Here is a 72,089-nt window from a genome sequence, read left to right as displayed (position 1 = left end):
GGAGAGCTTGGAGGTCTCCAGAGGCCTATTCCCATTTTCATAGTGGCCACCAACTCCAAAATTCTCTCCACCTGGTCTCCCTTTTCTTGTCCCAGTTGTAGGGATCATGCTTCCTCTATAATGTTCATTTCCCACAGCTGGAAACATCCTGTCTCAGCACCACGGATCCATTTTGCCCTGTGTACATTTCTCATCTGGCCGGAAAACATTCAGAGCTCTTTCTCCTTGGCCTAGGGAATCCTATTCCTCTCCTTTATATGACATTGAGTAACGTGTGTGACAATGCCACTGACTTCTAACACATAAGGCCAAAGCATTACCCATGATGCATGCTTAACTGGTTGTATGTTAAGCACGAGAAGGACAATGTAGAACAGCAAGTTCTTATCCAGATTCAGTTCATCAGATTAACCCCAAAGTACCTATTTTGGCTTACATGTCTCACTGATTCAAATAAACACAACTGGACTGATAAATGCAGTTGATTGAAAGGCATTTTTGTCAGGTACTGAAACAAGATGTGACACAGATTCTCTATTAGCCTTATAGATGTACCTGACATTGTTACCCACATTTAGGTAAGGAAATTGAGATTCAAAGGCTCAGCAAACTTCCCAGTATCAAAGAACTAGTCAATAGTCGAGTTGGGATTTTAAGGCAGGTTCATTCTGCTTCCACAGCCTCGGTTCTTTCTGCAGCTGCTTCCCTGTAGGTGCTCTGCTGCTCTTTATGTCTCCTGCTTAGCAGTTGCTAATCCCTCACAGACAGCCAACAGATTTTTCTGTAGTTCAGCCAGACTGATAGCTAGATCTGGGACAATGATTAGATTTCTCAGGGTACAATCCAGCATTTTAAAAAAATCAAGAGAATACTCCACCATTTTCAGAGGTCAATATTCTGGTTTGGCAACAGCTCAAAGATCCTCCCTCAGCTGAAGAGAATGCTTCCTGCGACATCTACCAGCGTGGTACTTACCCCTACCCAAGGCTATGACCACCGTGGCTGTTAGTCGCTTAGCAGGTGCACCAAGCCACTCCCAAAGGCTTGCACATGATTCTGAGCCTCTGTGAAGAAGTCACTGCATCTTTGCATTTGCTGAGATCCATGTGATGTGGTTGCTATCTTGTGTGTGTGTTGTCAACAGAAACCACCTAGGCAAGAGAGCCTGTTCACTCACTCTCACGGAAATGACCCTTTGGTAGGTTGGGTGGGCATCAGAGCTGCAGCTGCTGTTACAGACTCTGGTGTTTAGTGTGTGGCTGCTCATTTGTCCCTTTTACTCTCAAGACTCTTGGGGAGATTGCTTTGATGGTCGTCACACTGAGCCAGTTCAATGAGGGTTACTAAGTCCCCAAGAACACTTCATGCAAGATGATGTCACCACTGCTATTTAATATTTATCAAGGGCACCCAGAGCCCTTGGCACCACTCAGACAAGCAATGGCTCTAGTTCCCACAATGCTCCCCCCCTCACCTCCCACCCCTACTGCCAACCTGCTTCCTTCATTGCCACAAAGAATGTGACCCCATGGGACTGGACTTGCTAAGATTCTGTCATCACTGACTTTGCTAACCTTGGAGTTCAGTGCCCTGCAGGTATCCAGGGACTGTCTGCATGGTGTCGGGCTTCTGAAGCTAACTATCACAATTATGGATGTGACCTCAAAGCACAAAGCTCCCGCCACCTTAAATTAGTTCAAACAGGCCCCCACCAGCCAGCCCTTTGGGAATGTCACAGACCCTGGATTTCTTTGCCTGCTTCTGCCCTTGGCATTTGCAGTCTGAGTGCTCAGGTACACAGCTGTCTTCTGTTTGGGAAGAGTTGCACATCCAGAGCTAGCCTCTGTACCTACTCGTCTCCTTGCTCCCAGGTCGCCGCAAGCATTGTGTCCTTCAAGTTTGGGTGAAGTGTCATTGGGGCACTCCTTTTAAAGTTTGTTGGCCGACTTCCTTGATGCTCCCCACAAGCCGCCTTTCTGCCTCTGACACCTAAGGTGAACCCTGCTCTAATCACCTTCTCGGCTGCTCAGCTTCCTCCTGCTTTCAGCAGTTTCTTGCTTTTTAACAGCTTGTTTAAGGCCCCTCAAACAAGCTGTCGGCCTCCAAAGGAAGGATGGTGCTAGCAACAGTGTGCGGAGCTAAAAATAAACACCTTCTGCAGATAGGGACAGACACGCTGTACACACAGATTACCTGGCTACCCTCCAGACCTGATTGCATCGGAGGGCTAGTTGTTTCCTATTAGGGGATGGTGAAGTGTTTGCATAGGCAGCTCTGCAATGCACAGGTGCTGGAAGCCATTTTTAAACTGCCCATCAGTGGGGGCAGTGACAAGTAAACTCTATCGCTGGTGGAATGGGGAAGGGTGTCCAAACAGGCTCTTTTTGTCAACCGTCACAGCCAAGATATCCTATTCTTAAAATAACCACTAGAATGTGATTGATCTTAGGGGTTTTCTGATTTTCATAGTTAATGTCATTAGCTAACCTTTGCTAAGAAGCTTTAAAATCAGCAAATGCATTTTCTAAGCGTATCAATGGAGGTGAGTAAATAGATGTTACAATGTTTTCCATCAGGCACCTCTGAGTGATCCCTGCTCCCCCTGACTTCAGGGACTGGAATCCAACCAGAAAGCCACTGTAGATCAGATTTCAGTTCCTTTGGAATACAGCCATCTCCTATCTCCTCCGGGCGGTCCAGTTAGATGGTGACCAGGTGAAAAGGGACAAGTGATCCTCATTGTCCTTGCAGAGAGGGTCAGAGGGCCTGAGACATGGTTAGAACTGGTTCAAATCCAGCCCTTTCCACACTGATCTAGCCACATGCTGTACTATTCTGTAAATAGATCAGAGCTTATAGACTTCCAACGGGGGAGAGACCTGGACCTCATAAAGGGCTGATAAACAGACTGATACTGTACTTCCAAAACGTTACATAGCAGCAGAGGAAGTTCTGGGTGATGAAACTCCAACAAGTGGAAAGAAAGACAGTACCTGGCATCCAAGCTCCTAGGAAAATGGGCTGGCTTTCCTGCCTTTGCCTGATTTCATGCCTTCACTGAAATCTGCACCATGAAAATAGATTCATTCGGAAAATGGATTCATCGGTACTTTGGATTCTGATTCAACATTTCCTTGCTGTGGCCGTGTCACGATTGTGAAACAGCTAATACGGCAGTTAATTATAACACCGTGAGCTGCTCTAACCTTTCCAATGGTCTGTGTTTTCAGAGGCTGACTGCCCCTGCCCCCTTCTTCTTGCTTATGGGTTAGCACACCTCAGAACATGGCCAGCAAATGAAACCAGCCAAAATGGCAGGGGTGAGAGACCAAAGCTATCCCAGGAGCACAGCAAAGCATAACCACCTTGAACTCTTCTTGCTTTGCTGATCAGCTTGGTTTTCCTGGTGTCACCTCATGCCTGAAAAGAGCAGAATTTCCCTGGAATCTTAAAGAGAGCCAGAGCAGACATCTCATTAGTACTAAAAAAAGAATAGCAAAATGTCTCCTTTCATGTCATTGCATTTAGCACTTTGTCTATGGGGGATGAGGGTAGCAATAGCAACCAGCAGGCACCATCACAGGATTTACTACAGGCTCTCTTTATTGGTGTTCACAACAAGTCTATGACAACTTTGAAACTGGTACCACCCATTTTTCAAAAGAAGAAATGAGACTCAAAAAAGTTAAGTAGCATCTGTCCACCATCACATAGCTACTAGTTGAGATGCTTAAATGTAGGCTGTTTAATCCTCTCACCAAGCTGTGTAGAGTGGTGTGGACTTGTTTCCTCATTCCCCAAAGGTACAAGTGTCTTTTAAATAAGCCCTTGTATCAGATCATTTTCTTCAACTGGGCCCTGGGAGGATCCTTGCCTGAGATAATGCTCTCTGATAAGCTCTCCTATTCTAACTCCCTGCCTTTCAAGGAAGGACTGCAAGAACAAAGCTTTCAGTGACTACAAAACCTCCGTGACAGTTATCAGCAACCAAGCATTGCTTTCCCTAAAGTGGTAGGTTAGCCCACTGGGTTGACTCTCAGATCCAGTGCTTCACCTGCTCTAGTCAGGACATTGATTCCATGCTGAGAGACTCTGGACAGGGGAAAGGAGTAGATAGGGTGGGAAGCAATGGGTAGAGTCTACGTTACAAAGATCACATCCAGCCTTTTGAATGCCTGACAGTGAGGATGGCAGTGACTAGAGCTGCCTCAAACGAGGCAATAATACTACTGTTACCACGTTACAGACAAAGAAAACTAAATACTAGGTAGGAAACTCATTGGTATATGTTGTACCATGAGTTGGGGGAAGGAGGAGGTGGGGAAAAGTAGCAATCATGGTTTGCACAGTTTACGAATTACCCAAGTCCAACTATTCCTGCCAGGGCCTGTTTCAAACTCTAGCCCAAAACTGTCAGGAAAAACCATCCCGAAGATAGTGGGTATGGAGAGCATATGCAGACAGATCAATTCCCTTTATTCAACTGTTTTTCACTAAGGATTCAGCACTCAGGAGGTACTAAAAGGAATCTCACTGGCTCAGATACCATCCCTTCAAGCAAAGGCTTTGAATCTGGTCTATTACCAATGGGTTGTTTGAAAACCCTTAGCTCCCACAAACAGCCCCTGTATATTCTATCAATGTTCCTTGCTTTAAGAATTCTGCGAATCAGAAATCTAAAGTGCTTTCTTCTGTTCTGTCTCTGAAATAACTGCCTAGCCAACTCTTCCTATTTCATGCTTGGATAAAAGTATCACTAAGTAATGTAACTGGACGCTGCTTCATGATGCTAACCTATCCTGGACAGCAAAACACAGACGAGTTTTCCTAATAATTTTGGAGGGAAAATACTCTTCTGACTAACTGCATTTTATTAGCTTGAATTTTACTTCCTTTTCTTTTCATCTTTTGGGTCATCTTGCCCTGACTATTCAATCTGTAAAGATAAGGACAGAAGCTTATTAGTGTGACTCTTTTGTTCATCCTTCTTATGGTCCTCTTTGAACCTGTCCTGGACCTTGTGCTGTTCCTGGCGTGGCAGGTGAAGGAGCTAATGAATGGACTGCACATTCTGATTTGTTCCCTGCCCACCTTCTCTTGAAAGTCTCCAATTGACAGCAACCAACTTGATTAACTGTAGGACCTGATTCAATTAGAGCAGGGCCTCTCAGCTTTCTCTGGCTTGAGGATTGCATTTGCTTAGCATTGATTTTGAAAAACAATTCATCAGAAGAGCTTTAAATAAAATTTAATCCAGGAAGGCGACGGGATCTGAAGGTAAGTTCACAGTCTTTCAAGTCAGCCACTCTGGGCTGGAGTCAGATTCCTCTTCTTAACATCTATGAGACCTTAGATTATTCCTTAAGCTCTTGTTGTCTCACTTCTATTTATTCACAGAAAGGGAATATAAGGAATGCCACATCTCTTCTGCTATGTAATATTAATAATCGCCATTAAAATAAAGATTAAAAATATTTGCTTTTAGACTACTAAGATATGCTTGCTGGATTCAGAAGTCTGTAAAACTGCTCATTCCAAGATTCCTAGTAGTGCCTGACTTGGGGGGATCCTGCAAGAGAGTGGATATTCTCCACCATCCCAATCTCTCCACCACACACACACACACACATCCTTTTAGACATATCCCTTCCTTGTCCAATCAGCCAATCAACAAGACTTTATGTTTCAGTAGCAAGTAATGCTTGGTTGGATAGTTTTGAGAGTGCATTTCAAAAAAAGGTAAACGGAACCTACTCTTCCTTTCCTTGCGACAAGAAAACATTTTAAAGACCTTGTCTGAAATAATAAATCAGAAGATCAAACTTGCTTCTGATTAAATGCAAGCATCTCCAGGTAGGGGTTGGAATGAAGCATTTGCATTTAAATGGAAAGATTAATGACTAACACACAAAGCCAATACTTAATCACCATTCTTTAATACATATAATTTATATTTTTATACAGATCATCCACCTTAACTCAGCCATTGAAAATGATAGTAGTATTTTATAAAATAATTTTGGTGCCACCAGTCATGTGCTTCAGTTATAAATACTCCTGAGGCTGCAGGTCTCACACTGTGTCTTGGGAAAGAGCTAAATGTTGGTACAGTAATCTGGGTGTGAATATATATGAGAAGGTGTGAGTCTCACCTCACTATCTCAAGCTGAAAAGGAAGATTTCTTTAGAAATGGCTTTGTGAACAGGAATCATTTGCTTTCCTTCCTCTCAAACCTGGGGTAAGCTTGCTCCTCTGACTTCAATTTTAAAGTGGCAATAAACAAATAAATCTGACCCTTTTCCTGTAAATTCAGCGTTGAAAACACAAATAGATTTGACTCCAAATTGAAGTGAGAAGGAATGTCCTGAAAATTTCAATATCGCCCTGCCCCAACCCCAGTGATCCCTTCACTGATATATTCAAATCAATGGTGACATTGCATATAGCTCTAACTAGGAGTTCACACAATTTATCTTGTTTACTCCATATTGTTCTTTAAGATCACTGCCTCTCCCCTCAACATTTATTCCATAGCCAGGGAATACCACAGGGACACAGAGCATGCTCAGAAGATCTGGGATACCTTTCCCAAGGTGTGAATGGCAGAACCACCATGGGAGACAACTTGGTTCTGGGGAAGAGGCCCTGGATGAGAAGAAATTACCCCAGGCCCAGAACCCAATCTGCTCTCTTTCCTGTGGCTTTGGGCTCAGTGTTGAGCAAACATTGAAATTTGATTTACATTAACTGGAGAATTGTAATGAAATGACAAATTTGCATTGCATAACCTTTCTCAGGGGGACCAGCCAGTACCGACTCTGCAGTACAGACACTGCCAGATAATTCTGAGCCACCAGTCGGTTTTATGTCATCTCACATCTCTGATCATTTCCTCATTTCTGAAGGGCCTCATTCTCCTTCATTTCCCCCTACCACTCCAAACCCTGCATCTTTCCTTTTGCTCTCTCCCGACCCTTCTCCCAAGCACCCTTTGGCCAAAGCAGGAGGAAATTACATTGAATAAATAAGACAATGATAAAATACAGAAACCTGGAAAGAATGAAGAGTTACTAGATCTGGTTGGACCATTCTTTGCCCTTGAAGGCTCAAATTAATTCTGGAATTTGGCTTGCTGCTTAAAAATGACACCAACCCTCCAGATTGGCACCTCTGCTCTCCATGGATCACTTCTGATTACTGGCCTGTGGAATTTGTGCCATACCCTTTGCCATGAAGAGGACGCAGTAAAATACAGGGCAAATCCAAGTTTATTCAGAAAGGCATTCCAGCTGCCAATTCCCTGGGTTTGGAGTTTTGTTTTTTTTTTAGTTCCCACAATCCTTGACTGTATGGGACACAATTTTCTGGAAGGGTGATGGGGCTGAGTGGAGGTGGTGGTAGTGGTTAGGAAGCGAGAGGAATTCCTGCTGAGGAACTCTGAACTGGATCCCTGGAGGCAGACTGTGCTGGTAAGGAGAGGCGGGGAGGGAGTCTAGTTCAAAGGACACTGCAAAACTGCCACAGGATGCCAAGGCATCCTGAAGGGGAATTCTAACCATATTACACAACCTGTGTTGGAACAGACCTATTCAAAAGAAGCCGGCCTTCAATTAAGTAAATTAAAAATATACCCATTGATATTTATTTCCATTAATTCAATCTTTTTTGTTATTATTTTCTATGATACAGTTTTGTAGTTGTAGGGATTCCCACTTCCACTTCCCCTCCTCCTCCCCTATCCTTTCCTCCCACCATTTGCTCCCATATTATTACAATAGTATAGTATTTCAGTATATCCAAATCCAACATTCTGCTATTTCAGTGCATCAGGGCACTGTATGTACAAGACAAGGGTAGAAAGTCTAGTATCCTACTGTCAAGGCATATTTAACAGTTTCATTGGCAGTCCTCCTTTTATTTGGAGCAGAGCTGCATACTGCAACATATCTTTACTTGCCAGTCTAGTCTCCACTATACAGCTCATCTATGAGAATACACACACAGATATGTATATATACTTATCTACATATCTTTTGAGCTTGTATTTTGCATGAAGGCTGACTTACATCAGAAAACACATGACCTAATAACTCTTGCTTCTCAAAGATATGATTTTTTTTTTTTAACCTGGCTGGGAAGAAAAAAAAAAAAAGCAGCAGATACTAATGGGCACTCTGGTCTCAGCCGGTGGCAGCCTTCACTGTTGGCGTACGTAATGATCCCTGATGCATAATAGAAAGAGATGTGGCCCAGTGGCTAATGAAACCAGAGCACAGGAAGGAACACATAGATTTTAATTTATTGTCCCTCTGTTGCATTCAGATTCTTACCCAAAGACCTCTTAATTAGAGCCCCCTCAGGTGGGAATTACTCTGCCTTTTCAATAACAGGCGGATAATAGGAAAAAGGAAAACAATCTCTCTGTTTCTCACCAGCATTCCAATCACTAATCACCTTCCCCAAATTCAGCTCATGCTTCTGCCCGAGTTCATTTCATCTTCATCAGCATTGCCATTTCCTAGCTCATATTTCAAGGAGCAATTGGAAAGCAGATATTTAATCAGAAAAGTTTGGGATTCTTTTTTTTTTTTTTTTTCGGACATCCAATCCGTCTTTGGAGGTTGAGAGACAGACGAAATTGCTGTTGACGACAAAAACAGCTGAAGCTTGGTGTCCTTGAGAAAGGCTTCGGTGTGATGGCAAGTGCACCGGATTTTATAAGTGGCCACATTTGGTTCAAATCCTAACATCACTGCTTTCAGTGTCTGACCTTGGACGACTCACTTAATTCCCCAGGGCCTTAGTTTTCACATCTGCAAAACGGAGGTACTCTATTGTCTATTGTTAAGTTTGCTGCACATTAGTAAAATAATCCAAGTAGGTCTAAGAGATCTCTCTTGTGTGAATAAAATGACCATCCCATAAGAAAATGATGTGCACAAGCTTTCATCATCTAAAACTAATGCAAGTGGGCATAAACATAACTACACTGGATGAAACAGGTAACAACTCCACCCATGGCAACCACGATCAGGAATATAGTCAGACTCCAGGCAAGTTTCCAGCAATTCAAATAAGGCTCTCTCCCTACTTCATGTCTGTTTCTCCATAAATCCACATCACTTCTCCATCTTCATGTAGGCTCTACTTTCTAGCTCCAGGGTTCATGGTAAAACAAAATAAAACAAAAACAGATTCACCAAAGTCCTTATTCTCACTGTCACATGTTCAGTTACATGAAGTTGGGCTTCCTGATGATTTTATCTCAATTCCAAATTTAGAAGAAAGAGATTCTTCTGACTTGGTCAGCTTAGGTAGGCTGAAACATAAGCCCAGTCTAATTTGAAAGGGATTTGAAAGGGATTTGAAAGGGATGACAGGATGACTGGACAACTGGACGACTATGACAGACGATGGACAGACAGATAGACGAAGACGGACGAAGACGAGAAAGACTGGGGGGCACGAAGAAGGTGGAAAGGAGACGGGGAAAGCATGGAAAGAAGAATGGGAGGTAGGGTGGCAGAAATAGGGCTGGAGAAGCAGCAGAGGAAAGCTTAGACCAATGGGGACAGGAGCAGTGGAGATAAGGACTTAAACGCAACCGCCTTTGGCAGTGAGGGGTCTGGTTCCAACCTTCCCCGGACCCTCAAGAGCGTGCCTCATCGTTTTCAGTGTCGCCGCTGCTGGGCGGTGGTAGCAAGAGACAGACAGAAAGAATGTTCTGTCCACTGATTCACTCCCTCTGTAGTTACAAAGGCCAGAGCTATGCTGGTCCAAAGCCAGGAGCTTCTTTCCGATTTCCCACACATGGGTGCAGGGGGTCCAAGCACTTGGACTATCCTCTGCTGCTTTGCCAGGCACATTATCAGAGAGCAGGATCGTAAGTAGAGCTGCTGGGACCGGAACAGGCAACCATTTTGGATGCTGATGCTACAGATACAGGCTTAACCCACTACACTACAGTGCTGGCCCTCTCTCTTTAAGGGTGGTAACTTTAAGTTGCACTGCTGTAACTTAAAGCTTCTCAGTGGTCACTTACGTGGTAGGCATTTGAGAGTTATTGATTAACTGACTGATTGAATAGAGAACTGGTAAAACAACATTCTTTTCCTTCGATTATTTTTTTTTTCCTTCAGAGTCACAAAATGACTGCCAATGCTGCTGATTTCCTTAAAAAATGACACTAGACTACCAGGAAAGTAGTTGCCCCAAAACTCTCACTTGCATGTTAGCTAGGTCAATCCTGTCAGGCACAGAAGTCTCAGCTTTGCCACTACTTCCCAAGACAGCAATTTCCTGGGAACATGAGCTCAGGCAGAACACCTCTGTTTCCTTGTGATTTAGGATTTGTAAACTCTAGGCTGCTTTCATATAATTCCCAGCTTGAAGGTACTCCACTGCCCTTTCTTTTTTCATTGCCAATCTCCATGACAGGAGCAATCCGGTCTTCATGTTGAAGGTCACTTGCATCAACCCCTGTCTGTTTCCACTGACCTGTGAGTTCATGCTTCCTGCCTGAAGGCTGACCTAGAATCCTAATGAGTTGAATTCAGGCTGGACTTGTTTCTCTGGTAGATGCTTTGGCCATCTGCTGACCCTCCGCAGCTCAGATAAGAGTTTGCAACCCTGACAGTTTCAATAAGAGACATGGCTGTATCTGCCAACCTTACTATATTTCTCACATTCCCTTTCTTAAGTTTTATTTTTTTTTTTAACTGGAAACTCAGATATACAGCAAGGAAGAGAAACAGAGGAAGATCTTCTGTCCGATGATTCACTCCCCAAGTGGATGCGATGGCCAAGAGATGAGCCAATCAGAAGCCAGAAGCTTCTTCCCATGTGGGTGCAGGACCCCAACGTTTTGGGCCATCCTAGACTGCTTTCCCAGGCCATAAGCAGAGAGCTGAATGGGAGGCAGGCCTGCTGAGATTAGAACCAGCTCCCATATGGAATCATGGCCCATGCAAAGTGAAGATTTTTAGCCACTAGACTACCGCTCCGGGGCCCCACACTGGTTTTGTTTGGTTGTTTGGTTTTTGTTTTTGTTTTGCTTTGTTTTGTACTGTTTTACTTCCAAAACCAACAAGTAGCTACTTTTCCTTCCACATGACTAGAGCTTGCTGAACAATGTTTGTGGATTAAATGAGGTAATAAATGGATGAACAAGTGATTTTCAGAGGATTTAGAGATGGCTGAGCTCACAGTTAATGAAGAAATCGTAAGCATTTTGCCCAAAACTGATATGAGGGTCTTATTTGAGTTAGCTGCTGAGACAACAATTTTGAGTTCCTACAATTGGCAGTGACATAATCAATCATCACACAACCAACATTATGGTAATTAAAATATAATTATTGCAATAACTTATCACTGTTTGGAACAGTACCATATTTGCATAATGGCCTCTGCCTCAACATGGTGCCTTTAACTCGAGCTCCCTGCCCTACAAATCCCCAATTCTTATCTTACTCCTGCCTCTGGAACATACATGCCACGCCTATTAATACAGAGAGGGAGGAGAGAGCAGGAGATTGACAAGAGAGAAGCAAAGCTATCTTTTTCGACTAAGCCCTCGTCCTGTCTGTCTTCTTTCACACCTGCTCCTATGCCCACAAGGTGCTCTGATTCTCTACCTTGACAATGTGCAAGGGCTCTTCGTAACAGACCCTCATCTTTTCAGCCCTTTCAGTTAGAGTGGGAAAGCAATCACTTCTCCATTCCCTCAGTTCAGTTACCCACAGGTGAGTCTGTCTCTTAAAGATGTGACAGCTTTGGGGTATGGGAATGTGGTGAGGATGGGGGTAGGGGCAGGAATGTCAGCCTATGACCTGAAAGTATCAATTACAGGGAACTGTCAGGAAAACAGCACCAAATGGCTTGAATCATACCATTCCTGAGCTTCATGGTTAAGAAAAAAACTGTGGGCCTGACATCATGGCCTAAGGCTAAATCTTTGCTTTGCATATGTCAGGATCCCATATGGGTACTGGTTCATGTCCTGGCTGCTCCACTTCCCATTCAGCTCCATGTTTATGGCCTGGGAAAGCAGTGCAGGGTGGCCAAAAGCCTAGGGACCCTGCACCCATGTGGGAGACCCAGAAGCTCCTGGCTTAGGATTGGCTCAGCTCTAGCTGTTACAGCCACCTAGGGAGTGAACCAGAAGATGGAAGATCTTTCTTTCTGTGTCTCCTTCTCTCTGTAAACCTGCCTTTCCAAGAAAAATACACAAATCTTTTTAAAAATTCAAAGAAACTATTCTCTAACACACTAGGAAGTTTTGTAGAATGACAAGTATTAACAGCTAACATACTGAGCTCTTGTGTACCCTAAGTTTCAGTCATCATCCAAATGTGGTAAAATACATTCAAGAGATGGAAAAGTAAATGTTACAGGATTATGTCATTTGACCAAGATCACAGAGCAGGTGCATAAACGAACCAAGGGTCCTTAACCACTGTCGTCACACTGCCCCACAGATGGCTGATTCTCTGTGGATAATCATATCTTCCTTTTTAACAAAACAGGGAAGTAACACTGCAGGGTCTCAAGAAGGCTGCAAATATCAGGAAATGCAATTGTCGTCAAGAACTTCACATATAGGAAATGCTAAATCAACCCAGATTAAATTCAACACAGTTCTAGACAGTTAACAAGCCTTTATTAACCCCCTGCTGTGGCGGGTACCCAGCCGTGACTTGGGTTGAGAATAATGCTACTTAATTTATGAAAATGCTATTGTAATTATTCTGTTTCTTAAATTTAGTTGCCCTCCAGAATAAACTATAATTTATAATTAAATATAAATTATGTATCCCAGGTTGCTGCATTCTTTGAACACACCATGATGAGATGCTTAGTTGTAGCAGACATGACGCACAGAATCCACCCAGGTCATTCCTATCATCCTTCCGCTACAGTCGCTTCCTGCGCCACCAGCAGGTGCAGGTGACCTGCAGGCAGGATTAACTCTCTGCTCCATGGAGGACCAAACAAATTTGTCTTTTGTGAATTTGGAAATGAAAATCAGATTCTAGTCATCAGCTTTTGCATGTGACTGGCACGTGCGACATGAAACTGGCCCGAGTGAGGCGCCCTCATGCTGCTTGGGCAGAGGCTGAGGAGGTGGGGGCCTGGGCGGCCGACAGGGAGAAGAGCAACAGATCTGCAGAAGCAAAGGTGAGAAAGCAAGAAGCAACACAGAGCAGCAAGCTCGCTCTGATTCATCAGAGAGCTCGGAGGCACGGTGAGAAGTGTGGATGTGAAAGCAGAACTTCCAAGGGACCGACACAATGACTCCACTGGCTAATCATTTGCCTGCAAGCGCCAGCATCCCACGAGTGTCAGCTCCGGTCTCAGCTGCTCCTCTTTAGATAACAGTTCCCTGCTTATGACCTGGGAAAGCAGAGGAGGATGGCCCAAGTCCACGGGACCCTGCACTATCTCTCCCTCCCTCTGTAAATCTCTTTCCAATAAGTTTTTTTTTTAAAGCAAGCAGGAATTTTCAGGTGAACTTTACCAAGTAGTGCAGCTGATCCCTCTGAATAACACCTTATGCAGCAAATTTTGTTGAAAGAGGAAGAAAAAAAAGATTTTTCTTAATGAATTGTAAAAAAAGATACTGTGAGGGATGAAGGGAAGCCTTAGTTAACTATCTTTGCTACTCGGAGAGCAAGCCTTGATAGCTTTATCCCATGCTATTTAAAAGAATGCCCCAATACTGTTTCATTTCTCATGTGGCATCATTGTCAGGAACATGCTAGGTGTTGTTAACCACCACCATGACACATGGAAGCTTTTAGATTTGCCTCTTGATGCACTACACATAGGATCCAACGTATCAAAATGGTGTTCAGCCGACCACAACTGCCCAACCATGAGACCACTAACAAATTTCCTCACTGCTCTGTGCCCTTAGGAAAGATTAAAGGGTTCACATTGGTGTATCTTTTCAAATGGTGAGAGGATACGTCATTCTTTTAAATTTAATTAATTATGGACCATTTGAAAGACTGTCAATAAAACAAAGCAGTATATACTGGTAGGAAAAGAAATGAGATGAAAAAATATGCCTGTCCCATTATTCATTTGTATTGATCTAGATGTACAACCCTATGAATCACAATTTGACAAAAGGTTAAATATTAACAGAAGAGTCATTAATCTCACAAAAACAAATTAGCACAACAACGGTTCTCCTGGTTATCTGCTATATTGTAGGACCTGGAATCCACTGGGGAACCCTTCAGACTGGTGTTCTAGAACCTCTTTTTACAGATCCCAAAGAACTGGATTGGATTCTAAGATAACCTGCAAGAAGTTGTTTCTGTGGATTGCAAAGGTCTCATGATAAAGGAGAAAAAACCGCTCATGAAGCACCCACTGATCAAAACGCACAGGACTGTTAGGAAGGAATGCAAGCAACACGTGTATCGCATGGGGCTTGGCATAAATAAAACTTTTCAAATCACTTAAAAAGTATTTTAGACCCTACAATTTCTTTGGAGGATGGGGGAAAGTTTCTTGACCTTTTGTTGATTCCTCCAGTTTTTTATTTCCCTGTATGTTTCTTATGTTACCTTAATTTCACATTTTCTTTAGAAACTTTTATTTGTGTTTTGTTTTTTAAAGATTCATTTTCTTATAGGAAAGTCAGATTTACAGAAAGAAGATACAGAGAGAAAGATCTTCTGACCACTTGGCACACTCCCCAAGTGGCCGCAATGGCTGGAGCTGAGCTGATCAAAACCAGGAGACAGAAGCCTCTTCCAGGTATCCAATATGGGTGCAGGTTCCCAAGGCTTTGGGCCGTCCTCGACTGCTTTCCCAGGCCACAAGCAGAGAGCTGGATGGGAAGTGGGGTAGCCAGGACATGAACCGGCACCCATATGGGATCCTGGCCTATGCAAGGTGAGGACTTAGCCACTAGGTTATCGTGCCAGCCCACCTTCCTTCTTAATACTTTAAGACACAGTTCCATAGGCTCTTTATAAATATATCTTATCTGTGCTTCCTTACATTCCTCCTTCCAGTATCTTGTAAGCTATATATCAATTCACATGGTCCATGCAGCATCAATCCCTGCAACCACCAATGAACTATCCATCTGAAATTTGGAGAAACATGATTTAGGAGGAAGATGTGTTGGTCCTTAGAGAGCAAGGTTGAAGCCTAGAGCTGTTAACTCACTTACCAAAGTCCCTTAACCAATGTTCCTTTATAACTGGCAGCTCTAATGCTACCTTTTCAGGCTTCCCATCCTTTTACTACAGTTGGTTTACAAGTAAGGTGAACGTCAAGACTATGAATTTTTATAACAGCATCACAGTTTTGACAATCCTAAAGTATATTCAGTTCCCTCTAAGAATTAAATAAGAAGCAAAAAGTTAGAATTCAAATAAAACAGAATAAGGGTACTATACAAACTCGAGTGTCCAAGTTTATACTGAAGAGAGATATGAACATTTCTCATAAAACTTTTTTTACTGAGATCGCCAAACCCATTTGTCTGAAGAGGAGAGAGATAGCACTTGACCTTACCAACTCATGCAAAGCAGCCCTAATCAATCCGGAAAACACTTCCCAGTACAAATCTACCACATGTGTCAAAGATCCCTTGGAACGTATCTCACACCTTCCACAACAGCGTTGCCTATACCGACCACAGTCAGATACTCCAGTGGTAAGCGAACAAACAAGCCCAGCTCGACATTCAAAAGCTGTTAAGATCATCTCAAGAACTGCCGGGTGGTCTGAGTTACGGAACCACTTGTAGCAATGATCTGACTGTGTATTTTCATAGTACCTCTTGTAGCAATACCTGAGTGATTTGAAAACATTTTATTCAGCAACACAGAATCCTTGTGAAGTTAGTGTTGCCTCATCCATCATTTAAACAGCTCTTAAAAATCCCCTTTTTCCACAAAGTCTTCACAATGTAAGAGAATACAGTTTTCTTGGTTCTTGTTCTTCCTGGATGTGAAATGCACTTGTGGCTAATTGTTGTTGTTTTTTTTTTTCTTTTTCTCTTAAAAAAAAATACTTACAATGCAAAACATTTCCTGGTTGTTCTTCATATTCTGCAGCAGGTGTCCAAGTTTATTTTTATTACATCAAATCTGTAGCATCCTGAGGTCCCCAGAACAGGGAGCAAGTCAATAAGCAGCAAGTGATGGGGAAACATGGAACTCGGGTCAATTTGCAATGCAGCAGTCACCAGCTTTATTTATAAATCAAAACCAAAGAAGCTAAGGTAGCTTGAGCAGTAGTTAAACAGGATTCAAACCACTACAAAGGAAATTTTTAAAAAATTCTTTGAGGCCTTTCAGAGGAGTAAACCTATGCCATTTTCAAGTCCTATATTGGAGGAAAAAAAGATCCCCCTGCACAATCAGGGAGTTGTAATAGGTACATCCCAATCTCTAATTTATAGAGGCCCATTTCTGCTTGCTTCTTTTGCTTTCAGTAGCCCTGGCCAACTTCAAAGATTGATGAAATCTGAGAGTGGTATTAAATTTAACACCATTTCAAGATGCGCTTTAAGCTGAGTGTGGATGAGTTAGACAGGAAATGAAATAGAATGGAAGAGAAAGCTTCTACACAGGCAAATCTTGACCTCACCACAAATTGAAGTATCATTATTGCAATCCTCCCTAGAGATCTCGGGGGAGGTCTGTGCCACCCTAAGATCATGTCACCTTCCAAGTCTGCACGTGAACAAAGATCTTAGGGAGCAGGATGGATTATACATTTATGGAACATCCCATTAGAAGGAGAAAAACCTCCAAATCAGGGCATTTTTGAGAGATGGTTCCCTGTGTATCATGTATGGTATGTCTAGGCTATGCTAAACTCAGCACCAGTGGATCAGCATCTCAAAAGCTATTTTCCTCTGGGAGCCAGACCCATAGTAGTAGAAGGGACCACTTATGGAATTGGGGTAATGGTTTAATGATTCTTCACTCCACCTTTAGGCAAGTTACCAGAAATCTTACTGTACTGATTCCACCAGGAACCAAGATTTTAAGTTAGCAGCTAAACAAATCTCCATAAAATGAGAGGCTCAAAACAAGATTGAAAGAGATAAAATGTTTAGAAGCAGGGGATGATAATTCTCAATGCACAGAAATAAAAGTTCAAAAAGATGGTTGCTTTAATGGGCCAAAAATTAATGTCCAATATAAATTCATTTCTGTAAGCTTTTATATCTAGACACTGAATAAGGACATTAACACAAATAACCTTTTAGATTCCAAAATAATAGCACTATGATGGCAACAGAGGCTTCCTGAAGGGCATGCTAAAATTAATTTTTTTATGGAATGTAGTTGAAAATAAAGAGCTATGAACTCCTTAGGCCTGAGCTGGGACATTCAGCAGCACATGGGTTCAGTGGTTTGTATAACCTATTTAACTTGTGTTTTTATTTCTTCAACTGTGAAATGGGATTGTTGTACTTTATTTCCCATCGTTGTGAGGATTATGGATAATACAGGTAAAGCTTTCATTATGATACTGGACCCATGGCAACCTTTCCATAGCAGTGATGTTAATCACCGTCAGACCTTGAATCCCCAAATTATTCTTTCTTATTTCACAATGTATGAAACCAAATTTTTGGAAATAATCACAGACACAGGAAAGAATTCTCCAGATCAATGTGTTCTGCATCCCATGGACTCATTGTCAAACCCAGGCTTGATACTTTATCTTTTGAAAATGGGGAAAGAAGAGCATATTGTCATTTACATGGTGTGATTCAGTGAGTAATATTTGCAGCTAAATGCCAATGACATGACATCTGCACAATTTTTAGATTCTCTATATTGATTTCCCTTTAGCAAAACTAATAGTGAAAATTTGTAATGTTGGTTTTGTTCTTTTTTGAAATAGGCATTAATAGGCATTATTGCTCAATGTCTAAATGTTTCACAGATAGATTAGGATATTTTAAAGTCAAATTTGAGATTATGAATTTTTCCTTAATTTTCCTTGGTTTCATGTATATACATCTTTTACTGAGTCTTAGTGTAACAATACTGGTATCTTCAGTATTCTTCATAAAAACAGTTACACAAAGTTTTACACTGTAAAGAGTACATGGCTGTACTCTGTGTGCAAGGTCAGATCATGAAGATAATATTTATCATAATCATTCCTATTTTTCATCACAAAAGTGCAAGGTACATAATTCAATACCTATTTTCAGTTCTTGTGTTGATATCTCCAGTTATTTTGGTGACTGGGAGTGTCCCTGCCACTGATGTGGGAGAGCCAGATGATGCTCCTGGCTCCTGGCTGGCTATTGCAGCCATCTGGAGAGCAAACCAGTGAATGCAAGATTTTCTCTCCTTCCATAACTCTGCCTTTGACACAGACAAATCTTTAAAGAAACATCATGGAAAAGATGGTCTGAGTTTATATGTTTGGTAATTATGTATTCTCTTTTTCTACATTTTAATGTTAATTCTGTTTTTAATAGTCATAGTTCTTTTTTTTTTTCCACTATAAAGTTTCATAGGCACAAGGATTCCTTCCTCCACTTTCTAACACCTTCGCTCAGAGTCCCCCCACCCCAATACTATTGCAGTGGTATAGTTCTTCAGCAACAGTCACAAGTCCAACAATCAGCTATTTCAGTTCATCATGGCACTGTATTATTACAATAGCAAACACATGAAAACAACCCAGGTGCCCATCCAAAGAGGAGCGGTAAAGAAACTGTGGTACATCTACTCCACGGAATACTACTCAGCCATTTATTCTTTTTAAAACATCTCTCTATGGATTTTTACGTATGAATAATCTATGAATTATTTTATGGAAAATTTTCCTTTGCTCTAAACTTCTCAAGGCTACCTCAATTCAGGAAATTTTAACAAAAGTATTTTTTTTAAATTTCATAGAGCTCTGCTTTTCAGTTGCTTCAATGTAGTACTAAAAGTACAACAGCCAGAGTCAACACATGTTCCGCCCATTCAGATGCTACCTAAGGCACACACATCTCATATTTCAGTATCCAATCTGAAGTTTTAGTTCCACTCTCAACTCTAGATGGATACCAACGTGTACCCTAGAAAACAAGTAATGGTTAAATACTTGAGTGCTGATCATCCCCATGAGAGACCAGGATTGGGTTCTTGGCTCCTAGCTCCTGGTTTTGTCTTGCTTGCTATTGTAGGCATTTGAAGAGTTGACTGAAGATAGCACTTACTTGCTCACTCTCTGTCTCTCTCCCAATGTCTGGCAGCCTGCTTTTTATGATCACCTATCTCCATTCCCCTCTTCCTCTTCGCTCTAGACCTGCTTCTGCTGCATCTATCGTCCTTACCTTGGTCAACTTGAATCCTCCTCCCAGCACTACAATCGCCTCTCCTGAAAGGATGCTGCGGGTCAGTTTCAAGAGATCAGACAGATAAGAATGCTCTACATCCTTGTTATGAAATGTAGAGCCAGTACCCGACTCAGCTGCCACTGAACACAGGTCTGCTATGCATTTCAGTTGATTTCTTAGGCTCTTTTTGTTCCCCCGATTTCTGGGATGTCTACTGCTTTCTTCTGTTTGCTCTTATACAAGCTGAGCCTTGCTTATATTTGAACTTTAATGTATAGCTGATCGTCTTGTTTTATTCCACAATCATGCATGGTTTTGCTCAGTAATCTCACGGTATATGAACATTTAGGATGAGCCAAACATTTGGCTACCACCTATCTTGACTCAATAGTTTTAACAAACAGAGGTAGTGATTTGCTTTAATTTATCATAAAGTAGGGTTTCTGAGAAGAATGAATACAAATCAGGAAAAGTGAATATGGATTTGCTTGCAGGGTTAAGTCCATTTTTCAGAAATATAGAGGCAGTCCTTGAGTTTTAATGTTATTAAAACTATTTCGGAAGGCCACAGGTGTGAAATCCATAAAAAAATTAAGGACATATTTTTCATTATGCAGTGATATTTGCAATTGATCCCTGAGGCTTCCTTGTTGTCTCAACTCTATTTTCCACCTTAAAGCCCAGTGGAAGAAATCCTGTAAAGCACTTAGAGGCTGAGTCCAGCCCTGACGATCTGATTCGAAAAGGACCACAGCCAGGGCGCACCCTTTAGGCAGCGTTTGTGTTCCGGATGCTCTGCTCTTACTTGCAATGAGGGCAGACAGTTTCCTGCATTGGATTCTTTCTGTAATTCTTCACTGACTTGCAAAGAGAATGAATTACTTTATTAGAATTTAAAAAAAAAAATAGTTAACTTGGGGGAACGCAGATGTTTCTGTCCAGTCCACCATCACACAAAATCAGGAGACAACACAGACAGAAGTACATCGATAAAAGCACCTGATTAATTCCAAAGGTATAATTTTAAAACTTCTAATATGTTAGTGTGATGTCTTCCAAATTCAATTATTTACACGATGTAGAGGAACTAACTCTGAGAAATTAAGTGAATGCCACTAAGTTTCAATTCCCTGTGTGTCTAAGTTACAAGATGAACCTGCAGCAGGTGAAGCTGGTAGACGGCAGCTTCTGGAATTCAACTGTTGCTGTGTTTGTCCCAGGGATTTCTGAGCCTGTCCACGTTTGGGCTGACAGCACATGCTACAGCTTTTCTTGAACTCTACCAGCCTTGTTCGTCATCCTTCCAGAAGAACTGAAACCTACTTATTAAGAGATGAGGGCAAACAGAGGTAAACTAGAAACCTTTTCTATTTCTTTCTTTCCCCTAAGATGTACTTATTTGGAACATAGAGTAAAAAGACAAAGAGGGAGTAATGCCTCCCTCCTGTCCACAACAGCCAAAGTTGAGCCAGGAACTCCAGGTCTCCCATGGGAACAGCAGGAATACAAGCACCGGAGCCGTCATCTGATGCTTTCCCAGGTACATTCGAAGGAATTGGATCAGAAGCACGAGAGCTGGGACTTGCACCAGGCACTCTGATACAGCATGCCCAGATCCCAAGTGGTGACCCAATACACTCTGCCACAATGCCTGCTCCTGCTTATTTCTTTAAAAAGTACATTGCATTGTAATAACTGGATCTTGATAGGAATGATAATAATTTCCATTCTTATGATCAAGTGTTTATTAATTCTCATTTGGAAGCATAATTTATACATCCTCAAAGTCTTCAAAAAGCTCATTTAGAAAAAAAATTAAAAGAAATTAATTTTGGTGCACAGATTTTATAACCCATAGTTTTTAGGTAATATGCATTTTCAGTGACCTTTGATAAAGACCTTGAAAACATGGCTTTTAAATTGTTTTTGCAACAAAATAAACAAAAGCTTTCGATTGCATCTTTCATGAACTTTTTTGAGCCCTTGAGGGAGGGAAGGAGCAAGGGAGAAGGAGAATGAGAGGAAGAGGAGGTGCCCATGTGCGAGAGAGAGAGAGAAGGAAGAAGAGCAAGAGGGCCAGAACGCGCGAATGCTGTGTGTACTGTGTGTGTGTCTACAGAGACATACTGAACCAGAAATAACCATGCAGATACAGACATCCAGGGCTAGACTGCAACAAATAACAAACATGTTTTCATGGTTGACAACAAGAAGACAATCAGATCAGTCTGGGATAGCAGTGGCCGAAGTTTCAAAAGGGGGAATATCATTTACACATCCCCATGCCCTGAGAGACCTTCCTTCAACAGAAAGGGCCTTTAGGGAGAAGTCCTGTCACAGCACTGTGCTGTGCTGGGAACTCCCAGCTAGGACTCAAATAGAATTAAAGTGACCGGACAGGTCCAAACCGAGATGAGAAAAGCCAGTTAGGGACATCTCGGTGCTGTACGTGTAACTCTAGCTGACACGGCGCTGTGGCTGTTATCCCTCTTAGCCGACCCCTCTGTACTGTCCCACGGCTCCCCTTCATAGTTGCCACAAACCTGCCCCCATCTCCTGACACTTGCTTCGCTGCTTTCTCTGCTCGTCCCTGATGAGTGAGTGTGGCCATGCCAAGGCACCATGAGGGAGAGGTCACTTAATTTTTGTCTGTAAAGCCACATCTCCTGTGCTCCCCATAATTACCAATCAATTTTACATAAATAGCAAAATTAAGTCCCATTATTCTCATTTACCACAAAATTACTGGAATTAATTAAACATGGAAAAAGTGCCTCTGCCTGCCAAATCACTCCTGGTAATAGAAACATTCTGGAATTGCACGCAGCGAAGCTGCAAACTGAAGCCAGTGTCCAGGAAACCCCACGGAGGAGGGCAGCCTGGCCTTCCACTCCAGCGTTCTCTCCAGAGGTACGATTGGTGTCTGTTCTGAGTTGGGACAAACTCGGATCCCAGAAGAAAAGGCGAATTTTAAGATGCGCTATTCATCCTAAATCCATCACAGGAATCTCCTATTCACTAAGGAGCCCATGGGCTCTGCAGAAGTCACACCACAGAAGCACTCAAACGCAGGAAAGGCCACACGTTCAGCGAGGGACGCTGACGAAGCAGGGCGTGTTTGAACTTCACCATTTTTGGTGTTGGCTCAACTAAGAGAGTGTGGAACCTGTAAGTCTGAGGATGGTAAAATGATTTCATAAACTGCAGAAGATTCAAAACTAAGATCCAAATGTTCTTCAAGGATCATCTAGATTCTCTGGCATTGATTTACATCACACACACAAAAAATAGATACTATTCCTTAAACAAACCCCTCCCCAAGAGGATATGCCTTTTACTAATGATGCCTTTATACTAATAAGATCTTCATATCTTCCTTAATGAGGCTATTATTGCTCCTGAAAATTTATCTTGTGCTGAATTTTTGTCTTGGGATCCCTGAATTATGTTACCTCGTGTTGTTCCTGGGAAGCATGCAAGCATCCACCCAATTTTTTTGCTGTGAAAATGGCTCCTTCTGGCAAAGTGAAAGCAATTGGAACTCGCTTTAATTAGCTGCCTTCTGTAAATATGCCATTATTCTTCCAGCTCCATGCTGGCATTATATTTACAAAGGGAAAGATAGCAATAATTATTTTGGGTTGCAGTTAGTCAGTATTAGTTAATGTCTGCACGTAATTGAGAGGGAATTAAGGCAAGTGTAGATTAAGGATGAAGAGCAGAGGAGAAACGAGCCTCTGTGGGAACATAAACTTGACCTGTATCATTGGTATGGATTAGAAACTCGAGGTAGGGAAGCAACAAGTTCGCCACCTGCAACCCATTGGGCAAGCAGCACATGCATTCTGCCTGCCCATGTGGGAACTTTCCACATGCAGTTTTCCATTAAACAGGTTCATTTCTGGGCCACCTTCTCTCTGTGATTCAATATGCATTGGAGTTGTGTTAAGTCCCGTTGATCAGTGCAACCCAGAGCAGGGTGGTCCCCGGGTCTTGCTTGGCTGGGGAAATTGCCTTCCTTCCCAGTGTGGGAGTCTGAGAGAAGTGCGTATCTTTCCCCGACGGCACTCTAGGGCGATGCTCTTTTGGTTACAATGACTGTGTAGGGAGCAAGTCTCCTGCTTTTCTGGCCTCAGACACTTCCGTAGCTGTAAGTCACACCTACAGCCATCCTCCTGCCACAGGGAGGGCAGCTCTGCCCTTGGACCACCAGCCCCAGGGAAGTGAATGCGCAGCCACAGGCAAAGACTGAGGCAGGGGGACAAGAGCAGCAGTCGCGGTCAGGATGCCCAGCCAGGCCTCTGGCTCTGGACTCTGGGTCTTTCACAGACTGCCTTCATCAGACAGAAATTCTCACTAGGATAAAAAGCCAGCTTGGTGGACCAGAATCCACCATCTATATCCAAGGGTAGGGATCTTCTCTCTGCCAAGGGCCTTTGGGATAACGTCATTCACAGGCCACACAAAAGAATCAGCTTAACATGTTCCTGCTGTAGATGCACTGAATCTCAAGTCCTGCTTGCAGTTGCCATGGCAGAATCAGACCAAATGATCCGGGGTGATGTACGGGGGCGGGGTGTCTTATACAACCCCACACTCTCCACCCCCAGCAACGAGGTGCTTTTCAAATCCTGATGTTAAAGAGAAAGGCTGATGGATGAACTATAGGGAACTGGAACATACACCTAACTAGGATCTTTATCTCCAAAGGGGCAGGGGAAAAAGGAGCAGTGCAGAGTGATGCGGGGGTCGGGGTGTGTGGGGATGCAGGGGAGAGCATCAAGGGAAGGCTGGAGAGATCGACCCAGGGGCAGGCCTGCACTGACGTTGAGCCCCCTCCCTGCTGAGGCAGCAGGCGACTTTTGCTTCTGAGTGGAGAGAGAGAAAAGGATCCACAAAAACAAATTAAAAAAAAAAAATAGAGTAACTCTGGCAAGAGGAACATCTGCAAGCCCGCTGTCCCACCAAGATGGAAAAGCCCCGAGATGTTTTGCGAGTATGAGCTCCTCCTGGCAGTACGGAACATGTCCTTACCACCAAGCTAGACAGCACTGAGTTTGGTGGCTGCCCAGAGAGACGCTCCCAGGTGAAAATCCCACCTTAGAACTGCTCAGGGCAGAGAAGGGACCACTGAGAAGATGCTCTTGGAAGCAAGATGGCCAATGAATGAAGAGGCTGCCATGAAACCGACAAAGCTACCCCAGCACACGGAACATGAGGGCCACTGGGCTCCGTGAGGGTGCACGCCTGCCTGCCTGCTCCGGAGTTCACCACTTCCTGGCTCACACTCTGTGTGCCCGTAGAGAAACACAATTAAACCTCCCCGAGCTCCACTCCTTCTTCCATCCATAAAGCGGTGATGAAGAAAAATTCCTACCTAGGGATGTGGCAATGTTGTACAGGTTTGCTTACATCAGTCTGACACTGATGAGGGCGGAGTCAATGGCAGGTTCTACTGCTGTTCCTCGTCCCTGCCCTGTTCAGTCCGAGCTAACCAACCAGCACACGGAGAAAGAGCAGCAGTAAGACCATCTAGGTCATGGGGACCAGCTGGAACAGTGAATTTGTTGCTGTTTTAACTCTCTCGTTAGCTCTTATCTGCTCATGCTCTTCCTTCTACAAAGCCCCAGGTTATGGATTCATCCCCCAGATTTTTAAGGACAATCAATACACATTCCTGCATTCTGTTGTGACCCTGCAGATGAAACACGCTGACAGACTGAGCACGCTAAGTTTACGGCAACATTTCATAAGGAGTCGCTGGCGGTTTTGTCACTCTGTCATTAGTAGCCTTACAGCAGCAACAATACTGTCCCGCTCTTGAAGTGGAACAATCCAAAACAAAATCTAATCATCAAATGCAAATGGAAGAAGGAACTTCAATTTACCTCTTTCCCCCCAAAAAAGCTAAACTCCATTTTAGACAAAGTAAAAACGGATCTCCCTTTTTAATGTATGTAAATGCCACGAACATCTAAATGCAAATTTCATTTGTGTGTCTACAATACAGGTAGGGGGGAGGAGGAAAGGAAAGAATAAGAGAGGAAGAAAGGAGGGAAGGGAGGAAAAATTGATTTCTCCCATATTATGATCTCCAAGATATCATGCCTACTGTAATGTATATTCAAAACCTTACAGGTGCTCTGCCTCGGCTCCAGTTGATAACTCTGGAACAGGAGAAATTCCGCCATCTGCTGGCCACTCTCTAGAACTGCTCCGGAGTTGTGCAGTGAAGCAGCCCACACAACCCTTGGGGAAGATGCCTGCACAGTGGCTTGCGATCCACAGGGCACAAATGGCTTGTCCATGTTCGGGTTCTCTTGAAAGGCACAGCAAGAATTTCACTACCATGCTGTCGTGTGTGTGGTCTCTGTCCCTGGCCTCTCAGGACAGCAGCTGCCTTAGCCTTTGCCACTCTAGAAATCAGTGATAATTCTGCAAAGTGAGAAGGCATCACTGACTCTGCCCCATCTCTGGTCTCTGCTAGGGGCTCTGGCCACTGCAGGCTCCAGGTACTGTCTGCTGCTTTCCTTTTCCTTGAGACTTCAGCTCCATGGGAAAACAATGAGGCTTGCCAGGAAGAGGCAAGTTAAGTGCTGGGTCAAGCTGGGGGGGCGGGGGCTTGCAAAAGGCTCCACCTCTTCCCTCCAGGGCCCAGCTCAGACCACGCCCTCAACGGGGACCAATATCCATTTACACAGGAAGAAAGTGTCGAACACAGCATAGAAGGCCCTCAGCTCCCAGCAAGGGGGAGACACGAACAAACGCATGAGCCAAGTAGAAGCTGGCTCCTACTGAGCACACACTGCTCGCCGTGGTTCAGCACACACGCTTTCATGTATCAGTGTATTTAACTCTCAACAGTTCACTGAGGAAGATGCTGTTTTCCTTATTTTACAGGCAAGAAAATGAAGCTTAAGCAGCTTACACAGATTCGCATCCAGTTCACAGTGGACCAGGTGTTGAACCCAGGCTGCCGGGCTCCAGACACATCCTTTGACCTTTAGGTTCCATTTTAATAGTCACCATTGGTAGGCCACAGGATAGGAAGGTTGAAGTGATGAAGTCTTAGGACCACTGATACAGTAGTCCCCTTGTAATCACAGCAGCGGCCCCAGCTTGAAAGATAAAGGATGAGTCAACAGAAAGAACAGGAGAGCATGAATGAGAAGAACAAAAGGAGAAAAGGACAAAAGATTGACAGAGCTTGCCTCCCAACTGAACACTAGATAAGCCTAGCCCGACCATAGGTCCGCAGAGCCCCATGGGAAATGCCTTACAGGCTCAACTGCCAGGTCACGTGGCTATCTCTCAGGTTGAACCACTGCACAAAATATAGTGCTGAAAGACTAGCACCCTGCTCCTGGTGTGTGGCCACCTCCAGGCCCTGTGTTACAACAGGTAAACTCTTGACAATGATGCAGACCATGACCCTGCCTCACCCCGCGGTCACCGCACTCACCAGTAGCTGAACATGTCTCACTCCCCACCCTCATGGGGCTCACGCTCCTGCAGTGAGTTAGGGGAGGCAGCAGGCAAGCAGGTAGATTAAGGGTAACTGCTACATATTCTTGTGGAAATAAAGGAGATGCCCTGCTGGAAAACAGTGGGGGAAGGCTTAGCTTAGCTGGCTACAGCAAAGACACAACAGGAGGTGTTGGCCTGCCCCTCATTTCAAAGGATCTCAGATCTCCAGTGCTGTGGAGCCACCTGGGTGGGCACCCTGTGACTGACAGCCTCAGAGGGGGCCACAGATCATCAGCCAGTGTTTGTGCATTTCCACACCAGCCACCCACAAGACTCATGTTCTATGCTGCATGTCCAACTGGGGAAACATCATCATGGAAATCACTCGATTTAAGCTTCACTACATTCTGCATTGTTCTACACACATACTACCATTTTTTTTTTTTTTGCATTTTAACTTATTTTCATTTTATTTTAAGTCAGAAACAGCAATCTTTTATCAGCCTACTCTACTCACTCCCCACATGCCTACCACAAGCAGGTCTGGACCATGCTGAAGGCAGGGACTCGGTCTGCAGCGCCGGCTGCCTCCCGGAGTCTGTATCCGCAGGAAGTTAGCCTGGAAGCTGAGCAGGACATGAGGAGAGCAGCGAAGCCCTGCCTGCTGCGCCATAAAGATACTTAGAGGACAAACATCCGCTCTAAGGACTATGTGGAAAGGAAAAAGAGAGTTAGGAAGCAAGAGACCAGTTATATCCTAGTAGGAAGACAAGGTCACGGGCATTTCTGCAGGAGAAGGGGAAGTGAAGACATACAGAGCTGAAAAATACCAAGAAGTCTGATTTCTTGAGATACATCTGACAACAATGAATCTCTGAAAATACACGAAGCAAGCTCAACTTGCAGAGCACGCATCTTGGATGTATTCTGCTTTGGTGCTAGGCATTAAAACTGCACCCGCTTGCAGAACACACAAGTTCAGCTGGAATCCCCAACAACAGCCTTCATGACCTACCTGGCTGTGACAGGGGGGCACAGTTGGCCCAGGGATGGTCCCTTCTGACCACTTCAGCCACAGTGGAGCATGCCTCATCTTTTGTCTAGACTTCTAGAGCAACAAACCCAGTCTGATTCAAGAGTGACAGTCTGGATGGGGCCAGAGGCAAAGCAAGAGCCGGGTCATTTGGAGAGACCCTGTCTGTGTTGATAATATGAAATCACCTCTTCACCATCACGGAGGAGGAGTCGGAACTTCAGCAATGGTGGCTCAAATTTCTCACCACTTTTAGTTAACTCTAGTTGAAAACTGGAGCATACGCTGTTTTTTTTCACTTCCATGAACTTCCTAAAGGGAGAACTCAATTAATCTCTTTCCCCAGGTGCCAGAAACATCTAAAAACATTTCTGGTCCTCTCTAAGTGTGTGAGAAATGACTGGGTTGCCTAATTCCTACAGTTTGAATTACCTCTGGAAGTGATGCTGACTACCTCAAAGGTCACTGAGAACCCACCAGATTGAACACTTCACTCATCTCACCACCACATATCTACGGGGGGACCTACTAGGTGCTTGGCAGCCTAGAAGGTTCTCCAAGGACAGTCATGAATCACACAAACAGCCTGGCTCCTAAGGACTTTTCCAAGTGTTAGATCAAGGGTCAGCAAGATTTCTGCAAAGAGGGGTGGGGGGAGCTGCAGGACACAAGCAGTCTCTGAAGCATAAGAGTGTGTGTGTGTGTGTGTGTGTGTGAGAGAGAGAGAGAGAGAGAGAGAGAGAGAGAGAAAGAGCGAGCGTGCGCGTGCTTTGGGGTAGCAGGAGTTGTACATTTCCTTTTTATGCTTGCTTTTGTTTTTGCTCATTTTCACAGTATTGAAGGCTATATAACTGGTTATTGGGCCTCCTGGGGCCAGTGTTTTGATACAGTGGGTTAAGCTGCTACCTGCAATACTGGTATTCTTTATGAGTGCAGGTTCAAGTCCCAACTGCTGTTCTTCTGTTCCATATCAGTGCTCATTTTCTTGGAAAAGCAGCTGAGGATAATACGATACTTTGGCTGCTGCCACCCATAGGGAGACTGGATGGAGTTGCAGCCTGTTGGCTCTGGCTTAGCCCAGCCTGGGACCACTGCAGCCATCTGAGGAAGGAATCAACAGATGGCAGATCTTGCTCTCTCTCTCTTTCATTAAGTAAAATAAATCCTTAAAACCAAAAGAAGATACCCATGTCTCATATCAAAACCCATAGGTTCTATTCCCAGTTCTAACCTTTCACTAAATTTTCTTCCAACCCTACAGCCCTTGAGAAGTACTGACGATGGCTCCAGGGATGGGTCCCTGTCATCCACGTGGGAGATCCAGATTGAATTCCTTAGTGCTGGGGCTTTTGCCCTGCCGAGCCCTAGACATCACACTCATTTGAGAAGTGAAGCTATGGATGACAGTTCTCTTTATCTTTCTTTTTTCTTCAACAGACTAACAATAATAAATAAACAAAAAACTTACAAAAGGTTGTTTCTTCTCAAAACTTGGCCGCAGGTCAAATATGGTCCTTTGGCTATATTCTGCTAACCTCTGTGTAAGATTTAAGTAAACACCCCAACTTCTACACAAGTACATGTATGACATGCACGTTTAAGAGTGGGCTGCACCAGGGCCTAGTTTGGGAGGAGTCCAGGAAGACTTCCCGCAGGGGTGAATACCCAAGGTATGATGTGATGAAAGGCCAACGGGGCATCCTTAGTGGAACATGGGAGTGATGGGGAGAGTCTGCAAGGGGAGGGGCCGTAGGCAGAGGTTTGAGCAGCAGGGATGAGTGGGATCCCCTGTCACTCACAGCACGGATATAGGTGTTATTTTAAGGACCACAGAAGATTTTAAGAAGAGGAATGCCTGTATCTGATTGAAACAGAAAGAACTCTTTCAGCTGCTATGCAAGTCCTGCCTTGGGCAAGTAAGATATACAAAGGAGGAAGCCAGTTCATTATGGCCTCATGCTGTGCAGCTTAGTACTCCTACCCTGAAACACACTGAAGGATTAATCCCTAGTAAACTCAGAAAGCGGTCTTACTTGCCAACAGAGTTGTTGCATATGTAATTAGCTGCATACATAATGAGGCCACAAGTGAGTTTGGTGGATCTCTAATCCAACAAGACCTAGATCCTTGTAAGAGGACTACCCTGGGAAGGCAGAGGTACAAGAAAAGCCCCATGAGACAATGGAGTGAGTGGGAGGGGTTGGGTGAGTGCAAGCCAAAGGACACCAAAGATTGCTAGCAAAGTATCAGGAGTTAGGAAGAAGGAAGGAAAGATTTTCCTTTATGATGAAGTAGCAAGCCCTGTCTTTGAACTCGCAGTGTAAGCCACTATCTTCCTTGGAACGTCATCACAGTAGCCTAAGGAACAGGCCTCATAAAAGGTGCTAATGGTGGGGAGATGTGTACTAGAGAAGGAAAGGAATTCACTGATTTGGAAAACACATTTTAGGTACAATCAAAAGGACACTGTAATAGGTCAGACACCAGAAACAGAGAAGAAAATCGTCGGCGTTGATGCTGCACACTCAAGCACCAACCAGCACTGGCATCCTTTGGGAGGAGGACCTACTTAGAAGGAATGGAAGGGAAAGAATGAAAGAATAGAGCGGAGGAAAGTCAGTGAGAAAATGCAAGGAAGAAAAAGCAGGACTACCGTGTCTGGCTGAACTCTCCCCGGCATAGAGGTAGCCTGAAGGTGATGGACAGAAGGGACACAATGGTGGGGCTGGAAGATTGCAGACACAGCAAGGCTGCTATTCAGGGCATGAGGCTTAGATGTGGGGAGAGTAGGGGATGATGGAAACTTTCCCTCATTTAGAGCAGTTTCCACGGGTTTAAACAAGAGCAAGGCAGAAATGAAACTGACACACAGAGGTGGCAATACTTTGTGTGGGCAGAAACAGGTGACCACCAACATGCCCCCTCCAACAGTCCCTTGAGGGCACAGCTCTGCCCAGGTGTGTCCAGTGCAGGAGGGACAGCCCTCTTTCAGAGGGACCACACCATGGAAAGTATTAAAAAAATGGGTGAATGTTATTTTAACTGAATTTGTTTTCAATTTATACTCAGCTGTCTAGGGAAAAACCTTTTACGCTCACATCATTTGATTCCTTTTTTACTTCATGTCCATTATCCTCATAATGAGCTTTTAACGCATTAACGCAGCAGCCCTGTTTGCCAAAGAGTGATTCACGTTGGTCAAATCAATAAATAGCAAAAGCATAAAAATACGCCACACTGAGACACTGAACCAGAGCATAAATGGAAACCCTGAGCTCCTGATTCCATGAAAAACAGAGACTGCATTCTGTGATCTTCCAAAGCTGCAGTATCGGGGAGGGGGTGCATAGAAATTCCACCACATCCTACATTCTCTATCTTCAAGTGTCCACTGAAGCATTGCAAGTGAATCTGGGAGCCTACAGGAAGCCCCTCTATCTGCCAATGGCATCTTTTGGTGCATTCTTGGGCTCATGGAAAATATGCATTGGCATTTAAGCTCAGGAGTTAGAACAATGGATTATAGGTATTCCACACCAGTGTACCTGGGCTTGGTGCCAGCCTCTGGCTCTTAATTCAAGCTTCCTGTTAGTGTAAACCTTTCAAAGCAGCAGTGATGATGCAAATAATTGGGTCCTTTGGGTCAACCCTATGGGGTAACAAATTAAACCACTGCCCACAATGCCTGCATTCCTAAGAGTACTTCTTAGAGCCCTAGCTGCCCCACTGGAGATCCAGCTCCTTGCTAATGGGAAGGTGCCTGGGAAGGTGGTAGCAGAAGGCTCAAGTACATGAGTCCCTGTCACCCATATGGGAGATCTGGACTGAATTCCAGACTCCTGACTTTGGCCTGGCCTAACCCTGGTTGTTGTGGCTATTTCACAACTGAACCAGCAAATGAAAGATTTGTCTGTCTGTCTGTCTCTCTCTCTCTCTGCCTCTCAGATAAACAACCAAATCTTAAAAACAATTCATTCAGTTTGTGCCACCCACATAGGAGATCTGGATTTAGTTCCTGGCTTCTGGTCTCACCCTACTGAGCACCGGCTATTGCAGGAGTATATCAACAAATGGGAACTTGCTCCCTCTTTTTCTCTGCCTCACAATTTTTCTTTATTTGAAAAGAGGAAATTACGACCTTTTATATTGTTGCACTGGACCACCTTTTCCAAGCACAGGAACACACTTCTGACACACATTGGGTACAGGGTGAACCTACTAGGGGATTTGGTTGACCCAGAGACACTCTCACATCCAGCTTTGCCAGGAGCTTAGCCTAAATCAACCAAGATGTTCAACGTGATATGTGTGGGAAGGTCCCAAACCACAGTCCAAGGAACACTGCTTTTCTGAAGTTTAATCAGACATTACCAATGAATTCTTTGCTTCAGAAATTTCAGGCATTTCTACCTACTCATTATCTCGCCATTACTGCAAATACAGAGCATTCTAGTCTCTGCATTCTATATCTAGGAACTTATTTTTATTTAACTTGGTGTTCTTAAACTTTAAGAAAATAAATTTAGAAATTCAAAGTATTTTAGTTAAAATTCCACTTTGCACAGCCCAGCGCAGCAGCCTAGCAGCTAATGTCCTCACCTTGAACATGCCAGGATCCCACATGACTGCTGGTTCTAATCTTGGGAGCTCCACTTCCCATCCAGCTCCCTGCTTGTAGCCTGGGAAAGCAGTGGAGGATGGCCCAAAACCTTGGGACCCTGCACCCACGTGGGAGACCCGGAAGAGTTCCTTGCTCCTAGCTTCAGATCGGCTCAGCTCCAGCCATTGTGGCTGCTTGGGGAGTGAATCATCAAATGGCAGATCTTCCTCTCTGTCTCTCCTCCTCTCTGTATATCTGCCTTTCCAATAAAGATATATCTTGAAAATAAATTCTACTTTGCATTTTGCTGCATGCATGTGTGCATGCACAGACACACACACAGAGCCATCAGGTTATCATTCCAGGAAGACTCATCCTATTACAGTCTGAAATCAATTTTCAAATTCCTGCACCCTCCTAGATGCACTGTGCCATTAGTGGGCTTTTCTATTCCCCCCTTCACATGAGGACTTTCAGGATATATATTGGACCTCATGTGACATAGGACCTATGTTACTGCAAAAGACAAAAATCCACATCAAACTGGTCAACTGCATATTTACTGAAAGGAGTGAGTGAGTTTGGGGGAAACCCACAGCTCTGGGCATGCCAAAAAGCTATGTCTGAGATAGGACAGTAACAGGGCTTTAGGGACCCAAATTATCATATGAACCCCAGCCTCTCATCTTTTAGATACTTCTTCTGTTCATTTCTACCTGTTGTTTCTGTTCTATCAAATTACCAGTGTCCATAATTTGACATCGAGGGAATAGAAGTGATCATCCCCTTAAAAAAATCCAGGAAGAATTTCAGTTGGCTGAAATCATGATCCATACCTACCATGATGGGCCCAACAGACTCCTGCACCCATCCCTGGACTGTGATCGGCAGTCCCTACCTATTCAAACCACATAGTTGCAAGTTGGGGAGAAAGCCTGGGAAAGCCAGTAGAGAAGCAGCTATGTTTTGAGAAAGGGGTGTGTGTGTGTGTGTGGAATCTGTACCCCATGCACATCTGCAGGTGGAAAGGAGAGACTGCTGGTCCTGGGGCAGGAATCATGACCGTTTGCCCTCTTCCTTCTTCTTTTCCTTTGAAATCCGCCAAGGCACAGATACACCGTGCTGAACAGAGCATCTTGCAAGCGGAAGTGCTGCTCTGGAATTCTGTGTGTAACCTGTGTCCGTCTCTCCTGGGAGCAAGGCACATAGGACTAATGGCTTTAGTGAGTCCTGTCCCTTATCAGCGATTCTGCCCCTGTTCTGCTCGTTGTGCTGCTTATGTCTTTTATAAGCAGAGAGAAATTGTGTTATTCCAGGAGAAGTAAGATCTCTCGCTTCCTAAGAAATTTGCTTCTGTCCAGACAAAAGGGTTTTAAGTTTGCCAACCTCCCCTTTGTGGTCCTTCATTCAACGATGTAGTAATCAAGTGCTGATTATACAAATCAGTTAAAGATGTCTCACTCGTTAGGATCACATAACTAAATCTTTGGTGGGATCTCCATATGTATTTGCCTTTTCTGGTTAAGAATTTGGAATACAACCTGCCTAAAATGTTGACTTCCAACAAATCACAAACAACTCTCACAAAAACACACATCCTTCACTGTGTGATAAAACTTTGTTTTATAAAAGAGGGAAATGTTCCTCCTTCGATGTGGGAACTAAAATTAAAAGTTTGTGCAGATCCCCCTGCATACTTATATACATTCATCTAGCCAGCTATCAGTCAGCCAGTCTCTTGACATAGCTACCTACCTACCAATGAACTTGTGTTAGTCGGCCAGGCTTCCTTTGGCAGATTCCTATAATCAATGACACCCAAGGCTTGTGATCATTCAGCTGGAGACAGCAACTCCATGCCACGGAGCTTCCACTTGAGGAATCTGGAGGAATCCAGGCTCAGAGTTCCAAAGCTGCTGTGTCATCTTTTGGACTGAGCAAGAGTGGGGACACTCCAGAGCCAGAAACAGACTCATGACTCCAATGCTTATCAACATGCACTAGAAATCATTGCCTGAACGTTGCTGGAATGAAGATCATTTCCCAAGCCATCTTCTCTGCCCAGCCAATAAACCCCAACCACTTGAGCTGACCTCTGCTCACTGACTATAGGATGCTTCACTGCTCCCCACCCTCCTCATCAACCTGGCTGATTCCTACTGCTCGTAACATTTCATCAACTCTATCACTAGAAGCCGCTCATATTTGTGGCACAGAGTGTAAGGAACACTGGGCTCCTGTATGAAACACAACTCGTATGCATACCATGGCTCCTCCGAGCCCTCCTGCAGGCATGGTCAATTTTGTTTATTTTCAAATATTTATCTCTGGGAAGCAAGATTTTGGCACACCATATTCAACACCAATGAGATGTGTTCCATATCAAAGTGCCCAGGTTCATGTCTTGGCTCCACTCTCCACTTCAGCTTCCTGCTAATGCATACTGTGGGAGGTGGGGGGGGGGAGAGTGACAGCCCGTGTACTTGGGTCCCAGCCTCATGTGGGAAACTTGGACTGAGCCTCAGGTTCCTGTCTTTGGTTTGACCAACTCCAGCTGCTGTAGCTGTTTGGAGGAAATAACCAGCAGATGGTAGATCTGCTTCTGTCTGTCTCCATTTCTGTGCCTATGCTTTTTAAATGAATAATTTTTTAAGAGTTGTTTACTTTTATTTGGAGGGCAGAAGTTTACAGAGAAAAGGAGAGGCAGACCAAGATCTTCCATCTGCTGCTTCACTCCCCAAATGTTCATGGCAGCCAGAGAAGAACTGATCTAAAGCCAGGAGCTTCTTCTGGGTCTCTTATATGGGTGCAGGGGCCCAAGGAATCAGACTATCTTCTGCTGCTTTCCCAGGTCATAAAGCAACTGGAGTTGGTCAACTGGATCAGGAAACCAGGATATGAACCCATACGGCATGTCAGTGCTTCAAGGCAGAAGATAAACCAGTTGAACCATTGTGCTGGCCTATAAATAAAACTTTAAAACATGTAATTCCTGGATAATAAATATGACTCATTGTGTATACTCAGTCAGAACTCATGACTTATGTTTTACAAAATCTGTAGTTCTTTTCATATATTTGGAGGGTTGCCTTTTTGTTTTTAAGATTTATTTATTTGTATTTGAAACATTCACAGGTAGGAAAAACACACACTTATACACACAGAAAAGAGAGAAAGAGAGAAAGAGAGAGAGAGAGAAAGAGAGAGAGAGAATGAGAATCTTCACCCATTGGATCATCCCCCAAATTGCCACAATGGTTGGAGATGGGCCAGTCTGAAGTCAGGAGCTTCTTCTGGGTTTCCCACGTACTTGGATCATCCTCTGCTCCTTTCCCAGTCCATAAGCAGAGAGCTGAAGCAGCGGGGACACAAATTGGTGTCCATATGGGATGTCAGAGCTTCAGGTAGAGGACTAGCTTGCTGTGCCACTGTGCTTGCCCTAAGGGTTGTCATTTCTAAGATTAGCTCTATTTCTCCCCCCCCCATCCCAACAAGAACATCCCCAAAAGACAAATTCCAGTTCCCCAGGAGTCCATTTCTTATGTCTTGCGGATGAAAAACTAATACTCCACAACAAATGCTGAAGTGACTAACAAGCATGAAGGACTTGGAGGAGAGTACAGCCCTCCGCTGGGTAGCAGGCACCTGTCACAGGGAACACTGTGCCATGTAGAGAGGTGATGAGACATGACACTGCTCTGCAACAGAGCATCCTCACCAACTTGTACTCAAGTACTCAGGGAAGGTTTCTTAGAGGAGTCTCAATAGGAACGCTCCAAGAATGAGTTTGTGTCAATCAAATCAAGGGGGTGTAGACTAGAAGGAGAGGACAGTGGCTGAGTGATGAAGATGGGAGATAAGTTTCTAAGTAGAAAAACAATCTGCTAGAGCAAAACAGAGGGAACAAATGACTCAAAGACTGTGAGAAGAAAGATAAGCAGGTCTTGCTGGAAGCCCTCTGCAGATTATTTTATGGCTGAACTTGCAGCCATCCTCTAAAACATCTTCACGTGGGTTTTGCTCCCTCTCACTCACTGCCTGTGTTGGATGGACTGCCAGGGGAAGTACACGCTGGAAGTAAAGCAGGAGAGCTGCGGGGGGAGGGACAGAAATAAGGAATGAGAGGAGAGGAGGGGAGGGACAACACTGGGCTCCTTGAGCCATTCGCAGAACTGGTAACCCAGGAAAAGGAGGCGACCTGGAGGAAGAGGATGTACCCGGGAAAGCTGAGTTCATGAACTTGAAGGAACGTGTGTTGTCTACCTACCACACTGAGTCATTTGGTATGAAGACGTGACAACCTGAATGACCCTAGTAACAAGGGGTTGTCACTCAGGTCCATCCCCAGCCAGCTGTGGTTCTGCCCGTGTCTTCCCTGCTTAGGGTTCCAGCCTCTGTCCGGAATACTGTGTCACAGCAGAGGAAGACCTCTAACTGACATGCTTCTCCTTGACTCGCATTGCATTGATCAAGCAGGTTGCCTGCCTAATGTGAGTTAATGGGGCAGAGATGCATTAATCTGTTGGTGGCAGGGTCACTAGAACACAAAATAAGTATCAGAATGTGGGAGTCTTTGGAGAGGTGGCTAGAGCTCCATTGCCATCACTGACGCAGAACACTAGGTTCGCTCATTCCAGCTCGTGAAGCTGCACAAGAGGCAGGAGTTTGAGACGCTGCCTGGGAAGAGGCATACACATCTGGGTACAAGTCCCTTTCCTGGATTTAAGATCATTTGTCCGCCTAATGAGGAGTCAGACACAGAAACCTTTAAGAGCTTCCTGCAGCTTTAAGAGTCAGGAGCTCTGACCTTGATCCCATGGCCTGAATATCTGATGCTTCAACAGCAAGGATCTCTCCAGCTGCCACCTGTTTACATGGCAGGAGGGTTCCTGGGGCATGTGTGTTCTGCCAGTTCCTAATTCATCAGTGCTCTGCGACGGTCTCCTTGCTTACCTGTTCCTGCCTGCTATATCACATTAGGAATGAGTACCTTATGCTTGGCCCACTTTTTACCACAGCCCTGTGGGAAGGACTCCAGTAGCACTAGCTATGCCTTGTCAGTGCAGGTGACAGAAAGGAGGCCAGGAGCCATGCACTTGGACCCTCACCCTCCAGTCCCAACTTGTTCTGCTTCACTGCATCCACCTGCACCTTGACTGATTTAAGGACCATGGCTGCCATTGTCCTGTGCTTCTGACCCCTGATGTTCATCTGGTGAACAACGACGCATGAACGTTTCCAGGTGCCCAGGGCTGCACATCCTTTTCAAGATAGAATCAGCTGAAAATAAGGATTTCTTGCACCTGAAGCTAATGCCAACATGCCTACCTAATAAGAAGCCTATGTAATTAAAAACAAACATTTTGTACACATGCTCAAACTGTCATCTTAATACAGAAAACTTGTCACTTGAGAAGTCAAAGATGTACTAAACAGAAAAATAAATAAAATGCAGAGAAACAGACCTACAGAGAGGAGATAGTGCGAGGGCATCTTCTAAAAACTGCCCTGGCTCCGTCATCCTTGTTACTTAAAAATCTACCCTGTGGAATACAACTCGGTTTACCAGGTAAATTGTTTCATTAAGGAAATGGCATTGTGTTGAGTCCCCTGGGCCTGAGTAGATGTAAATGCGGAAGTACTTCCAACAGCAGCCACTTGTAACATCTATTCTACAGTTCCTCTCCAAAGAACGTGACTGTGCAACGCTCTACTTCCAAACACTGGGATGTGTCCGCAGGACTCAGCCATAGGCCTTTGTGATGGTGTTCCACGACCTCTGACTGCTAGGATTCTGGCAGAATCCAACACTCCCATGGAGTTTTGAGAAGGACTTGCTTCTAATCGACAGACTATGGCCTGTCTGTAGATGCTTTGCTTCCATCCTTACATCATACCTGTCTCTAACGCACATCATTCTGGCAGACCACCTACCTTGCTCACTTTGTGAGCTACCTGTACAAGAGGGCCATAGGTCAAGGGACAGAGAGTAGCCTCTCACCACCAGTAAGGAAAGTCAATCAGAGACATTAATGTCTACAAGGAAACTTAGTGGTTTTAAAGGGAATCTTTTCCCCAGGGGAGGTTTCTGATAAGAACTTAATCACAGCCCTTGTGAGTCCTAGAAAAGCCAAATGTCCAAATTCCTGAGTAATATAAACTATAGAATAATTTTTTAAAATCTCTTTGTTTTAAGTCACTAACATTGTGGTAATTTTTTCCATGAAAACAGAAAACTAATACAGATCCCAGAGTTGGCTGTTGACAAGACTTTTCATATAATTCACACTCATGAGGGCTGCGTGGGAGAAAACTGCCCTGCATCTTTCTAGCTCCTGACTACCATTTCATTCAAATGGCTGTACATTTGCCAGACCATGGGACGTTCATCACTGCAGCCTTGCCTGCTAAAACACTGATGCTGCTGTCATAATCTTGGTTCCTTTTATGAAGCATTCCAGTTGCTGTGAGTCTCTACAGTTCTTTGGTGCTTCAAGTTCTAAAACATAACCTCTAAATTTCATCGTGCACTTTGACGGCTTCGATGCAGAAAGTATCTGGAAAAGAATATTTTTTTTTCTCCCCTTCCCCTCTACCACATACTGTTGACCAGGATGGCTTTTAAATTCTATTGAGAGAAAAGCTGTTCCAATGTCCAAAAATAACAGGTCTAAAAGATATTAGTACAGAGTTCTTAGTGTTTCCTATGAAAAACAATGAAGGTTGAATCCATGTATATGACACATGGAAGTCAAAATAGTCCAGTGTCACCACAGACAGGGTTACTGGCAATGTAGTGGGGGCGGGGGGGTGGTTAACTCCCACACGGGAATATCATGGCTAATGACACCGACCTGGATGAACACTCTGCCGAGGATATAATCTGTGAGGTCCCCAAGGGATCAAAAAGCAAAGAGTGGGAGGTAGGAGGAGAGAGACAGAAGCATGATGGGCTGGTTGCAGAACTATGAAAGTTGAAAAAGTGCTTTGCAAACCCATCTGTACCCATATGTTCATATTATAACAAATATGGCCTTTTGCCTAATGCAAAACTTTAATCAAACAAAAATATCCATTTCCCTAAGTGTAATGTGAAGGAAAGTAACTTGTATAAAGTAGTGTTTTTTTTTTATTATTTAGTTATTTTTATTGGAAAGGCGGATGTAAAGAGAGAAGGAGATACGGACGGATATTCCATCCCTGGTTCACTCCCCAAGCAACCGTAACACCAGAGCTGATTTCATCCCAAGCCAGGAGCCAGGAGCTTCTTCCAAGTCTCCCAGGCGGATACAGGGTCCCAAGGCTTTGGGCCGCCCTCGACTGCTTTCTCAGGTCACAAGCAGGGAGCTGGATGGGAAGTGGGGCTGCTTGGGTTAGAACTGGTGCCCATATGTGACCTCAGCACATGCAAGGTGAGGACTTTAGCTGCTAGGCTACCACACCGGGCCCAGTGGTATATGTTTTACTGCAGACATGTTTGGGAATGACTTCACTAGAAGACATCATCAAGCACACCCATGGACAGGGACAAGAACTGGAAATGCATTGATGGAGACAGGCAATGCTGGTGACTACAACACCACAATGGGAGTTGCCACTGGTATGGACTGGTGCGTGTATGTGTCAAGCTATATCCATAAAACCAAACCTGGGTAAAAATTCTAAACACTTAAGTAATCACCTAGAAGCTGCATTCCTGGAGTAATGCAGTGTATAATGAAAACCCTGGGGTACGTGATTTGGAGTTGAGTTCAAGGCTTGAGACGGTACAACTGATGTCTGTGCTTGTATGAAAACCTGAGCAACCTAGGCGTGAACTTCCAGGGACTTTCCTGAGGTTTTCAATATACTTGCTTCTGCTGAGCCCCTTCTAGCAAAGACATTAGTGACTACACCATTGGCAACACTACGCCAACCAACAGTAGCCCTGCAAGTTTCTAACACACCATCCAGGCGTGATACCAACTCTCATGAAATATCCCAAACACTACGTTGGCAGGGAAGAGAATGAAGAGAATGAAGTCTCTTCCCAATTCAAATGACAGGCAGGGTGCAATGTTAGGTGTGAATTTGAGAGCAACGATGCAAACACATGGTCACCACATGCTACAGGGCTACAGAGTAACATCAGTCAGACCCACCTACAGTCCTGCCTCCTGTTCCCCAATGGCCACATCTACTTCACCTGCAGCGTTTCAAACCCTGGCATCACAATGAAAAGCCAGAGTCCAGAACTCAGAAAAAGGAAGGATGCCTAGTAAGAAAAAAAAAAATAACAACAAACAATACACGTGGATTTCAGAAGTTATGTACCAACGTGAATTTGTCTCTCAAAGTCATTGTCCACAACTTTTTGAAATACCCACTGCTTCAATGTTTAGTTCAAGGTCCTGTATGAAAAGCCTGTGAGTCCCATGGTCATTTAAGACAGCCTCAGTTGGCATCAGTATTCGCGCACAAAGGAGTCAGCATACCAGAAACCAAAGCTGAGCTGAGATCTGCCTTGTCCGACATTCCAAAATTCAACAACCCTCCATCAGTACCTTGCTGTGCTGCTGGAGAGCTGTGGGCTCTCACGGCAATTTTAACCTCTTGGTGTCAATGTCCTCTCCTCACTATGACATTTGGGAAATGTTGCTTTGAAATGCACCAACCTACTTGTTAAGAGAGGTCTTTAATAGTAAGATAATTGTGAGCACTTTTAAAGAGAGTCCTTTAATCATAAGATGATTGTGAGGAAAGAACAAAATTTCTGTAAATATTTTAATAGTAATTATAAAAATATAAGCTGGCGGCACTTAGACTATGAAAGATTTCTTGTTTTAAATAGGATCGGACCTCAGCACATGCAGAAAAGTGTCATCGTGTGGAATCCTTGATTTATTTCCTTCCTTTGTTTCCTTCTTCTCATGCAACTTGGAAAAAAATCACAAAGCCACTTCACTTTTATTTGCGTTATTTTCTTAGCTATCATATTCCTTATCTTATGTCTGAAGCAAGATTCAAGAGTTTGGGAAATCAACACTCCTCTTTCTGTTGAGTGGAAATCCATTACTGAAGAAATTTAGGTGAAATTTCTTTTTTCTGTTTGTTTGTTCCTAACCTTAGCTGTAAATTAACATGGTTTTCCACTTGGCTCTCCCCAGGAGCTGGCTTCCTGGGAAAAACAGCAGCTATTGAAAATAAGAACCAGGCTGGTGTAAAATGTGCATGCTTTTGCATTCCTGTTTCCTTTTGCACAAAAAGCATCAATTGGATGAAATAATAGCTATTCAATTGGTCATTCCCTTATGACTGCAAGCCATTTGGAGCTCAGTCACACTTAAGAAAGCCAATATCGACTATGTGTAGAAATATCTGGAATGAGATGCCTCACCGCTGACATCTTTCATTCATAATTACTGCAAAGTCTGCCTGCACAGACCTCATCAATGGCCAGTCAATATTCCCATTATAAGCTGGAGCCGGGTGAACGGCTGGGGCAGAAACACAAAGTAGACATATATTTGATGGGTATGGCAGACTCAGACATCAGAGTTGGCCAGAAAGGGTCTGATGAATCCTTAGGCTCAGGGGCAGGCATGGCTTGATGCTTTTCTGCAATCTGTATTCTGTGGGATCAGAAATTAAGTCTTTTCACAATGATACAACACATGGGAACAGCTTCTGTGAAGTTTAATTTTCTCTAAAAGAGTAAATCACTAGTCTCTCAGGAGATAACACTCCAAGCTTGTTGCAGTTAGTTGTGCATCATGGTGGCACAGTCTATCTTTTCAGACAGGAACACCCGGTGGAAAAAACAATCCAAATCAGAAAGTCTGGCCACGCCAAGGAAGATGTTACAAGAATAGGTATTGCTGTCAACAATGCAATCTATAACAGAGAAAAAAGGGTGACAAAGACAAGGGTTAGGAGAGTTGAACACTGGTTTGGCTCTTGATGGGTTGTTAGTGTCAGATTTCTCGCACTGTAATCCAATTTGGTAATTTTCTCTGTCAGCACGAAACCATTTTGAGTCTTCATTTGGACTCTCCCCCATAAGAACTATAAGTCACCATTGTTAAGTGTTATATACTTGGCACATACTACTGAGGGTGTTTCTTTTACATCACAACTTTGTAAAGATTTATCCATTACAAATAAGAAAGGACATCAGACTTCTAGGTTGTATGAGCAGTGGGCACTGAGTGTCTTTGAAAATCCTTTTAGAAGACTTTAGTCCTGGCCATGATGAATGCTGTTACCTGAATCTAATTTAGGCAATTTCCCTACCACTCTAGTATATTGACACAGAAATGAGTATTAATATTCCATTAATTTAGTGCCCTAACCCTTAATTCACACCAATCTGGGTCACCTCTTCTCTCTCCCTCTCTCTTCCCTTCTCACATATGTTTTGCTATTAAGATCTATTCTCCCTCTCTCCACAGGTCTTGGAGCAAGACTGTCTAATGCCTTGCAGCAGGCATGCTCAAGTGACTGAATTTCAGCCAAAGAAGCATCAGAGGAAGTCCACTGAGGGGAGCTACCAGGACAGCTTTGTGTGCTGGAAGATCTTCTGACCCAGGTCTTGGGTCCTTTGACATTTTCTCTCTCTCCTTTCAGGGAACAGCCATGACTCCTGAAACAGCAGGAGAATCCTACAATTGTGACGATGAGCATATATCCTAACAGGGGCAGAACAAGGAGATGGGAAAAGCACATGCTTAAAGACTGACTCCTGGCCTTCATCTTCCCAGGTGTGAGAAAAAGATGTCACGATTTTGTTAAGCCATGGAAATTAGGCTTTTTGCATATCCAACCAAGGACAACACCATTATTAGACAAACATAAAATATACCCTTGATATGATATTTATCCCTATATCACCAGCATCATTTACTGAGTACTTGATACTATGCAAGGAACTGGGTCAAATTTCACCACACAGGATCATTTACTCCTCACGGGAGATTTATGATACATGGATCATGACTTTGATAGGTGAGGAAAGTGAGCCTTTTATTAAGTAACCCATACTGGGTCAGGTCAGATTGCTAATACAGAGCAGTGTCTTCTAATCTGGCTCTATAGCCAAACGCATGAGCGCCTTGTTTCCCACCTGGACCGACTGTATAAAAGCACATATAGCAAGCATGGCTGGTATTTGAAAAGCACTATCACACGGACACTTAATACAGTAATGACTTTGATGGGCAAAATGAAGACAAATCTAATTTCTTCAGGAATTCCGTTTCAATAAATCACATATTTTTGCATTGTTCAAGATGAACAATTTTCAGTTCCTTTCTCTCTGTATCTTTAAACAACATGACAAAGTGTGAAAAAACACACCTCCAAGCTCTGTGCACATTCTGCACAACAAAAACAGAAGCATATTTGCCTGTCATCCTCCTTTCTGAGAGTGACACTTGGAGTTGCCAATATTCACATCGTGCAACTCTCCCTCCCTGGACCTCCTGTGACCATGTCAGGAGGGAGAAGGGTGTTAAAAAAAACATCACAGAAGGAGGAGGATGATTCAGATTAAGATATCAGCGTGACACTTAGAGGAGAGGAACTCTGATGAGACTGCAACTGCCTTGTCCTTCCTGCCTTGGCCCTCCCTCTCCCCCTGGGCTCTGCAGCTCAGGTAGAGCTGTGTCAGCTCGCTTCCTTCTCCGTAAGCTCATCTGCGATTTTCCCTTTGGAGATAAAATGTTTACCTTAAAATCATTTGGTATTTTAACAGAGATGATCTGACCTGTTTTTACTTTATTGCATGCACACACACACCCTTCCTTCACTCCGTCTTGACTCTGACTGCAATTTATGCATTTTATGCCTGGTTCAGATTTTAGCATGGCTAACATCTGGATCACCTCTCAGAATATACAAAGGATTTATTGCATGGCCTCTCCCTGCATTTCGGGTTTGTCTTGCTCACTAGAAATGCGTGTGGTGTCCAATGCAAACATTTAGGTACCAAAGCATTAGCTCAATAGTGGGACTTGCTCTCTCTGGTCAATTCATCCATCATGTTAATTCCAAATTACATCACCTCTAGGGCATCAAATAAGCCTAAGTTCTACCTTGAATCTTCTGATCATAATGACTTTTATCCTATTTTCTTTGAAATATCGTGCTATAAAATATTGATATCACACCCTTAGGATCCAGGGAGACTGGATCTGGGACATGCCCCTAACACACTGAAACTTACCAAAGACACTTATTCTAGTCCTTATATAAAATGGCAAAGTGCCCAGTGGTTAAACCACTACTTGAATACCTGCATCTTATATTAGAGTGCTTAGGTTTAAGGTCTGGCTATTCCACTTTGCAGCTTCCTGGGGGAGAAAGGAAACAGTGTGGGATGGGGTCGGGAGAGTGGTGATGGTTCAAGTAATTTGGTTTCTGCCTCCCTGCCACCAAGTTAGAGATATGGATTAAATGCTTGGCTCTCATCTTCAACCTGGACTGGTCTGGTTGTTACAGGTATGTGGGGAGTGAATCAGCAGATAGGAGTGTTCTCTCACTCTTTCCTTCCCTCCACTTCAAATAGATTAAAATTTAAAGATGTAGCATTTGCTATCACCTAAGCTTGTCCTGTATACCTCAAATCTCCTCTAGATTGCTTAGAAAGTTCATTAACATGCACATGTTATATAAAGAGTTCATCTTAGAGAATGATGACAAGAAAAAAAGCATGTGTCCATATTCAGGAAGAAATACAAGTATTCTTCTTCAAAGGCTTTGTTCTATCTTTGATCCCTGGTAGGTTGGCTACATGGACACAAAACCCTCAGTTGCAGAGCGCATGACTGTATTTGGACATTTGTAGGCACGTGCATGTGTTAATCTCTCTTGCATCCTCACTCAAGAAGCTCAGACTGCCAGTGTGTCTGTCAAATGCTAGGTTTGGCCCCATGAAACCTAAGAGGAAAAGAGATCCTCCCAGAGAGGAGAATATGCTGTTTAGAAAGAGTGTAGAATTTGTTATGTAAAAAAACATGATCATGACCGACAAAAGACTACTGGTCTGCTTACAAAAGCAGTATCTGACTTTTTAATTCAAATAATGGTTTCATGCTGCCTTGGAAAGGTTGTCTGTATTTTACATTGATATTATTACATGAATGTATGCATAGCTACCCAAACTATACCCACTTATATACCTAAATACATTAGTTTTAAGTGACAACATGCATGAAAAAATATGATTCATGCTTTCAACTTCCTGGATTAAAATGTAAAGTTCTGAGATGTATTTTGAACTTACACAACTTAAATCATATGTCATTAATAATCAAACTGAATAACACTTCCTGGTTTTTTTTTTTTGTTGTTGTTGTTGTTCTTTAGTTGTTTTGAGAAATTAGGAATTCATGGGACAGTATAAAAGGCTCAGTATTCAACCCCATTTCTAATTTGTCAACACTAATTTGGTAAGCAATCTTTATATATAGTCACTTTTAAATAATAAAGCCGAACATATTTTCTCTTTAAAAGAAAAATATCAGAAAATTACAGATATAATCCTATCTCCTTTCAGTTTCTTCCCTCTTTTCCAGAACCACTAAACATAGCTTTTGTATGTAGTCTTATAGTCCTTTCAAAAATGCCTTTACATCTATGTGTGTCTGCAGAAAATACATGGCATTGATTTTTTTTTCAAGTTCAGATTTTATTCAGAGCATTAAACTTCAAAGAGCTCTTTCAGAAAATTCATCTAAGTATCTCATTAGACACAGCAAATAGAACTGATGTAACTAATAATTATTAAGGAATTTTTTTCCTTAACGTTTAGCAAACTAAGAATAAAAGTAACATTTTCTTAACATGAAGATATAACAATAAGAGTCCTATAGAAAAACTATATTTAAAAAAGGATGTCTCTTAAAGTTAAGAGTAAGCACCTATAACATGCGCTGAGTAAATTCAGGCCAGTGTGGTAAGATATGAAAAGTAAGCAAAAGGCGTAAGGCTTGGGAAGGAAGAATTGATAACCATAATTCAAAGACAGTATGATTTTTATCTCCATGAAAACTCAAGAAGATCTAGAAGCCAAAATAGAACAAATAAAATAGTTTGGCAAGATTTCTGGCTGTAAGTAAAATAAATTAGAAACTTCTCTTTTTCACAAGCAGTTTAAGAAAATATGAATTTAAATCTTAATAAGCTTATCATAGAACTTGAAAAAATTTTTAAATAAATATAAATCATTTTAAAAGTCTGCAAAAGCCTAGCCAAATTTGAAATTGAAACTTGTGTTGCTGGAATTAGTTTTTATTTATATTTGTCATTTATGAGAAGTGGGGGGAGAGTGTGGAAGGAGAAGGAGGAGGAAAAAGGGAAATGAAATGAGAAGAAAGAGAAATCTCTCTATTGTTGCTTCACTCTCCAAATATCCCCAGTTGGCGCAGATGAGCCAGCTGACACTAGAATCTTACAATCCAACTACTTAAATTCAACTTCGAAGTCAACTTCTTAGAATCAACTACTTCAGTCACCACCTTCTGGCTGCTCGGGTCTGTATTAGCTGAAGTTAGAAACTAGATCCAGGAAATGAACGCCAGGAACTCCAGGGTGGATTATAGGCAAATCAACTACTATACCAAATGCCTCCTGCAGATCTTACTTCAACCTCTATTTATTAAGACAGTATATTGCTCATAGATAAACATCACAGATTCATATCAGAAGGCATCAAAAGATACTTGGAAACTCAGTATATGACAAGGATAACAATCATAATTTTAAAAGTAGAGTATTAAAAAGAGTATATAATAATTGTTTTTCTCTTAGGAATTTTTTTAAATGTATCAGCTACAAAAACCTACCAAAAATCCTTTATAAAGACTTAAATAAAAAAAAGTGAAGCCCAAGTGTTTTAGGAAAAATTAAATAGAATCTGACTTAAGATAGGAAAGAATTTCCTTGGACAACACAAGTATTGATCATTAGATTTACCACAAAAATTACAATGGAAAAGTAATTACAAACTATAAATAACTGCATTAATATGTATAACTATCACAGATTAATACTCACTGTATACAGATTTCCAATAAATTAGTGCAACTATTAAGGAAGACAGCATGGATATCACCCAGGAATCTGTAAATAGATTTGCCATATGAACCAACCATTCCATTCCTGGGAACTTACCCAAAAGAAATGAAATCAGCATATAGAAGAATTATTTATAACCAATGTTTATGGTAGCCCAAGCCATAATAGTTGGATGGAATCAACCCAGATGTCCATCAACTAGGAACTCGATAGAGGAAATACGGCATACATATATACATATGCAATGGAAGACTAGTCAGCTATAAGAAAGAATGAAGTCCTGTCCTTAGCAACAAAAATAAATGCAACTGGAGACCCTAATTCTTGGCAAAATAAGCTAATCACTAAAAGATATCATGTTTTCCCTGACTAATGGTAACCAATACACAAAGTACAATACTGTGATGTATAAGAGTGAAACTGACTTTTAGAGATGTGATTATTGTTAGCACTAGTATGTGTTCCGAGCGACATTGGTTTTCCTATTTGTTACTTGTTATTTAGTGGAAGGCTAGAGTAAATTGAAAGCATGCCATTGTGAAACTTAAAAGGCAAATTAAAAAAAAGAAACGAGCAGAGAGTGAGGAAAGAATGGAGTACACTCAAAAAGTATCAATGAGAATTGACTGAGGACACCTGAAAATGGATGCAGAAGGATTAGCTGAAGAGAAGCAGAGAGGGTGTGATCCTGGGATGTGGAGAAGGCCAAGGACAGACAGACACCTGTTGGCCTGCAGATGCGGGGAAGTGGCACAGACTGTGGAGAGGTGCTGCTGTGAACAGACAATCCACCTGCAGCCAAGTGGGGAGGGGAGAAAATGGGGAATGCAGGAAGTGAATCCAGCCATAGAATTAGGGACCCCACTGACTTTAATCCAATCATGAGCAGAAACAGAGTGGCAGAGCTTTATCAGATGGGATTTCATGGCCTAGACCTCCATCAGTGCCACAGCGGGTGCCATTTTGACTTCTATGATGAAGCTCCTAAGTGGCTGAACAGCAAGCTGCATATGCACTAAACTCTGTATACAACTCTTCCATTCCACAATCCCCTTCTTCCTTTTAGAGGAAGCAGTTGTCCTGTTTGATGTTTATCATTTCCGTGTAGGTTTACGTTTTAAAATTTTACTACATATATGTGAGTAAGAAGGATGCAGATCTTGACTGAGAATAAAGGGCATAGTATTTCCTGTGCATGTCATTCTGCATTTCTTTCCACTCAGCCTGAAGCTTAAGAGACTCTAGTTGGTGCTTTATCCCTGCTCAGCACTGTGCCATCCTCATCCTATTCAGGTTTTAAATTTTAATGATACCCTTGTTTTACAGATTTTTATTTGCTGCAATAAGCAATGCTGTACAGAGTTGGTTTTGTGTTTTTGTTTTTGTCCTACTTTTTGTGACAATTAGTAGTAGACTGGGTTAGATGGATATGTCCAGATGTAACACTAGACTTGCTGGTTTACAGGAAACCCCCAGCAACATTTGAATAAATATTGCCACATGCTTTCCAAAGTGGCTTGATCATTTTCTTCTACCACTGGTGTTCATTCGTATGTTCCAGGTATTTACATTGGTAAATACCTGGGGACACAATGACCAGTCAGTCACTCTAGGAACATTCTAGGATTTGTAACAGAAGGAATGTTAATGTATGTCACTGACTGGGCAGATGATGGTGAAGCTGAGAAACCAAAGATGATGAGACAGTATCCACAAGAGGTGAGCACTGGCAGTGCCAGGATTGGAGGGACAAACGAGACAATGTTGTGACCAGAGACCAGGACCTGGCACCCCTTCTGATCCTAAAACCAGAAGGCTGGAGGTGGGCATTGGTCACAGACTCCAGACGTTCATGGAATCACTCAGAGACCCTGCAGGAAGCAAGTGAAGAGAGAAGAAATGTCTGGCTTCTCCCCTCCTCTTTCCTGTCCTGTAACCTTCCCTAAATTGACCTGGAAGCTAACGAAGTTACTTATGGTAAGAACAGAAAGAGAAGGACTGATATGAAATCAAACACATGGTTTATTGGAAAAAATGTTGTGGGCTTGGTGCGATAGCGTAGCCAAGTCCTCGCCTTGAACATGCCAGGATTCCATAAGGACCTTGGTTCTGCTTCCCATCCAGCTCCCCGCTTGTGGCCTGGGAAAGTAATGGAGGACAGCCCAAAGCCTTGGGACCCTGCACCAGGAGATTCTTCCGGGTCTCCCACGTGGGTGCAGGGGCCCAAGGCTTTGGACCGTCCTCAACTGTTTTCCCAGGCCACAAGCAGGGAGCTGGATGGGAAGTGGAGCATTTGGGACATAAAACAGCACCCATGTGGGATTCTGGCATGTTCAAGGCAAGGACATTAGCTGCTAGGCTGCTGCGCTGAGCCCAAAAATAAATAAATCTTAAAAAAAAATTTTGTGCTGTGGTTTTTCATTTGCTTATTTGTGATTTTTTTTTGTCATTTTAGAGTTATTTTTGTTTACTAAGAATTATGGTCTATTTCCTTTTGACTGCCCTTCTCCATTTTTTTTCTGTTTACAACCATTGGGTGTTTTATGAGCATATTGATACTTCTTATTTTTTTATCTTAAAAAAAATTCCATGATACAGTTTTGTAATTATAGGGATTTCCTACTCCACTTCTGCTTTCTCCCTCCCCATTCCCCCCCATGCCCTATTTTCCTCCATGTTATGATGCAGTATAGTGCTTCAACAACAGTCACAAATCCAACATCCTGTTGTTTAAATGCATCATGGCTTTTTTGAGTATAGGCAACGGTAGAAAATCTAATATCATATGGTCAAAATATGCCAAATAGAAGACACAGAAATGTTTCCTGTGCGAGTATCCTTCAGATCCTTCATGGAAAATGCATATTATCAAAATACATTTAGGCATGGGTTTCAAAATTCTGGAACCAAAATATGTTGTTTCTTGTTTTCATTTTTCTATCCAAACTTTTTTAGTATCCTTATATAATCCTCCATACTCCTCTGTATCATTGAAAATTTTCATTTAACTTTTAAAAATTGCATCTTTCTAATAATTAGTAGCCATTAGTAATATAGATGGGACAATGATGGGTATCTAATTGTAAACCTTGAATTCAGGGGGCGGAGGGAGGGCAAAAACTATTGGAAAACTGACAAAAGACTGGAAAAGCTGCCTAATTTCCTCCGAAAGGAAAGTCATATTTTACCCACACTCTCCCCTATCCGTCTTCAAAATAATACACTTCTTTCATGTTCATCATCATCAACCATGTCAGCCTATTGAGACCTAGTCCTGGATGAATACTGCTTCAAAACACACTCAGCCATTTTCCAAAACATTGTCTGTCACTGTTGACCTTCCTCTGTCCGCCACAGTAAATCCCTCTCCTTGAGGAGCAGTTTCTCTGCTGCTCTTGAAGCTCCGAGCCATTAGCATTTATGCTGTTTCTCAGCTGGTCCTGGGCTCCTGCCTTGCTGCGTGGTGGCTTTGGTTTTTATTTGTTCTGTTTTTTTTTTTCCTTCCATTATTGATCACTGAAGCCTTCTGTGTACAAACCAGGGCGCAGGTTGTTTTTGTGTTTCATCACCCCACTGAATCTGTGTTTACTTTGTTATTCAAGATCAGTCATACAGAACTTGGGTGCGTCTTCAGGCATCCCCAGGCTCTTACCTCCCAACCCTCGCTCATCATCTCCTTGATGCAGAACACTCTTACCTCCAACCCTTATTTTTCCCAATTTTTTATTCCAGTAGGCCTACCTTCCTCTATCCTTTAACCTTTCCCACATCTGGAGAGTGGCTTCAGGTACTTATCCTGCTATCAAATTCAGCACATAATGTCATAATCACTCTCACCCACAGCATTTCTAGTTCCATTCCGCCAGGGAAAGCAGCAATAGCCATTCGTCACACACTAACTGTCAAGCACAGAGCCTGGCATACAGCAGACATTTAATAAATATTTCATGAATCAATGAAGGAAAATCAAGTCAGGCTAATGGTCTACCCAGGAAAATATCCCTTTCCTGATGAGGGGTACAGGGTATATCTGTGAAACCAAAAGCCATCTCAGTAGCTCTGCAACTCACTGCAGATAAATCTGCCAAGTATTTTCTCAACTTGTTGTAGAACTTCGGCTTTTCAAACAATTTGTCGAAGACTCTTTGAGATCACCAATTCCTTCCATAAGGTTATGTCAAAATGCACCAAGTCTGAGTCCTTTCACCAGTTTGAACATTCTACTTTCAAGCCTGAAGTCTTTAGATCTAGCGTATCTGCAAATGACAATTCTTTTACCTTCTTTATCTCACATCAAAGGAATATGAAATGTCTTTTTTTTTTTCATAGCACAGATGAGAAAGAACAATGGAAACCAGAGAGAACACGCACCACCGAAGTCATAGCCGTTCTCAGCAAATCCATCAGGCCTGGTTAACACCCTGCTCTGGCATTCCTGCGCTGCTGACGATCAGGGATTGTTGCCCCATTCTGTCAGCCTGTTAGAGATCGGCCTTGGCTTTAAAACAACAGCATGCGAATGGGAGTGCACCAAAAGGGGTTCTTATTAGATCTTTTCATACCAGTGCAGAAGAGCTCTTTCCTTCTCCCCAGCAGCTGGGAGCAATACCTTTTCAAATTATCACAAGATTTAATGGTCTCACCCAGTCTAAGAGCAAAGCAGAGTTAGCTTCACTGCAATAAAAAAAAGCAGGAACAAGAGCATCAACCAGATTATTATAATCCACCATAATTGAATTAATTTTAGCTTTGTTACCAATGCCTGAAGAAATATTCATGTATTTATGTGGGCTCAGGGTACATTTACATGTATTTCATATACTTTAATAATTTATATTTAAATAGGCATATCTTATACTTTTCAGAAAGAAGTTTATTTTGCATTTATTCTTGGTGGAATATAAGCTAGTTTTCTCCTGGAAAACTTGTCTTGATATTATTATAATAGATTAATATTTTTAAGGAAGCATTAACAAAAAATTATTATTTTGCTTAGCTTGAGGATAAAAATATCTTTGAGGTTTCTGTGGCTTAGTTTTATGTTTACAAATGTCTAAGTAAACCAGATATGCATTTGCGCTAACAAGCATTAGCAGACTCTTTCAAGGGGTCCATCAGTGCATGCCAACTGTTATGTTTTGATATCTTTATTTCTGGTTTAAGTACTGTTAATCCTTTACATCTTCTTTTTGAATGGACTTCACATTGTACTCTTTTTTTAAAGATTTATTTTTATTATTTTTTCATTGGAAAGGCGGATATACAGAGAGGAGAGACAGAGAGGAAGATCTTCCATCCGATGATTCACTCCCCAAGTGAGCCGCAACGGGCCGATACTATGCCGATCCGAAGCCAGGAGCCTCTTGCGGGTCTCCCACGCGGGTGCAGGGTCCCAAAGCTTTGGGCCGTCCTCGACTGCTTTCCCTGGCCACAGGCAGGGAGCTGGAAGGGAAGCGGGGCTGCCGGGATTAGAACCGGCGCCCATATGGGATCCCGGGCGTGCAAGGCGAGGACCTTTAACCACTTGCGCCACTGCGCCAGGCCCCACATTGTACTCTTAATCTGGGCTTATCGCCATGAATTTCAAGGAGATAATTTATATATAAAAAATGCCCCCAAAACACGTAGCTACTGCGTACATGTTTATCAGCAGAGGAGTATGTGATGAACATCAAACACCGTGCTTTTTAAGCTCAAGCTGGGTAGAGTGTACCAGGTTAATAACTCAAGGGTCATTTTCCCTCCTAAACCAAAGTCCTATCTACGGAATTATTCAGAGAATAGTATGATTTGGGGTGATGACAGGCAATAGAAATTGTTGACCCAAGTGTTTACAGACTCTAAATCATATTAGTTATCTCCCTAACCCTGTCTTCCCAAAGATCATTTCCTTTTCCTTACACCTGTGAGATGCAAGTATCTCCTCTAAAACACAGGTAGACGACGCAGTCTTCCGGAATTGTCTATTGTGTGTTCCAGTAAAAATGATTTTCGGCCTGTTTTCTAAGGTTTTTACTAGGACAGTTTTGAGATCAGATAGCTTTTGAAAAGTCAGAAGCAGAACAACAAAATAAGCAATGCAAAGTTAGCATGCAAGTTCTGCATCACAGGGTTCCTTAATTTAATCCCCTGCACCACCAATTCCAAACTCTGGGGCCCTGAGAATGTCAGCCAACCTCTCTGTGTCTCAGCTTCCACATGGGATGGCAGTAGCATCTGTCATTTTGACTGAGGACTGTTGGGATGAAGCCTTTTAAACATCCACATGAACTTTTGTGCCCAACACAACACAACATCTCAAATAGTAACTGCTTCTGCCTCTCTTATCATCATTAACTTTGTTCTCCTCCAGGCAGGCTTCATTGTGATAAAGAAAACACATAACAAACAAAAACACAGACCTGGCTAATAGAAACAGAATAGGAATTTATTGAAATGATGTTAGGGAAACTGAGAATCATGGGGAAGGTCTGGAGAACTTGGCTCTAAGCAAAGACACAGGTGGGTAAGAATCAAATTATGCCACCTGCTTGGGACACAAAGAACGCCAACCGCCTTGAATTCCTAGGCTGCCTATCTGGACTACGTCACTCCCTTTGGATTCTGGGTGCCATCCCTGCCAGCTGGTTTTACTCTAGAAAATGGGCTGCTGCTGCCAGCAAAGAATTTTCTGTGTTCAGCATTTTTATGACTTTTATAAACCTCTTACATGGATGGATGCTACTATCCTCCTCGGATACAAGATGACCAAGTAATTTATGACTAAACTTCACAATTTCCTCGATTGCTCCTATACAACCTGAACCGTGAATGGCTCTTGGGGTCAAAACTTAGCCTAACTGCTCTGATGAAGAGCCATGGCATTTACTGATGACCAGGAAACACCAGGATACCCAAGGATCTCCAACTCAAGAAAGAAATGGGAAAAAAAGTTTTAAACTTTCATTTAATGTACTGGTGCTTTAAGAGAGAGGCATTAAATCAGCAATCTCATAGAAACTCCCCTTCCCCTAATGAAACCAGAGACACATTTGGGGGCTTAGTAGGCATTTCATGTTTCTGCCTTTTATTTTCACCCTTTCTGGAACCACAATTAAATATGCCTCCAAAGCTACACTTCTAAGGCAGTGAGTACATTTCTTCACTTGTCTATTCAGAAGAGAATGGCCAACTTTACCTAGCATCTATGCTGAGTTCTACAATTCCAGTGACTGTCACCAGCTTTCTTCACTGAAAATAATCAATAGCTTTAACAGAAAGAAAGGGGGAGGTGGTTATAGCGACATATTTTGATGGATTTTGACAGTGTGTCCCTGAGTGGCTGTCCCTGTCAGTTTCTGCTCTTTGATTCTTTTTTTTTTTTTCTAACCAGGATCCATGAGGAAATTTTTATATTTAATGTAGAAACTCCCAGATGGAAAGGGTAAAGGAGACTCAGAACTTGCCTGTTTCTGGTCCTCTAGTGTCTTATATATTTTAACTCTTTATTTTAACCCACTGTGTTTTCAACAGCATTATCATATTTGGGAAAATTCATTGAGTGCACCATTCACTCTTTGCTACCTGTTTTCTTAGCACTGAATCAAGTGCTTGGATAGACAACTACGTCCACCTACTTTTCTGTTCTTGGTTCTTTTATGTGATCTCAAGCAACTTTAAAAGTATATTGATAGATACTGTGAAATACAGGAATCCTGTGTTCACAATACTGAATTAAAAGCAAATGGCATTTTCATTCTAATGAATTACACATATCCAAAATTCCCTCGATTATGCTGCCAGAATCAGCACACACATTCATCATTAGAACCCATTACTATATAAGAAAAGACTTTTCTTTTTACAGAACAAAATGAAAGGAACATTAGCAACTTGTCCACACCTAAACTACCCTCTCTCCACACAGCAGAAAATAACTTATTGTGCTAAATAATGTGAAGTATGACTTTGTTAATAGGTAATTAAAATGTGCAGCCAATGGACCTCCTGAGACTTTAATCCAAAGCTGCATGATGTCGTTTAAATGACTCCTTCAGCAGGCAGTTGCCAACAAAGGGGGATGCTTTTGAAACTCGCCTTGGGGCCAGGGAGAAGCTAAAGAACAGTGACTAGACTCTGCATTGGGAGAGCATGGATCCTAAATGACACAGAGGGATCCTTAAACCATAAGCAGGACTTCTGGCACTCTGAACCATACCCCTGGGTTCAAATCAATTGAAAAAATCAAGATGAGCAAAGAATACGAAGTGGCATCCCAACACCATGGTCACCAGCTCCAGTGTCTGCGTGAGGATTACTGCCCAACTGAGTTGATGGAGAACCTCAGCTTCCTTGCTTAACATCTCCTGATAACTTGCCTGACATCTGAGAGTTTCTTAAAATATTCTTAAACCTTTGGCATCCCTTCCTACTCTGGGCCTCATGAATAAAACATTTATCCAGTCAGCAGCTTTGGCAGAGAGGAACAGCCAGGTGCCATCTATCAATGTCAAGAGCTACCTAGTGCTTGCAGATCCTTTAATAACTGCATTTAGATGCTGGTGCTGGTGAGCAGTCAAAGGTAGGGCTAGCAACTGGTCTGGCTTAGAGTATTCATTTTCTAGCCTGTAAGTGACCACTACTCCCTTGGGGTTCACTTGTTCTGGGTCTCCCCATTTGCAACCTGTCTCAGTTTGCTGGAATGATTCTAACAAAGCACCACACAGTGGGTGGCTTCAACAACACAAATGTGCTCACAGTCCTGAGGACTCCAGGTCTGAGATCTAGTGCTAACAGGATTGGCTCATTCCTAGCGTCATGAGAGAGATCAGATTCAAGGGGGCTTGCTGGCAACTTTTAGCCTTCCATGGCTTCTAGCAGCATTGTTCAATGATCACCTTCATCTTCACATGCCATTCCTTCTCCCCACTCCCATGCGAGTATGGCACTTTCTCCTAGTAAGGATGCACTACACTGGTATGAACTCAGTTTTACTAGTGAAATCTGTAATAACTTGGTTACATTCAGAAGTAATAGCAGCTAGGACTTCAACAAATTTTTGGAGGATTTTGTTTTAGGTAACTGTATGCCTTCTACCTATTGATTTCATGAGGATCAAACAAACCTACTCACAAAAGACCAATTAGGAACCAAAATAGAATCTGAACTTCATAAGTAATATGATGCACTTTCCTTGATAATCACATGTTATGCTGGCTTGCAAGGCAATTAATAAGTAATGAAACATTTTCAGAAAGCACAAATTAGTGCTATTGGCATTTTATGAGTATGAAATTATTCTAAATGATTCCACATTAACAACGAAGGAAAAGGAAATTAAACACAAATTCTCTCACATCTCATGTCAAGCTTCATGGTTGAATATACAGAAGATATCGTTTCTTCTCAAATTTATACAAGAGAATTACTAATAAATACAAAAGTTTCCAGGGTTGAGTGTTGGCATGGGAAAAGAGGAAGCACTAATTTTGATGTAAAGTTATAGAATTTATACCTATTTGCTTTGAATCCTATTAATGATGCATCTGGAACATGTATCTGATTGCCAATTCTGTCTTGAATCACCATTGGCGGGGCCACCAACTGGTAAACACCCTGGAGCCTGTGCAGACTGCCCCCGCTCCCTCCACCATTTTACCCAGGGCACTACCCGCCGTAAGCAGTGAGAACACTTTTTTGTGGTAGTTTTTATAATATTCTATGGAGAAAATACTTATCACCTTAAATATATTTGTTTTTAGTATCACAAAACATTGTTTCTGAGAGTTACTTGATTAGGTCTCTCCGACTGAAAATCTTACCCGATACAGACAATAAATCAACCTTAAATACTCAATGGACATGAATGCTTATTGGAGGCACACAATGTAGAAAGTTATAGAAGTCATTCATTACCAAGATACTCAGCCTTTCTATTTGCATGCTTTTTTACTTAGATTCAGATTATGCATGTGGGAAACTTAAAAAAAAATTAGAATGATCTTCACTGAATGCCTGGAGACTGTTTTCTTCCTCACTTCGGTTTTCCTTTTCAGGAAACAACTCTGATAACTGAGGACTTCCCTCCAAAGGGCCTTTCAGCTTGTGCTGTCTCCAACATTGTGACATTTTTATGCACCTATTTGAATGCACCATTAGCTTTATAACCACACAATTTCCTCAGAAAGCAATGGTTACAGCCCAGCTCTTGGAGCACAGTCATTAGAAGAAAAAAAAAAAAAGAGAGAGAGAGATTTAATTGCTTAGTCCATTTTCCAAGGATCAACCTCCTATTTGTCCATGAGAGCTGGGTGTAGTGGGTTTTGATGTTTTGATTCTGACACAACTTGTATATGGCCCATCCTTCTCTGGGAGCTGCAATTCAGGTTTTTGGAGACTAGAAAGAAGTTCTAAATGGAGGCTGTTAGCCAGCAGCATTGCAATGCACATAACACAATGGAACCATGACCACCCTCAGAAGACAGCCTACGAAGCAACTTTGAACCTCTGATTGAAAACCTAGTGCTGAGCCCCAGGAAGATGAATTCAGCCAAGCTGGGCACTCCAAGGTCTACTCAAATACCAGAAAATGCTGCAGAAATACCATCACTAAAAGCCACTCCAGAAAGGTCTAAACTAAGAAATTTTGCAGAAGTAATGACCAAAAAGACATACCAAAGACACCACAGCTCATCATTAACTAACCACAATCAGAGCATACCAGGTCCCTGAAAGACAAAAAATAAAAAGCAAAATATATTCTTTTCAGCTTTTCCCAGCTTCATCCCAAGACCAAGAGAAACAGGCCTATTGTTACAGTGGAGTAAATACAGTCTAGGAATTGGGAGAATGCCCAGACACCAGGAATGGCAAGCATTAAAGGACTACCAGTCTGTCCATCACCACCTGCTCCAAAGCCCTCCGAGCCCTGCACCTGTGGAGGGGCCAGAGGAGAAACTCTTTTCCCACCTGGGTGACTTAGCTCCTTCTCTTCCCTGTGCCCTAGTCACTGTTTTTAAGATTTTTTTTCCAATCCTGATCCTTCCTAGGCATCAGATTTCAAGTCAAATGACAGCATCTTGAAAGGGCCTTTCCTCACCACCCTATCCACAAAGCTTAACTTTATTGCTGCCAGCATCCCAGCGATCCTGCTCTTAATCCACGTGGATCCCTATATACACATAAAATTAGTTTTAATGTTTTCATGACTCTTGAGTTTATATGAATGAAGTTCAACATCTTTTTTCCTGCCCGACAATGGGTTTCTTACTTTTTATTTGCTGAACAATGTGGAGCAATTAAGCCTTTAATTATAATGTAAAATGAATGAAAATGTTATCAAAAAATAAAGTAAAATAAATTATTAAAATGAAGAAGAATTTAAACAACTTTAAAAAGGTTAAATAAAATAGATCATATCTTGAGTATTATCCCAAGTGTCTATTTACTCAAAGTATCAAAATGCCAGAGCAGGCATCTTCTCATTGACCCAATGGGCTGTGGCATTTGTGCAGGAGGCTGTGTCTACTCATTCTACAGAACTGGCCGGACAGTATTGTTGGCACAACAGCACGAAGGAGAGGGCAGTCGATGCTCCTCAAACACATATATACATCCTATAAACCATGTTCGGTTACTTGGGCATATTTTTTCTCATTTTGTTTTCCCAGTCATTATATTTAACATGTCAGCTGAAGAAGTGTGGTTGAACGGAAAGGGATCAATACCACAGAACGTAAACACAGACCCAGAGAAATAATTTTAGCCCTGTCTGAGCCCCAATTGAAGCTCGAGTGAGAATGCTCCACTGACCAGGACTGCATGTACCCAGGCACCAATATGTACAGTCAAATTCATCTACCCCAAAAGCTGGTGGTCCAAATAATATCAGCACAAGAATATGCAGTAAGAAGTCATGGAAGTTGATGTCACTGATTAACAAAAAATCTGATGTTCTTTGAAAGTCAAACCTTAAGAGTCTGTGGTTGTCTGTTCATCTCTGTCCTTCAATACATTTTGTTGGGTGGGGCATGTGGTTTTGGATTACAGATACTCCACTTTTGACCCAACTTCCTGCTCACATGTCCATGATGCAACAGATGATGGTCTGAATTCTTGGGTGTCTAACACTCATGCAGGAGACCTTGATGGAGTTCCTGGCCTCTCAAATAAATTAATGCAGCTTTTAAGAAACGTGAGTTCCCTAACTCCTCTCCCTTGAGCAGCGAAGAATCCCATGATTTTTCTCTTTCTGTCTTGCAAGTAAATTTAACTTGTTCTGATTTGAAAGAGGCAACTCCAGCTGATGATCTGCAGTGGAATGAACAAGGGCCCTTTTCTTTCTCCCTCTTTTTCTCTTCTCCCCCTCCCATCCCTGAGCCCCCACTCGGATACAGTGAATCACAGGGAGAATGTTCTTTTTTTGATCTAGCTAGAGAAAGTCTCATTGCTTCAATATCGACAGCAACTGCAGCTGGACTGCCCCAGGCCAGAAATCCTTTGTCTGAAACAAACAAAACATCAGCCTCTCCCTTTTTCCCCTGACTGAAGCCTGTCGCTACTCTCCACTGGAAACCAGACCCACAGGCACTTACATCACCAGCTTTGTTTTCCTAAGTTACAGCAAAAGGCAAAAATGAGCCTGCTTTCTGACTACAGGGCAGATTTCCCAGTGCCAAATTTGTAAGGGATGACATTTCTCTTAATGCTCTTGTATTAAAACTGCAGTTCCATATTTTAATTTCCCCATAATATCACATCATGGTACTTAATAAGAGAGAACCACCCAGAACTATTATGGAAAAGACATTATGCAACTTGGTGGACTGTGCTGTTGTAGCTTGACTTTAGGTCAGTGTTTTAAAATATTTTCCGTAAATTTACGTTGAACAAGGAGGAGAAAAGCCTATACACTTTCAGAGTAGGAGATGCTGAATTCAAAAAAAGAGAAATAATATTTTTGTTCCCTATTTTGCAATGTATCATCCACTCCATTACCCACTGCATGGGGCCTCATTTTTCTTTAAATGGGATTGGTATTAAATCTTCTGTTCTACGAGGTCAGATATCACTATGTATCAACCAGCTCAGCAACCCTGCTGTGTCTGAGAAGCCTGTTTGGCAAAATAGATGTTCACATCAAAGCTCTCTTTTTGCTAAATGACAAAACATCCACAAATAAGGCTTAACCCAATCTCTCTGGTATAGTCAGGTCAGCGAGTATGTAACATTACTATCCAGAAAAACAGTAAGCATGAATGTGACCAGATGGGGTGGCCTTTTGGCACAGTGGTTGAGATGCCGCTGAGATGCCTGCATCCCATATCAGAGGGCTTGGTTCTGTGTCCCAGCTTCATTTCTTATTCCAGCTTCCTGCTAATGAGCACCCTGGGAGACAGCAAGTTCGAGTGTTTGGGTCCCTGCTTCCCTTACATTATCCAACAAGGCCTAGCTCCAACTGTTGTAGGCACTGGGGGGAGTGTGAAGTAGTAGATGGAATCTCTCTCTCTCTCTAAGCCTTTTAGCTACAGATACACACATGCACACACACGCACACACACACAAATGTCTGCAAACATTACTGGAGATCATGCACAAAAACTTAATCTGTTTTTATAGTTAACCATCAGCAAGAGAAAGAACTAAAACATGCTGGCTTTCAGCCAGACATTAGGCACACAATTTATAGCAAACAATAAGCATAAGAAGCCCGCATCAATAGACTCTGCTTTTAGAGGAAAGATAAAGGGTGCTTGGTATAAAACTCAGCATCCAACATTAGTTCCCTTTCGAAGAGCTTGAATGCCAATCCTCTCCCAGATTTGGCTGGAATTTTACAGCAGGCACTCAGAAATCTTTCAGAAGCCTTTTGGTTAAGAGAGCAGAGAGCAATCCTTTGCCTAGTGGAAGGTGGTTCTCGCTCTTCCCAGTTCTCTGACCCAGCAAAAATTACTGTCAACTATCTGCCCAGTGGAGGGATGTGGATTCTCCCGTTGCCATGACAACACTTTGGTTGTCAGGTCTCCGTGACTCTTGGACTTACGTGCCTGATATGTTCTTGTGGCTTTTGAATTTTTGACACCTTCTAAGTCTTAATTAGTTTATGCGATGGGACCTGTGCATTTTATGTTTAATACTAAGTAGCAAGTGAAAACAGTCACCTGAGGCACAGATCACAGGGGTAAAAACGCATGTGCTGTAGGGCCGACCAGAGATGACAGCGAACAAGAGCGAGGTGGGAGGCACAGCCTCAGCTGGCTGCTCCTTGCAGATCAGGGAAAATCAAAACAGTTTTTGCCATCTGTCACACAGCACAGTGTGAAAACTACAGGGCTGTTCGTTTTGCAGTTAGAGGAGCATTGTGCTTCGGCTGTGTGATCGGCCGCCCTGCCCCTCCTCTTTAGTGGAACATTTTACTTAGTCACACATCCAAGGTGTCTGACATGGAAAGTGCTTGGGATGGGAGTCATGGGACAGTTACTGACTTTCTGAAGCTCAGAGAATTAGACATATTAAGGGAAGTGAGAAAGATAAAAACTGCCTCCTGGACAACCACCAGAGCAAAGCGTCATGCCAGAGCAGGAGTTCCTACACCGTGGCTGGGGGAAGCCTATCAGGGAGGATTGAAGGCCAAAGAGCCTTTTACAGAACCCAGTAAGCCAAAAATAAAAATGATCATCTTGACAGACCTAAGAAATCATTACCTTAATTACTATGCAAGGAAAGCAAAAGTAATCGTGGAAAAATTGCCTACTAAGGGCCTGGCATGATAGTTCAGCATTCACTGGGATCCCAAATGGATGCCTGTTTGTGTCCTGGCTGCTCTACATCCCATCCAGCTCTGTTTGTGGCCTGGCAAAGAAGTGAAGGACGGCCCAAAGCCTTGGGATCCTGCACGTGCATGAAAGACCTGGAAGAGGCCCTGACTCCTGGCTTCGGATCAGCTCACCTCCAGCCATAGCAGCCACTTGGGGAATGAATCAGCAGATAGAAGATCTTTCTGTCTCTCCTTCTCTCTGTATATCTGCCTTTCCATTAGAAATTTTAAAAATCTTGGGCTTGGTGTGGTAGCATAGTGACTGACGCCCTTGCCTTGCACATACCAGGATCCCATATGGGCACCGGTTCTAATCCCAGCAGCCCTGCTTTCCATTCCAGCTCCCTGCCTGTGGCCCAGGAAAGCAGTAGAGGATGGCCCAAAGCCTTGGAAACCTACACCTGTGTGGGAGACCAAGAGGCTCCAGGCTCCTGGCTTCGGATTGGCTCAGCTCCAGTTGTTGCAGCCACTTGGGGAGTGAATCATCAGATGGAATATCTTCCTCTCTATCTCTCCTCCTCTCTGTAAATTTGACTTTCCAATAAAAATAAATCTTTAAAAAATAGATGGAAACTTCTAATAAAGAAATAAATCTCAAAAAATAATATCTGCCGACTGGCTTTGCACAAGTCCAGGGAACCGCATGCACATGACACCCAGACACATGGGGTAAGATGAAAGCGGCTGCAGTGAAGCCTAACCTTGATAAGGGAGATGCGTGCTTTCTTTAAGCCTGTCTTCTCCCTCGAGTACAAGTCCTGTCAATATTCTGTAACAAAATGGGCAGTAGCACGAAAACACTTCCCTTGCAGGCCCACTCAGGAAAAGCACTTATATGATGGCACTGAGAGCCCAGCTTATCACTCTTGCAACCCGTTTTTTTTGTTTTGTTTTGTTTTGTTTTTTCAGTGCAAGGAACAATGGGCAAATCAGGACACTGACACTTGCATATTTTTTTTTCTAAATTAAAGAAAATGAAATGTCATTTCCAGGAGAATACCGCAGGGTATTTGTTAACAACGATCCAAAGCATCATTCAGATTTTTGGAAACACGACGTCTATATTTGTCTGCTTCCCAATAATGCATACATCTTCCTGCTAATGCAAGTAACTTTTTGATATTACACATTTAAATATGTCAACGTATGGCATTTACCCCAAACTATCAACACATGTTATAAAACCTTCCATTCGTAAGTAGCCCAAAGTCCAAGAAAAACAGACCATAAATAGACAAGGAAATAAAACATTAATTTACAGAGTCTCAGATTTGCAACTAGCTTCAGAAAAAGTAGCACTCAATGGGTTTTGGCACTGTATCAAAGAACAGGTACAGTTATTTAAGAAAAGGCATTAAAATGCTCGTATCTTTTACAGCTATACATCTGTGTGAGACCACATTTTCTTTTAGTACTTCAACCAAAACGAACATGTAACCACAAATTAAACGCAAGTCAAGTGACAGAACGTGGCAGTCTTTTGTTAACTCCAGACACTACATAGGCTTATACAATTGTAGCACAATTCCAGCCTTGTGATTTCCTTTGTATTTTGGAAAACATAGTTATGTTTCATAAAAAAAATCTTAGTAACAATGTACTAAGGTTATTATTTACCGAAGTATGCTTATTTTGCCTTAGTTCTAAACTGTAATACATCAAATATCTAAACAAAAGTTTTTAAACAAAATCCCTTTGGAGTCCTTAGCCATGTTTAGCAGAAGATGACAGGGAAAAACCCTCCAAGACACAGAGACAGCTAGTGAAGAGTCAGGGGAATCCAGGGAGGAAAGTCCTTAAGAATTCCAGGTTCCCCTCCTAGGGACCCTGAACTGCTGCATCATCAGGTTCTAACCTCTTGTCCTCAATGGGCAGACCAGGGAAAGCAGCCTAAGCGCAGCCCTGGGACTGAGATCAGTTTTTTTTTATCTTATTTATTTATTTATTTTTTTTTACAAAAGACTAGTTCCTTTTCCCTTTTTATCCTATGAGATTTTTTTTCTCTTACTATCTAAACATGCTACATTCCATTTCACATTGACATTACCGTAGTCAAGATGCTTCGTAATCTCCAGAGAACCTTTAACTTCAAATATCACTTACCAAGACAGACAATAGAACTAAAGAGGTGACATGCTATACCTTTAAATAAACACCGTCCCTATTATGATGATAAACAGTAAATGATAAACAGTAAAACTCTGCAAGCTGGAATATATCATGTTACCTGACTAAAATCCACAAATTCTAATGCAACCAATGCATAACTAATAGTAATCAGGGGAGCATGATATCATGTTTCCAACAGAAATAGAGGAATCTTTGGCCAATGAAATTATCCCATTCTATCCGGCTGAGACGCAGATCGCACTAACAGAATGAAATGTTGAATGCAACACTTACTAAAAGCTGAAGATTCAAGTTTCCAAAGTCACAAAACACTAGCTAACACTACCTAACCCATAAAAACAACATTTATCATCTCATGAATGAGCAAAATCTAACAAGTATAATATATATATATATATATATATATATATAATCTGTTATGTATGTGTTTCAGGATAAATGATCATAACTACTCTTCAGCACGGTCTGTTTTATAGCCTATCCCATTCAGTTTTGACAGGACTAAGTTCTTGGTTTCCTGATCAATGAGTGCAGAGAAATGCCACTTGACATGTACCTGGCTCTGAGGAGATCCACACAGCATCACACCTGGAGCTTCCATCACATGTTCTATCTTGGAACTAGAAAATAAAATTAAGTAAATATTAAAACCTATCTTGGGACACTTTCCTCCTGTCCCCCTCTAGTTGGTCTCTTCACTTCTGAAATTAATAGCAGCTTCAGGAATGAAGGACCTGAAGGATGGGGTCATGTGGTATTCCCAAGAACCTGCCCTTTGGTTCTCAACTTTTCAGTTAGAAAACCACCTTTTCTTTCCCTCCCGTCTGCTCCCATGAGCTTAAGTTCTCTTTCATAAACTACAAAACAGTGATGCTGACTTTACGATGAACATAGCTTTTTTTTCTAGGACACAAATCAATTTTACTGTACACAATTATGGCTTTCACATTTGTAAGTCTACTAACATAAAATAACAGCAACAAAAATCTCCCAAAACCTTATTTTAAATCCTTCACAAAATGTTAAGTGTTTAGTGTCATCATTAAAAACAGTTCACAGAATGACCAAAACAAATGTTGTAAGAACAAACACTGTACACAATAGCAAATCTTTCAAAAGATCAGTATCCCAACATTATCTCTTGGCTTGATGATCATCACAGCTTTGGGTGTCGTAACCCTTAAACACAAGGGAAGCGCTAGCCAAATACTGGATATCTCTGGCAAATTTATAATTCTGAAATTCAACAACATTAGTTCTCCCATGGGCCAAACATACTTCTTTGAAACCAGAAAACTGAGAGCTAATAAGATCATCCAGCTCATTAATCTCCTCTGGCAAAGAGAGAATACATGGAGGGCAAAGGGGAGAAAAATGTCATGTTGATTCTGTTTGAGGCTTCACACTTGGAGGGCTACCTGTGTGTAGTCACACAGTCTGACCCATTACTTCTTAATTTTCATTTGTTTACCAGCAAGAAATCTGCACATTTTAGACTTCATATCAGAATCTGATTGGACACATTGCATTTTCATGAGTTTATCACAACAGTGATTTTTTTTTTTAGCTAACTAAAAGAATTTGTGGATGACATCCATTCTTAAATAAAATACCTTCAACCTCATCTTTTTACTTACTTATTTTTATTCAAAAGGCAGATTTGCAGAGAGAAAGAAGACAGAGAAAAAGATCTGTTGGCTGCTTCACTCCCCAAGTGGATATTGCAAGCTGAGCTATCCAAAGCCAGGAGCCAGGAGCTTCTGGATCACCCTCATAGTAGCAATGTCCCAAGGCTTTGGCCATCTTCTCCTGCTTCCCCAGGCCACAAGCAGGGAGCTAGATAGGTAGTAGAGCAGCTGGGACTAAAACCAGCAACCATGTAGCAACCAAGGGATCCAAGTCAAGGATTTCGGGCCTGACCATTACACCTACCCCAACCTCATATTCAAATTGAAAACAAGGGGACTGTGCTTCACACTGATACGGGCCTACCAATCTTAGCCTGTATTCCAGGTTCTTGGCCCCATAGTGATAAGTGGAAGCAAAGGCATAAATACAGTGCACAGACAACAACAGGATTTATTTTCAAATGAAGTGGAACACACATTTATTTCTGAGTGTAGGTCACCCCATACAGGAAGACACACTTCATGGAGTGAGCCACAAAGTTGTCTAGGAGGCGAGAGCAGGAGAGAGGGTGGCAAGGAAGCATCCCCACGCATGAGTAACAGCAAAAAAGAATCCTCCCCGTGTTGCCAGCCTCTTTGAAGTAGGGAGTGCTTCCTTAACTGAATTTGTAGAATGAAGTTCAGTGCGTAGATCTTCTGTTGGGGTTCTCACGGCGCCTCCACAGGGAGTTCAGCTTCCACACGGCCATTGTGATATCGCCTTTCTGGTCTCAAATGAGACACAGGTGCACCATGAAATGCTGGGCATGTTAGAGTGACATGTAAGTGGGTACAGTTACAATGCAGGGTAGGCAGAAATCCCAACTATTCTATGCCTCTAACTCCCTGCCTGGTTCCCCCATGTCAATATGGCCAATGTCAATTGTATGATGCATCCCAGTATCCATGTTTTGAGTTAGATATTGTCTAACAAAACAAACTGCCCTGAGAGAGTCAGCCCTCAGCTGAATATGCCTTTAATAATAGCCTCTTATTTTTAAATGCACTAAGTGGTCTACAGTTTCATTCTGTTTGATAATTAAACCAACATGATCAGAGCATATTGCCATTTGTTAGCCCCTTTTCACTAAAGGATTACATTTTTCCAAAGCTCGAGTGGTTAGAACTATGAAGGATTTTACCTCCCTCACCCCTTTTTAAAATCTAGCCAACTAGACAATGGGCTCCTTAAACACTTAAATAAAAACAAAAATTGAAGATAAAATCTTCTTAATTTATATTTCTTAATATTTCCCCTTATTTCATTCTTTCTCATGTTTGCTTTAATCTTGTAAAATTATTATTCGCTGAAAACAAAATCCCTCCTGGGCTCTGCTTTCTCACTTCAGGATAAAAAAAAGCAGGGAACTTTTATTATTGGGGAATAAAACACAATTATGCCTCCCAACTTATAGAAGGGACAGTTGTGTGCTGGCCACATTGAGACTTCATCACTCCCAAAATCTGCATCAAAAGCTTTTGTAATAAAGCTAGGAGCAGTACTGGAGTCGCTAGGAGCAGTACTGGTGTCGCTAGGAGCAGTACTAGTTTAGCTAGGAGCAGTACTGGTGTCGCTAGGAGCAGTACTGGAGTCACTAGGAGCAGTACTGGTGTCGCTAGGAGCAGTACTGGTTTAGCTAGGAGCAGTACTGGAGTCGCTAGGAGCAGTACTGGAGTCACCAGGAGCAGTACCGGAGTCGCTAGGAGCAGTACTGGAGTCGCTAGGAGCAGTACTGGTTTAGCTAGAGGTTAGCCTCAAGGGGAAAAGAGACCATTGTTGCTAGCGTCCCTGGGTGCAGTGGTTGGTCACAGATTAGTCAATGTAACAACATCTTATTTTTTTTTTCTCCAGGGTTTATATGTTTGTTCTGAAAGAGTTACAGAGAGGGAGATAAAAAGAGAGGGGATCTTTCATTCACTGATTCACCTCCCAGGTGGCCACAAAGGCTAGCACATGCCAGGCCAAACCAGAAGTCAAGAACTTCATCCAGTTTCCAATGTGGGTGGCAGACACCCAAACACTTGAGCCATCGTTTATTGTTTTTTTTTTCCCCCAGGCCATTATCAGGCAGCTAGAACAGAAGTGGATCAGCTGCTAGTTTAAATGTCACCCATATGACATTTAAAGCATTGAAGCCAGAGTTTATCTCTTATGCCACAACCCTGACCCTCCTACCCCCAGCACCATTCCTTATGTGGGGCCTCTTGTCCTTGCATTGCCAACCCAAAGTGAATTAACTCCGGTGAATGGAGGTCAAGACCTTCACCAGAAGGAACTGTCACTCGAATTAATTTTTATTTGCAGCAAATAAAGAGATCACAGTAAATCATTTCCAAGCCCACGGATCCTCAGGAAGGGACAGCGGATACTTTTAATTTTAGATAGGAAACAAATTTTCTAAAGGGGCAGTTTTATCATTATAAGCCAAGGCCAAGCTAAGCTTCCCACAGGTGAAGTTTGGAAACACGTTCCCAAATGCACCATCCATCATGGTAATGAGGTTTAAGCTTCTCCTGGCGGTTCATAACTTTGGGTGAAGGGTGAATTTTAGACATTTTGGGGCTTATGAGGTTGTTCCCATGAGGTTGTTGCTGTCACTAATTTCAATTAATTGTGAAGAATGTCAAGAACAGAGAGAGGCTGAGGAATCTGCACAAAGTTACACAGCTCATGAGTGAGGGAGCCAGAAGTCAAACCTCTCTGATCTTCAGACACTATGCTGCCTCTGTATTATTTTTTACTAACTGCCAACTCCCTCACATGTTGTTAAATGGACAGTTTCTCCTTACTAGCTAAAGGTTCTGCAGAGGCAGGCACTTGGCCGTGCAGTTAAACGCTAGTTAGGATATTGGCATCCCACGACAGAGTGTCTGGCCCCTAACTTCACCTTCCTGCTCATGTGGACCCTGGGAGGCAGGAGAGATGACTTGAATAAGCTGAGTTCCTCTCATCCACTCTGAGCACCTGGATTGTGTTCTATGTCCCCATCTATGGTAACTATATCTACTGAGGAGAGAACCAGTATCTCTTTGCTATTGTCTCTACGCACCTCAAGAAAATAAAGATCATTTATAGTCCTGATTTTCTCATGCGGCATCCTGAAGTGTTTCTGTGTACTCACCATTTTTTCACTAAATAGGTAATTTATGCACTAGCCAGAGTAGGAATATATACTTTTTATTATTATATTTTTATTGGAAATGCAAATCTATAGAGGAGGAGAGACAAAGATTTTCTATCTGCTGGTTCACTACCCAAATGCCTACCACAACCGGAGCTAAGCCAATCCAAAGCCAGGAGCTTCTTCCAGTTTTCTCATGCAGGTGCAGGGTCCCAAGGCTTTGGGTCATCCTCGACTGCTTTCTCAGACCACAAGCAGTGGGCTGGATGGGAAGTGGAGCAGCCAGGATACAAATGGTGCCTATATGGGATCCTGGCACATGCAAGGTGAGAATTTAGCCACTAGGCTACCACGCTAGGCACGAGAATGCAATTTTATTGGTGTTTGGTAACATTATTATATAACCACATGAAAAAAATGTATTCCTTCCAATGTGATCATAATACTTGTATTATTAGTCAGCCTTTTGTATTTCCACCTACTTATGCAAGTATAACACACCTCATGCACACTGAACGTCAGGGTGTGTGTGGGGGGGTGGGGAAGGGATGAGTTAGCTCCCATCACACTCAGGACTTGCATCAAACTGAGTATGATGTTAGACTGGCTAGCATCTAAAAGGAGAGTTGGAGCTCGGCAAGGTGCTACAAAGTCATGGGTCTTTGGTTCATCATGTGGCTCTAAGGCACAGTGCCAGAAATGACAGCCCTAGTTACAGAGTAGAGAGAAGTGATTAGACGAAAACCAGTACACTGGTTACCAAGGTACAAATGACCCGCAGGGTGGGAGAAAGCTACTGTAGGCAGCACATGAACACACCAGTATGTGGATGAGATGCCAGGCTAACAAATACTACTGCCAGGTACCATAAATTATTAGGAGAGAGCTGCATCTTTCAACACAGCAAACCTAGTGGAAATTCAGGGCAAGATGCTTCATTACATGATTAAAAACAAGCAAAAGAAGCACAGGTTCTGATAAATTTCCCTTGAGGCACAATTGTTGTTTTTCATCCCTTCAAAAGGATGAAAGAGCTTCATATTACTTGGAGGTGTGTCAAGTTTAATTTCTCCTCTTTTTTCTCTTTTTCTTTAATTACAAAAGCAATAGAGGTTTATTATACGGAACTCAAGCAACCCAGAAGTATATAGAATAAAAATAGAGTTCCCGTCTTGCCAGAACCATCTTCCAATTCCAGTCCCCAGAGGCAACCCCTGCCAACACTTAGAACAAAACCGTCAGTGTCCTTTCCTACTTGCAAATACTTTTGTACATATACACATGTATAAGAATATGCAAATGCATTGCTATAGACATTCAAGTATCCAAAAGCTTAACACTTCGAAAAACAAGAGATATTTATTTTTTTATTTGAAAGGCTGGGTTACACAGAGAAAATGAGATACACAGAGACAGTAAATTTCTACTCCCTGCTTAACTCCCCCAATGCCTGAAAGATCCAGGACTGGACCAGGCTTAAATCACAAGCCAGAAATTCTAGCTGTATTCTGTAACACAAGTCATGGGAATCCAAGTACTTGGGCCATTCTCTGCTTCCTTCCTAGCAGTATTAGCAGAAAGCTGGGTGGGAAGCAGAACAACTGGGTCATGAACGGATACTCTGAAATGGGCTGCTGTGGCATCTCAAACTGTAGCTTAGCCCACAATGCTGGCCCCTTCATCATTTGTTGTTGTTGTTTTAACCATGAAAGTGCAAAGACAAAGTAAGCAGAAGCAGCAGCCGCAGTAGAAAACACATTAGCATCCTTTTAAAACATACTGATCCTCAGGGAAGACTGACCTACACAGAAAAGGTTAGAATGAACATCTCAACTATCTTTCAGTTGAGAATCCAAAGCATCACTCAGTGCATATTTATATAACCCCAAATTGTGGTAAATTCAGTGTGATTGGTCATATAACACGCCTCGTCAGAAATAGGCAAATAGCAGCACCAGCTGTGAACATTTTTTGTCAGCTGATATTTAAAAAATAGGACAAATTTCCTGCATGCGCTTATTACTGTCCACATGTCTGCTTATTTGATTTGACACTATCCAATAGTTTGGCTTATACACAGTCTCTCTGTCCAAAATGCCCTTTCCCCATTCACACATCTCCCCTATACCTGTGAAATGCTCATCTGTGCTTCAAGTCACAGATAACTTCCTACCACCTTCCAAAAAAAATCTGATGCATTCACCCAAGGAGGGTACTTTGGCTTCTGAATTTTGTTTGTGGTGGGGAACAATCTGTCTTCAAGCAACCATTTTACGTGTTATTCCAGCTCCTACTATACCATATTCTTTGTTTGTAAAAGTACATGATAGTTTTAGTATATATTAAAAGTGTTTGGACGATACATTTATTCAACTTGCTATGGAAATAAATATCTGTGTTTAAATGCCAGCCATTGTTCATGGTTCGAACCTCAAGACAGAAATCAGAGATGATTTCCCCAGTTGTTGAAAGCTCTGGATTCTAGGAAAAGCAGAGTTAGTACATTAATTAGATTTTATGCAAATAATGAGTGGTCCCCAACATAATATGGGAACAGTTGTTGAGAAGCAACACTTTGAGAAAATAGCTGGGTAGTTGGGCCATCTTCTGAAGGAGCAGTTTCATTATAAAAACAATCTTTTGTGCATAGTAGGTCTGTCCCCTACCATATGAGCCCTCCATTGCGTAATGGTGCAGGAAGAAGGCCTTCACCAAAAGCTATTGCATCTGCCAGTCACCAGAATCATACACTAAACAAAATTCTGCATCATAAATCACCCACTCTTAGACATTTCGTTTCCAGACAGAAGGAGGACTCAAATTTTTAATTTGGGAACCCTTATGGACTCCAGAGGGTCACTAAACCTCCTAAAATTAGGAACACAATC

Source organism: Ochotona curzoniae, unplaced genomic scaffold (assembly GCF_017591425.1).
Source record: "Ochotona curzoniae isolate NIBS_2020 unplaced genomic scaffold, NIBS_Ocur_1.0 contig_908, whole genome shotgun sequence".
NCBI lineage: Eukaryota > Metazoa > Chordata > Mammalia > Lagomorpha > Ochotonidae > Ochotona > Ochotona curzoniae.
The sequence above is the reverse complement of the archived record's forward strand: the minus strand, read 5'-3'. Positions refer to the sequence as shown.